The 72089-nt window shown below is 37.6% G+C and overlaps 1 protein-coding gene across 1 annotated transcript; it reads right to left on the bottom strand.

Moving 5' to 3' along the window:
* Positions 1 to 22861: 22861 nt before the first annotated feature.
* DNAJC10 (DnaJ heat shock protein family (Hsp40) member C10) lies at positions 22862 to 70980 on the bottom strand. Its single transcript, XM_055397674.2, has 24 exons — positions 70557 to 70980; positions 69944 to 69999; positions 68689 to 69038; positions 66865 to 67027; positions 65353 to 65403; positions 59227 to 59309; positions 58869 to 59000; positions 58222 to 58315; positions 57075 to 57152; positions 52053 to 52096; positions 51273 to 51410; positions 47063 to 47152; positions 46173 to 46286; positions 44615 to 44729; positions 37575 to 37702; positions 37163 to 37279; positions 32998 to 33099; positions 31627 to 31782; positions 30520 to 30653; positions 29488 to 29541; positions 29052 to 29199; positions 25915 to 26034; positions 24078 to 24182; positions 22862 to 22985 (listed from the first exon to the last, which is right to left on the bottom strand). Exons 3-24 carry the CDS (start codon positions 68890 to 68892, stop codon positions 22974 to 22976), a joined length of 2382 nt encoding a protein of 793 aa, XP_055253649.2. The 5' UTR covers positions 68893 to 69038; positions 69944 to 69999; positions 70557 to 70980; the 3' UTR covers positions 22862 to 22973.
* Between the last annotated feature and the right edge of the window lie 1109 nt (positions 70981 to 72089).

Here is a 72089-nt window from a genome sequence, read left to right as displayed (position 1 = left end):
ATCTAGTCCCTTGAATCTATTTATCACCTTTACTGTATAATCATAAGGGATTTGATTATGAAGTCATAAAAATTCTTTGAGTAGCACCTTTCAAATGAAAAGTTGCTTTCTTGATAAGTAAAGCTATCTTACGTGTAAAATAATAAAGACTACCTTCTAAGATTTCCATAATATCTATTATTATACCCTCTAAGTATTATAAGATGGAGAAGCTCTATACAGTTAGCGAAAACAAGACCAGGAGCTGACTGTGGCTCAGATCATGAACTCCTTATTGCCAAATTCAGACTGAAATTGAAGAAAGTAGGGAAAACCACGTGATCAGATCAGTCCATGTGATCAGATCAACTAGTTTCCTGTGATTATGATTTCAGTGTGTCTGCCCTCTGATGCCCCCTTGCAATACCTACCGTCTTATTTGGGTTTCTCTTACCTTGGGCGTGGGATATCTCTTCACAGCTGCTCCAAGAAAGCGCAGCCGCTGCACCTTACCTTTGATGAGGGGTATCTCCTCAAGCCGTCCCTCCTGACCTTGAACGTGGAGTAGCTCCTCTCGGCCCTCCTGTGCCTTCGCAGCCACCACCTATTGGACATGGGGTAGCTCCTCTCGGCCACTGGAGAAGGGAATGGCAAACCACTTCAGTATACTTGCCTTGAGAACCCCATGAACAGTATCAAAGGGCAAAATGATAGGATACTGAATGAGGAATTCCCCAGGTCGGTAGGTGCCCAGTATGCTACTGGAGATCAGTGGAGAAATACCTCTAGAAGGAATGAAGGGATGGAGCAAAAGCAAAACCAATACCCAGTTGTGGATGTGACCGGTGATAGAAGCAAGGTCCGGTGCTGTAAAGAGCAATATTGCATAGGAACCTGGAATGTTGGGTCCATGAATCAAGACAATTGGAAGTGGTCAAACAGGAAATGGCAAGAGTGAACGTAGACATTCTAGGAATCAGTGAATTAAAATGGACTGGAATGGGAGAATTTAACTCAGATGACCATTATATCTACTACTGTGGGCAGGAATCCCTTAGAAGAAATGGAGTAGCCATCATGGTCAACAAAAGAGTCCTAAATGCAGTACTTGGATGCAATCTTAAAAACGACAGAATGGTTTCCATTCATTTCCAAGGCAAACCATTCAATATTACAGTAATCCAGGCCTATGCCCCAACCAGTAATGCTGAAGAAGCTGAAGTTGAACGGTTCTATGAAGACCTACAAGACCTTTTAGAAGTAACACCCAAAAAAGATGTCCTTTTCATTATAGGGGACTGGAATGCAAAAGTAGGAAGTCAAGAAACACCTGGAGTAACAGACAAATTTGGCCTTGGAGCACGGAATGAAGCAGGGTAAAGGCTAATAGAGTTTTGTCAAGAGAACGCACTGGTCATAGCAAACACCCTCTTCCAATAACACAAGAGAAGACTCTACACATGGACATCACCAGATGGTCAACACAGAAATCAGACTGATTATATTCTTTGAAGCCAAGATGGAGAAGCTGTATAGAGTTAGCAAAAACAAGACCAGGAGCTGACTATGGCCCAGATCATGAACTCCTTATTGCCAAATTCAGACTGAAATTGAAGAAAGTAGGGAAAACCACTAGACCATTCAGATATGACCTAAATCAAATCCCTTATGATTATACAGTGGAAGTGAGAAATAGATTTAAGGGACTAGATCTGATAGAGTGCCTGATGAACTCTGGATGGAGGTTCGTGACATTGTACAGGAGACAGGGACCAAGACCATCCCCATGGAAAAGAAATGCAAAAAAGCAAAATGGCTGTCTGAGGAAGCCTTACAAATAGCTGTGAAAAGAAGAGAAGCGAAAAGCAACGGAGAAAAGGAAAGATATAAGCATCTGAATGCAGAGTTCCAAAGAATAGCAAGGAGAGATAAGAAAGACTTCCTCAGCGATCAATGCAAAGAAATAGAGGAAAACAACAGAATAGGAAAAACAAGAGATCTCTTCAAGAAAATTAGAGATTCCAAGGGAACATTTCATGCAAAGATCAGCTCAATAAAGGACAGAAATGGTATGGACCTAACAGAAGCAGAAGATATTAAGAAGAGGTGGCAGAATACACAGAAGAACTGTACAAAAAAGATCTTCATGACCAAGATAGTCACGATAATGTGATCACTGACCTAGAGCCATACATCTTGGAATGTGAAGTCAAGTGGGCGTTAGGAAGCATCACTACGAACAAACCTAGTGGAGGTGATGGAATTCCAGTTGAGCTATTTCAAATCTTGAAAGGTGATGCTGTGAAACTGCTGCACTCAATATGTCAGCAAATTTGGAAAACTCAGCAGTGGCCACAGGAATGGAAAAGGTCAGTCTTCATTCCAATCCCAAAGAAAGGCAATGCCAAAGAATGCTCAAACTACCGCACAATTGCACTCATCTCACACGCTAGTAAAGTCATGCTCAAAATTCTCCAAGCCAGGCTTCAGCAATATGTGAACCGTGAACTCCCAGATGTTCAAGCAGGTTTTAGAAAAGGCAGAGGCACCAGAGATCAAATTGCCAACATCCGCTGGATCATGGAGAAAGCAAGAGAGTTCCAGAAAAACATCTATTTCTGCTTCATTGACTATACCAAAACCTTTGACTGTGTGGATCACAATAAACTGTGGAACATTCTGAAAGAGATGGGAATCCCAGACCACCTGACCTGCCTCTTGAGAAACCTGTATGCAGGTCAGGAAGCAACAGTCAGAACTGGATATGGAACTACAGACTGGTTCCAAATAGGAAAGGAGTACGTCAAGGCTGTATATTGTCACCTTGCTTATTTAACTTCTATGCAGAGTATATCATGAGGAACGCTGGGCTGGAGGAAGCACAAGCTGGAATCAAGATTGCTGGGAGAAATATCAATCACCTCAGATATGCAGATGACACTACCCTTATGGCAGAAAGTGAAGAGGAACTAAAAAGCCTCTTGATGAAAGGGAAAGAGGAGAGTGAAAAGGTTGGCTTGAAGCTCAACATTCAGGAAACAAAGATCATGGCATCTGGTCCCATCACTTCATGGGAAATAGATGGAAAAATAGTGGAAACAGTGTCAGACTTTATTTTTTTGGGCTCCAAAATCACTGCGGATGTTGATTGCAGCCATGAAATTAAAAGGCGCTTACTCCTTGGAAGGAAAGTTATGACCAACCATGATAGTATATTAAAAAGCAGATACATTACTTTGCCAACAAAGGTCCATCTAGTCAAGGCTATGGTTTTTCCCGTGGTCATGTATGGATGTGAGAGTTGGACTGTGAAGAAAGCTGATCACCAAAGAATTGATTCTTTTGAACTTGGTGTTGGAGCAGACTCTTGAGAGTCCCTTGGACTGCAAGGAGATCCAACCAGTCCATTCTAAAGGAGATCAATCCTGGGTGTTCATTGGAAGGACTGATGCTAAAGCTGAAACTCCAATACTTTGGCCACCTCATGCGATGATTTGACTTACTGGAAATAGACTCTGATGCTGGGAAAGGCTGGGGGCGGGAGGAGAAGGGGATGACAGAGAATGAAATGGCTGGATGGCATCACCGACGGGATGGACATGAGTTTGAGTGAACTCCGGGAGTTGGTGATGGACAGGGAGGCCTGGCGTGCTGTGATTCATGGGGTCGCAGAGAGTCGGACACGACTGAGTGACTGAACTGAACTGAACTGAGGGAAAACCACTAGACCATTCAGGTATGACCTAAGTCAAATCCCTTATATTTAAACAGTGGAAGTGAGAAATAGATCTGATAGATAGAGTGCCTGATGAACTATGGACAGAGGTACATGACATTGTACAGGAGACAGGGACCAAGACCATCCCCATGGAAAAGAAATGCAAAAAAGCAAAATGGCTGTCTGAAGAGGCCTTACAAATAGCTGTGAAAAGAAGAGAAGCGAAAAGCAAAGGAAAAAAGGAAAGATATAAGCATCTGAATGCAGAGTTCCAAAGAATAGCAAGGAGAGATAAGAAAGCCTTCCTCAGCGATCAATGCAAAGAAATAGAGGAAAACAACAGAATAGGAAAGACAAGAGATCTCTTCAAGAAAATTAGAGACACCATTTTTCATGCAAAATGGGCTCGATAAAGGACAGAAATGGTATGGACCTAACAGAAGCAGAAGATATTGAGAAGAGGTGGCAAGAATACACAGAACTGTGCAAAAAAATCTTCACGACCAATTTAATCACGATGGTGTGATCACTGACCTAGAGCCAGACATCTTGGAATGTGAAGTCAAGTGGGCCTTAGAAAGCATCACTATGAACAAAGCTAGTGGAGGTGATGGAATTCCAGTTGAGCTATTTCAAATCCTGAAAAATGATGCTGTGAAAGTGCTGCACTCAATAAGCCAGCAAATTTGGACAACTCAGCAGTGGTCACAGGACTGGAAAAGGTCAGTCTTTATTCCAATCCCAAAGAAAGGCAATGCCAAAGAATGCTTAAACTACCGCACAATAGCACTCATCTCATATGCTAGTAAAGTCATGCTCAAAATTTTCCAAGGCAGGCTTCATCACTACGTGAACCGTGAACTTCCAGATGTTCAAGCTGGTTTTAGAAAAGGCAAAGGCACCAGAGATCAAATTGCCAACATCTGCTGGATATTGGAAAAGCAAGAGATTTCCAGAAAAACATCTATTTCTGCTTTACTGACTATGCCAAAGCCTTTGAGTGTGTGGATCACAATAAACTGTGGAAAATTCTGAAAGAGATGGGAATACCAGACCACCTGACCTGCCTCTTGAGAAACTTGTATGCAGGTCAGGAAGCAACAGATAGAACTGGACATGGAACAACGGATTGGTTCTAAATAGGAAAAGGAGTACGTCAAGGTTGTACATTGTCACCTTGCTTATTTAACTTATATGCAGAATACATCATGAGGAACGCTGGGCTGGAAGAAGCACAGGCTGAAATCAAGTATGCCAGGAGAAATATCAATAACCTCAGATATGCAGATGACACCACCCTTATGGCAGAAAGTGAAGAGGAACTAAAAAGCCTCTTGATGAAGGTGAAAGAGGAGAGTGAAAAGGTTGGCTTGAAGCTCAACATTCAGGAAACAAAGATCATGGCATCTGGTCCCATCACTTCATGGGAAATAGATGGGGAAACAGTGGAAACAGTGTCAGACTTTATTTTTTTGGGCTCCAAAACCACTGCAGATGCTGATTGCAGTCATGAAATTAAAATACACTTACTCCTTGGGAGGAAAGTTATGACCAACCTAGATAGCATATTAAAAAGCAGAGACATTACTTTGCCAACCAAGGTCCGTCTAGTCAAGGCTATTATTTTTCCTGTGGCCATGTATGAATGTGAGAATTGGACTGTGAAGAAAGCTGATCACTGAAGAATTGATGCTTTTGAACTGTGGTGTTGGAGAAGACTCTCGAGAGTCCCTTGGACTGCAAGGAGATCCAACCAGTCCATTCTGAAGGAGATCAGTCCTGGGTGTTCATTGGAAGGACTGATGCTAATGCTGAACCTCTATACTTTGGCCACCTCATGCGAAGAGTTGACTCACTGGCAAAGACTCTGATGCTGGGAGGGATTGGGGCAGGAGGAGAAGCGGACAACAGAGAATGAGATGGCTGGATGGCATCACCGACTCGATGGACATGAGTTTGAGTAAACTCCAGGAGTTGGTGATGGACAGGGAGGCCTGGCGTGCTGTGATTCATGGGGTCGCAAAGAGTCGAACATGACTGAGTGACTGAACTGAACTATTATAAAAGTTGCTAATTTATTTATCATCTGCTACTACTTTTGAGGTATAAAATGAATACAAGTTCTAGACAATTCTTATCACAGCTGAATTATTGGCAAATGAATTTTAGCAATTTAACAATATAGAATGATACTTCCATTTTATATCTAATATAAATAATGCATGTTGCAATGAATATGGGGGTGCAGATATCTTTTTGAGTTAAGTGTTTATATTTCCTTCAGATAAATACACAGAGGAAGAATTCTGAATCATACAGTAATTCTGTTTTCAATTTTTAGGAATCTCCATACCATTCTCCATTGTGCCTGTGGCAATGTTCATTCCTACCATCAGAGGATGAGACTTCCCTTTTCACTACACCCTCATCAGCACTTGTTATTCTTTTGTCTTTGATATCACCTCACACCTATTAGAATGGTTATTATCTCACTGTGGTTTTGATTTGCATGTTAGTGTTGCTGAGCACCTTTTTATGTACTTGTTAAGTCAGTTTTATATTTTCTCTGGAAATAATGTCTATTCAGATTCTTTGCTCATTTAAAAAAATCTTTTTTTTTCTCTTGAATTATATGAGTTCTGGATATATTTTGAATATTAACCCCTTATCAGATAATATGATTTGCAAACATTTTATAGCATTCCATAGGCTGCCTTTTCATTTTGTTGATAGTTTTCTTTGCTGCATGAAAGTTTTTTTAGTTCGATGTAGTCCCAGCTGTTTATTTTGGCTTTTGGTGTCTTTGTTTTTGGTGTTAAATGCAAGAAGTCATAACCAAGACAGATGTCAAGATGCTTATTGCCTATGATTTCTTCTAGTTTTTATGATTTCAGGTCTCACGTTCAAGTCTTTAATCTGTTTTGATTTTTATGTACAGTATAAGGTAGTGGTTCAGTTTCATTCTTTTGTATATGGCTGTCCAGTTTTCCGAGCTCTACTTACTGAACACACTGTTCTCTTTTTTTTTTAATTTATTTATTTCAATTGGATGCTAATTACTTTTCATTATTATATTGGTTTTGTCATACATTGACATGAATCTGCCCCAGGTGTACATATGTTCCCCATCTTGAACCCCCATCCCATCCCTCTGGTTCATCTCAGTACACCAGCCCTGAGCATCCTGTATCACGCATCAAACCTGGACTGGCAACTCGTTTCACATATGATAATATACATGTTTCAATGCCATTCTCCCAAATCATCCCACCCTTGCCCTCTCCCACAGAGTCCCAAAGACTGTTCTATACATCTGTGCCTCTTTTGCTGTCTCGTATACAGGGTTATCATTATCATCTTTCTAAATTCCATATATATATGTTAGTATACTGTATTGGTGTTTTTCTGGATTACTTCACTCTGTATAATAGGCTCCAGTTTCATCCACCTCATTAGAACTGATTCAAATGTATTCTTTTTAATGGCTGAGTAATACTCCATTGTGTATATGTACCACAGCTTTCTTATCCATTCGTCTTCAGATGGACATCTAGGTTGCTTCCATATCCAGGCTATTATAAACAGTGCTGCGATGAACATTGGAGTACATGTGTCTCTTTCAATTCTGGTTTCCTTGGTGTGTATGCCCAGGAGTGCGATTGCTGTCTCGTATGGCAGTTCTATTTCCAGTTTTTTAAGGAATCTCCACACTGCTCTTCATAGTGGTTGTACTAGTTTGCATTCCCACCAACAGTGAAAGAAGGTTCCCTTTTCTCCACATCCTCTCCAACATTTATTGCTTGTAGACTTTAGGATAGCAGCCATTGTGGCTGGCGTGAAATGGTACCTCATTGTGGTTTTGACTTGCATTTCTCTGATAATGAGTGATGTTGAGCATCTTTTCATGTGTTTGTTAGCTCTCTTTATGTCTTCTTTGGAGAAATGTCTGTTTAGTTCTTTGGCCATTTTTTGATTGGGTCGTTTATTTTTCTGAAATTGAACTGCAGGAGTTGCTTATATATTTTTGAGATTAATTCTTTGTCAGTTGCTTCCTTTGCTATTATTTTCTCCCATTCTGAAGGCTGTCTTTTCACCTTGCTTATAGTTTCCTTTGCTGTGCAGAAGCTTTTAATTTTAATTAGGTCCCATTTGTTTATTTTTTCTTTAATTTCCAATATTCTGGGAGGTGGGTCATGGAGGATCCTGCTGTGATTTATGTTGGAGAGTGTTTTGCCTATGTTCTCCTCTAGGAATTTTATAGTTTCTAGTCTTACATTTAGATCTTTAATCCATTTTGAGTTTATTTTTGTGTATTGTGTTAGGGAGTGTTCTAGTTTCATTCTTTTACAAGTGGTTGACAAGTTTTCCCAGCACCATTTGTTAAAGAGATTGTCTTTTCTCCATTGAATATTCTTGCCTCCTTTGTCAAAGATAAGGTGTCCATAGGTGCATGGATTTATCTCTGGACTTTCTATTTTGTTTCATTGATCTGTATTTCTGTCTTTACGCCAGTACCATATTGTCTTGAAGATTGTGGCTTTGTAGTAGAGCCTGAAGTCCGGCAGGTTGATTCCCCCAGTTCCATTCTTTCTCAAGATTGCTTTGGCTATTCGAGGTTTTTTGTATTTCCATACCAATTGTGAAATTATTTGTTCCAGCTTTGTGAAAAATACCGTTGTTAGCTTGATAAGGATTGCATTGAACTTAAAAATTACTTTGGGTAATATATTCATTTTCACAATATTCTTCCAAGCCATGAACACGGTATATTTCTCCATCTATTAGTGTCCTCTCTGATTTCTTTCACCAGTGTTTTATAGTTTTCTATATATAGGTATTTTGTTTTTTTTAGGTAGATATATTCCTAAGTATTTTATTCTTTTCGTTGCAACGGTGAATGGAATTGTTTCCTTAATTTCTCTATTTTCTCATTATTAATGTATAGGAATGCAAGGGATTTCTGTGTGTTGATTTTACATCCTGCAACTTTACTATATTCATTGATTAGCTCTAGTAATTTTCTGGTAGAGTCTTTAGGGTTTTCTGTGTAGAGGATCATGTCATCTGCAAACAGTGAGTTTTACTTCTTATTTTCCAATTTGGATTCCTTTTATGTCTTTTTCTGCTCTGATTGCTGTGGCCAAAACTTCCAAAACTATTTTGAATAGTAGTGCTGAGAGCGGGCACCCTTGTCTTGTTCCTGACTTTAGGGGAAACACTTTCAATTTTTCACCATTGAGGATAATGTTTGCTGTGGGTTTGTCATATATAGCTTTTATTATGTTGAGGAATGTTCCTTCTCTTCCTGCCTTCTGGAGGGTTTTGATCATAAATGGATGTTGAATTTTGTCAAAGGCTTTCTCTGCATCTATTGAGATAATCATATGGTTTTTATTTTTCAGTTTGTTAATGTGGTGTATTACATTGATTGATTTGCAGATATTGAAGAATGCTTGCATCCCTGGGATAAAGCCCACTTGGTCATGATGTATGATCTTTTTAATGTGTTGTTGGATTCTGATTGCTAGAATTTTGTTAAGGATTTTTGCATCTATGTTCATCAGTGATATTGGCCTGTAGTTCTCTTTTTTTGTGGCATCTTTGTCAGGTTTTGGTAGGGTGATGGTGGCCTCATAGAATGAGTTTGGAAGTTTCCCTTCCTCAGCAATTTTCTGGAAGAGTTTGAGTAGGATAGGTGTTAGCTCTTCTCTAAATTTTTGGTAGAATTCAGCTGTGAAGCTGTCTGGACCTGACTTTTTGTTTGCTGGCAGATTTCTGATTACAGTTTCAATTTCCGTGCTTGTGATGGGTCTGTTAAGATTTTCTATTTCTTCCTGGTTCAGTTTTGGAAAGTTGTACTTTTCTAAGAATTTGTCCATTTCTTCCAAGTTGTCCATTTTATTGGCATATAATTGCTGATAGTAGTCTCTTAATGATCCTTTGTATTTCTGTGTTGTCTGTTGTGATCTCTCCCTTTTCATTTCTAATTTTATTGATTTGGTTTTTCTCCCTTTGTTTCTTGATGAGTCTGGCTAGTGGTTTGTCAATTTTATTTACCCTCTCAAAGAACCAGTTTTTGGCTTTGTTGATTTTTGCTATGGTCTCTTTTGTTTCTTTTGCATTTATTTCTGCCCTAATTTTTAAGATCTCTTTCCTTCTACTGACCCTAGGGTTCTTCATTTCTTCCTTTTCTAGTTGCTTTAGGTGTAGAGTTAGGTTATTTAGTTGGCTTTTTTCTTGTTTCTTGAGGTATGCCTGTATTGCTATGAACCTTCCCCTTAGTACAGCTTTTACAGTGTCCCACAGGTTTTGGGTTGTTGTGTTTTCATTTTCATTTGTTTCTATGCATATTTTGATTTCTTTTTTGATTTATTCTCTGATTTGTTGGTTATTCAGCAGCGTGTTGTTCGGCCTCCATATGTTGGAATTTTTAATAGTTTTTCTCCTCTAACTGAGATCTAGTCTTACTGCATTGTGGTCAGAAAAGATGCTTGGAATGATTTTAAGTTTTTTGAATTTACCAAGGCTAGATTTATGGCCCAGGATGTGATCTATCCTGGAGAAGGTTCCATGTGCGCTTGAGAAGAAGGTGAAATTCATTGTTTTGGGGTGAAATGTCCTATAGATATCTATTAGGTCTAACTGGCCTATTATATCATTTAACGTTTGTGTTTCTTTGTTAATTTTCTGTTTAGTTGATCTATCCATAGGTGTGAGTGGGGTATTAAAGTCTTCCACTATTATTGTGTTTATTGTTAATTTCCCCTTTCATACTTGTTAGCATGTCTTACATATTGTAGTGCTCCAATGTTGAGTACATATATGTTTATAATTGTTATATCTTCTTCTTGGATTGATCCTTTGATCATTATGTAGTGTCCTTCTTTGTCTCTTTCAACAGCCTTTGTTTTAAAGTCTATTTTATCTGATATGAGTATTGGTACTTCTGCTTTCTTTTGGTCTCTATTTGCGTGGAATGTCTTTTTCCAGCTCTTCACTTTCAGTCTGTATGTGTCCCTCGTTTTGAGGTGGGTCTCTTGTAGACAACATATATGGGGGTCTTGTTTTTGTATCCATTCAGCCAGCCTTTGTCTTTTGGTTGGGGCAGTCAACCCATTTACGTTTAAGGTGATTATTGATAATTATGATCCCATTGCCATTTTCTTTATTGTTTTGGGTTCGAGTTTATATACCCTTTCTGTATTTCCTGTCTAGAGAATGTCCTTTAACATTTGTTGGAGAGCTGGTTTGGTGATGCTGAATTCTCTCAGCTTTTGCTTGTCTATAAAGCTTTTGATTTCTCCTTCATATTTGAATGAGATCCTTGCTGGGTACAGTAATCTGGGCTGTAGGTTATTTTCTTTCAACACTTTAAGTATGCCCTGCTATTCCCTCCTGTTGCTTCTCTGCTGGGAGTTTCCATTGGGCATGTAATCTGTGGGTTTTAATTATTTATTTTTCCTTCAAGTTATGTTGCCCTCTGAGATTCCAATGCTCGCCACAGACTCGCCAGTGAGAGTGTTTCCTGGTGTTTGGAAACTTCTCTTTTTAAGCCTCCCTTCCTGGGATGGAGCTCCGTCCCTACCTCTTTTGTCTCTCTTTTTATCTTTTATGCTTTTTACTACCTCCTTTCGAAGACAATGTGCTGCATTTCTGGGTGCCTGATGTCCTCTGCCGGCATTCAGAAGTTGTTTTGTTGAATTTACTCAGCGTTCAAATGTTCTTTTGATGAATTTGTGGGGGAGAAAGCGGTCTCCCCGTCCTATTCCTCCACCATCTTGTTCCCTCTCCTGTCCTTTCTCCATTGTATATTTTTTGTTCCTTTGTAAGAAACTGACCATGTATGCATAGGTGTATTTCTGGGCTCTTGATTCCATTCCATTCATTTATGTGTTGTTTTTATGCCAGTAATACACTATTTTGGTTACTATAATTATGAAATATAGCCTTTCACAAGATTGCTTTGGCTATTTAGGGGTCTTTTGTGGTTCTGTACAAATTTTAATCCTGCACGGCACTGCAGTGGCAAGCAGTGGCTGCATGGCACTGGAGCAGTGATCGGCCGAGAGGAGCTACCCCACGTCTAAGGTCAGGAGCGGCAGCTGTGAGGAGACACCCCTTGTTCAAGGTCAGGAGCAGCAGCTGCACTTTTCTGGAGCAGCCGTGAAGAGATACCTCACGTCCAAGGTAAGAGAAACCCCAGTAAGACAGTAGGTGCTGACAGAGGGCATCAGAGGGCAGATAGACTGAAACCACAATCACAGAAAACTAGCCAATCTGATCACATGGACCATAGCTTTGTCTAACTCAGTGAAACTAAGCCATGCCATGTGAGGCCACTCAAGATGAACGGGTCATGGTGGAGAGGTCTGACAGCATGTGGTCCACTGGAGAAGGGAATGGCAAACCACTTCAGTATTCTTGCCTTGAGAACACCATGAACAGTATGAAAAGGCAAAAGGATACTGAAAGAGGAACTCCCCAGGTCAGTAGGTGCCTAAAATGCTACTGGAGATCAGTGGAGAAATAACTCCAGAAAGAATGGACGGATACTGAAAGAGGAACTCCCCAGGTCAGTAGGTGCCCCAAATGCTACTGGAGATCAATGGAGAAATAACTCCAGAAAGAATGGACGGAGCAAACAAAAACAATACCCAGTTGTGGATGTGACTGGTGATAGAAGCAAGGTCCGATGCTGTAAAGAACAATATTGCACAGGATCCTGGAATGTTAGGTCCATGAATCAAGGCAAATTGGAAGTGGTCAAATAGGACATGGCAAGACTGAACATTGACATTCTAAGAATCAGTGAACTAAAATGGACTGGAATGGGTGAATTTAACTCAGATGGCCATTATATCTACTACTGTTGGCAGGAATCTCTTAGAAGAAATAGAGTAGCCAACATAGTCAACAAGAGCCCACAGTGCAGTACTTGGATGCAATCTCAAAAATGACAGAATGATATCTGTTCGTTTCCAAGGCAAACCATTCAATATCATGGTAATCCAAGTCTATGCCCCAAAGAGTAACGCTGAAGAAGCCAAAGTTGAACGGTTCTATGGAGACCTACAAGACCTTTTAGAACTAACACCCAAAAAAGACATCCTTTTCATTCTAGGGGACTGGAATGCAAAAGTAGGAAGTCAAGAAATACCTGGGGTAACAGGTAAATTTGGCCTTGGAGGACAGAATGAAGCAGGGCAAAGGCTAAGAGAACGCACTGGTCATAGCAAACATCCTCTTGCAACAACACAAGAGAAGATTCTACACACGGACATCACTAGATGGCCAACACTGAAATCAAGACTGATTATATTCTTTGCAGCCAAAGATGGAGAAACCCTAAACAGTCAGCAAAAACAAGACCAGGAGCTGACTGTGGCTAAGATCATGAACTCTTTATTGCCGAATTCGGAGTTACATTGAAGAAAGTGGGGAACACCACTAGACCATTCAGGTATGACCTAAATCAAATTCCTTATGATTATACAGTGGAAGTGAGAAATAAATTTAAGGGACTAGATCTGATAGAGTGCCTGATGAACTATGCATGGAGGTTTGTGACATTGTACAGGAGACAGGGAGTGAAACCATCCCCAAGAAAAAGAAATGTAACAAAGCAACATGGCTGTCTGAAGAGGCCTTACAAATAGCTGTGAAAAGAACAGAAGTGAAAAACAAAGGAGAAAAAGATCTACCCATCTGAATGCAGAGTTCCAAAGAATAGCAAGGATCAGTGCAAAGAAATAGAGAAAAACAACAGAATGGGAAAGACTAGAGATCTCTTCAAGATTATTAGAGATACCAGGGGAACATTTCATGAAACGATGGGCTCACTAAAGGACAGAAATGGTATGGACCTAACAGAAGCAGAAGATATTAAGAAGAGGTGGCAAGAATACACAGAAGAACTATACAAAACAGATCTTCACAACCCAGATAATCACAATGGCATGATCACTCACCTAGAGCCAGACATCTTGGAATGTAAAGTCAAGTGGGCCTTAGGAAGCATCACTACAAACAAAGCTAGTGGAGGTGATGGAATTCCAGTTGAGTTATTTCAAATCCTAATAGATGATGCTGTGAAAGTGCTGCACTTAATATGCCAGCAAATTTGGAAAACTCAGCAGTGGCCACAGGACTGGAAAAGGTCAGTTTTCATTCCAATCCCTAAGAAATGCAATGCCAAAGAATGCTCAAACTACCACACAACTGCACTCATCTCACATGCTAGCAAAGTAATGCTCAAAATTCTCCAAGCCAGGCTTTAGCAATATGTGAACTGTGAACGTCCAGATGTTCAAGCTGGTTTTAGAAAAGGCAGAGGCACCAGAGATCAAAGTTCCAACATCCATTGGATCCTTGGAAAAGCAAGGGAGTTCCAGAAAAACATCTATTTCTGTTTTATTGATTATGCCAAAGCCTTTGCCTGTGTGGATCACAATTAACTGTGGAAAATCTGAAAGAGATGGGAATACCAGACCACCTGACCTGCCTCTTGAGAAACCTGTATGCAGGTCAGGAAGCAACAGTTAGAACTGGACATGGAACAACAGACTGGTTCCAAATAGGAAAAGGAGTACATCAAGGCTGTATATTGTCACCCTGCTTATTTAACTTATATGCAGAGTACATCATGAGGAACGCTGGGCTGGATGAAGCACAAGCTGGAATCAAGATTGCTGGGAGAAATATCAATCACCTCAGATATGCAGATGACACCACCCTTATGGCAGAAAGTGAAGAAGAACTAAAGAGCCTCTTGATGAAAGTGAAAAAGGAGAGTGAAAAAGTTGGCTTAAAGCTCAACATTCAGAAAATGAAGATCATGGCATCTGGTCCCATCACTTCATGGCGACTATATGGAAAAACAGTGGCTGACTTTATTTTTTGGGGCTCCAAAATCACTGCAGATGGTGACTGCTGCCATGAAATTAAAAAAGACACTTGCTCCTTGGAAGGAAAATTATGACCAACCTAGACAGCATATTTAAAAGCAGAGACATTACTTTGCCAACGGTCTGTCTAGTTAAGCTATGTTTTTTCCAGTAGTCATGTATGGATGTGAGAGTTGGACTGTAAAGAAAGCTGAGCACTGAAGAATTGATGCTTTTGATCTGTGGTGTTGGAGAAGACTCTTGAGAGTCCCTTGAACTGTAAGGAAATCCAACCAGTCCATTCTAAAGGAGATCAGTCCTGGGTGTTCATTGGAAGGACTGATGCTAAAGCTGAAACTCCCATACTTTGGCCACCTGACGCAAAGAGGTGACTCACTTGAAAAGACCCTGATGCTGGGAAAGATTGAGGGCAGGAGGAGAATGGGATGACAGAGGATGAGATGGTTGGATGGCATCACTGACTCAATGGACATGAATTTGGTAAACCCCAAGGGTTGGTGATGGGAGACAGGGAGGCCTGGCGTGCTGCAGTCCATGGGGGTCACAGAGTCGGACACAACTGAATGTCTGAACTGAAGTGAACAAATTTTAAGACTGGTTGTATTGCTCTGGAAAATGTCATTGGAATTTTGATATTGCAGTCTACAGATTGCTATGGATAGTATGGACATCTTAACAATATTCTTCCAACCCATGAGCATGAAATGTCTTCCCTTTTATCTGAGTCGTTTCAATTTTTTTCTATATAGTTGTTAATGTACAGGTCTTTCACCTTCTTGGTTAAATTTATTTCTGATGTTGCTGCTGCTGCTAAGTCGCTTCAGTTGTGTCCGACTCTGTGCGACACCATAGACAGCAGCCCACCAGGCTTCCCCGTCCCTGGGATTCTCCAGGCAAGAACACTGGAGTGGGTTGCCATTTCCTTCTCCAAAATTTATTCCTATACCCTTTTTTGATGCAATTGTAAGTGGGACTGTTTTCTTAACTTCTCTAGCAGTTTATTAATGTGTAGAAATGGAACTGACTTTTGTGTATTCATTTTATATTCTTCATTTTACTTATTAGTTCTAACATTTTTTTTTGTAGTCATCAGGGCCTGGGAAATCCCATGGACGGAGGAGCCTGGTGGGCTGCAGTCCATGGGGTCGCTAAGAGTTGGACACGACTGAGTGACTTCACTTTCATTTTTCACTTGCATGCATTGGAGAAGGAAATGGCAACCCACTCCAGTGTTCTTGCCTGGAGAATCCCAGGGACGAGGGAGCCTGGTGGGCTGCCTTCTATGGGGTTGCACAGAGTCGGACACGACTGAAGTGACTTAGCATCATCATTATCAGCAGCAGAGTTTTCTATATATAACATTCTTGCCTAATGGCTTTGGCTAGAGCTTCCAGTGCTGTGCTAAATAAAAATGGCAAGGGTGAGCATCCTTATCATGATCTTGATCTTAGAGAAAAAGCTTTCAACTTCTCACCATTGAGTATGCTGTTAGCTTGTCATACATAGCCTTTGTTATGCTGAGGTACAATTCCTTTGATAGTTACTTTCTTGAGAATTTTTTAATTAAGAATAGATGTTGAATTTGATCAAATGTCTTTTCTGCATCTATTCAGATGATCATATGATTTTTATATTTCATGTTTTAAAATGTGATTTGTAGATGATCTGCAGATGTTGAGCCATCCTTGCATCTCTGGAATATATCCTGCTTGATCATGGTGTTTGCTCATTTTACTATATTTGAATTAGGTTTGATAATCTTTTGTTGAGGATTTTTGCATTTCTGTTCATTAGGGATATTGGCCTGTAATTTTCATTTCTTATATTGGCTTGTAACTTTCCTTTCCTTGACTGGTTTTTGTATTGGGGTAACGCTAAACTCCTAAACCGAGTTTGGAAGTTTCCCTTTTCTATTTTTTGGAAGAGTTTGAGAAAGGTTGTGGTTTGGTCTTGGACTTTTGTTTGCTGAAAAGTTTCAGATTAGATTCAACCTCCTTACGTGTAATGGGTCTGTTCAGATTTCCTGTATCTTGCTAAATTGTATGTTCTAGGAATTATCCTTTTCTCATTTATTCAGTTTAAAGTTTTATCATTTTTATCTTACCAACAAACCATCTGTTTCTGTTGTCTTTTTAGTCTCCATTTCTGCTCTGATATTTGTTATTTTCTTTCTACTACTCTTGGACTTTGTTCTTGTTTTTCTAGTTCCTTTAGGTGTAAATTAGGCTGTTTCAGAATTTTGTTTCCTGTTTTCTTTTCCTGTAGGCTTTTTATCACTGTTTGTTTCTTAGAACTGCTTTTGTAGCATCCCATGATTTTGTTTTTAATTTTCCTTTTGATTTCTATGACTCATTTGCTGTTCAGGAGAATGTTGTTTAATCTCCACACATTTGAGAATTTTCGAGTCTTCCTTTTATACTTGGGACTCTAGTTTCCTACCATTTTGGTCAGAGAAAATGTTTGATATGATTTCAAACTTCTTAAATTTATGAAGCCTTTTTTTCATGGCCAAAGATATGATCTACCCTGGATAATGTTCTATGTGCATTTGAAAAGAATGTGTATTTTTCTGCTTTTGGATGAAATGTTAAGTCCATCTGCCCTAATGTGTTGTTTAAAAGCCTGATTACATGAAATGTTTTCCTATCCCTTGAGACTACCTGTGTCCTTAAGGTTGAAGTGAGTCTCATCAGTAGCACATAGTTGGGTCTTGTTACAATTTACATCTTTTTATCTTGTATATCTATTAGGAAATTATTGTAGTTCATTATGGTTACTTTTGTCTTTTAACCTTCACAACTAGATTTGTAAATGATAAACTCACTAGCATTAGAGTATTCCAAATTAACTATATATTTACCTTTACCAGTGAGATTTAAATTTTCATGTTTTCCTCTAATTAATGACATTTTGTGCATGCTCAGTCATGTCTGACTCTTTGTGACCCCATGGATTATAGCCCACCAGGCTCCTCTGTCCAAAGCATTTTCCAGGTGAGAATAGTATAGTGGGTTGCTATTTCCTTTTCCAGGGGATCTTCCTGACCCAGGTATCGATCTTGCGTCTCTTGCATTAGCAGGCAGATTCTTTTCCACTTTGCCACCTAGGAAGCCCTACTGCCATTTTAGTTCAGCTTAAAGAGCTCCCTTTAACATTCGTTATGCAGCCTGTCTAGTTGCGATGATGTCCTTAAGCTTTTGCTTTTCAAGAAAACTCTTCAATTCTGAAGGACAACTTTTGACAGTTTTTTTCCTTTCAGCATGTTGAATATACCGTGTCACTCCCACCCGGCCTGCAAAGTTTCTGCTGAAAAATCCATTGATAGTTTTAGTGGGGTTTCCTTGTATGGAAAAATTTTTTTGTTTTTTCTCTTGCCAAGATTCTGTCTTTTGCAATTTAATGGTAACTTGTCTTAGTATGGGTCTCTTTAGATTGTATTTACAACTTCGAACTTCCTGGATCTGGGTCTTTCTTTTCCCAGGTTAGTAAAACTTACAACCATTATTTCTTCAAAATTTTCTGTCCCTTTCTCCTTTCCGGAACCCCTGTGGTGCAACCTCTGGGTTGCTTGATGATGTCCTATAAGCTATCTTCACTCTTAATTCTTTTACTTTTTGCCGCTCTGATTGAATTCCACGATTTGGTCTTTGACTTCACTAACGATTTTTCTTAGTCTACTGTTGATCCCTCTATTGAAATTTTCAGTTATTGTAGTCCTCAATTATGTACTTATTATTTGCTACATTTTCTAGTTCTATGCTGACATTCTCACTTTGTTCATGTGTCAGTGACTACCTTTATGGTAAAAGTTAGCATTTATTTCATTAAGATCTCTTTCCAAAGTTTTCTTGTGTCCTTTTGTTTGGATCATAGTCCTTTGTTTCTTCATTTTCCTTGACTCTGTGTTGGTTTCTCTGCATTAGGTAAAACCACCTCTCCTAGTTTTAAAGGAGTACTTTTGGGTAGATTACCCTTATCATTTAACCATGCCCTAGCGCTTGGCTCTAATACCTTTGTGATCTTTCAAGCAGACATTTTTTCTCAGTGGCTCTCAGTAGTGGAGGTGTACCAAGACCTGTCAGTGTCCCAAAGGGGAGGATCTCATTCAGCACTTGGATGCAGGCTGACTGGAAACTGTATTCTCAGGCAGCGGATTGTAGAGTATGCACATAGACCACTTTCAGGGGAAGACTGGGAGATGGTCTTTGCTCTCAGGCTTGAAGGGATAGCGCATTATGGACTGTTTGCTACAGTCCTACAGGATCCACAAGCAGTGCTGCCATCAGAGCCAGGTGATCAGTCCCGTGGGTGGCAACTACAGTAGCTGGGGTGCCAGATGTTTGCACAAGCTCCTTCCCAGGAAGTTCTGGTGATCTGGTGTGAGGTAGAGGGACAGCACATGCCTGCACGCCTCCACGGTCTCTGGAGAGTAATGAAGTGAGCCCCAAGAAGCCTGTTCTTCAGGATAAAGCATTTAAGATAAGCAAATAGGCCTGTTTTACATTAAGGCTGGGCAGCTTGAGGATATTCCCTTTGGGCTAAGCCTTGGGGGATTAGCCGCGGTGAGTCCTACAAGCCTGTGAAGAACTGCTTCTCAGATTGCACTAGCTTGCAGGTCTGAGATGCTAGCCCTTGCTGGCTTTCAAAGCTACATGTTTTAGGGGCCCATCTCTCCAAGTCTTAAAAGCTGTAGCACCAACTGTGGGGTCCAAACCTTTTGATTCTTAGGAGAAACTTGTAGTCCTGAGATCCCCCCCTGGTTGGGTCACTGTGTCAGGTGGGGTTTATGATGAGACCATGTCTTCAGGCTCTCCTACCTATTCCAATGTGGGCTTTTTCTCATCCACCTGATATGTAAAAAGTTACTTAGCTAGATTCTGGATTTCTTTCAGAGAGAACTGTTCTGTATGTAGCTGTTAATCTGTCCATGGGAGGAGGTGAATTTGGGAGTCATCTTGTACTGGAACCTATTGATTTAAAAAAAAAAAATCCTTTACCTCCTCAAAATGTTTGGAATAGCAGTTATTTAATGAATTGTTCATCAGTAGTTAATTAACATATAACAATAGTTTTCGTGAACGTTAGCACAGACTCACTGGCCCAGAGGGTGGACTGATGAAGAACACATTTCTGGGTTTTCCTCTCTCCTATTGTGTCTGGTCATGACGACTAGTCCTTCAGTTCAGTTCAGTCGCTCAGTCGCGTCCGACTTTCTGTTACCCCATGAATCACAGCACGCCAGGCCTCCCTGCCCATCACCAACTCCTGGAGTTCACTCAAACTCACGTCCACAGAGTCGGCGATGCCATCCAGCCATCTCATTCTCTGTCGTCCCCTTCTCCTCCCGCCCCCAATCCCTCCCAGCATCAGAGTCTTTTCCAGTGAGTCAACTCTTCGCATGAGGTGGCCAAAGTATTTTATGTGCAGTTGTCTCAGGAGCCCTTAACGGAACAAGTTTCTCTTCACACCAGGACCCTTCTGTTGGACTTATTTTTTCTACTGAGCTATTTTACTTATCCACTTTTGAATCTTAGGCAAACAAACTAATTTAGAGCAGAACAGACCTTTTCAAATATGATTACTAATTTTCAGAGCAGGCTGCTAAGTCATCCACTCCAGTGACAAGATAATGCAACCAAATGATCAAGACACCACATCTCGGGATTTATTATTGATATGGCCCTGTTTGACATCAGCCTCCATCCATTAGTCTGGTGAGTAACTGCTCACAAAATATACCCATCAAGGAGACTGGATGACAGTACAGCTGTCCCTTGAATAATGTGGGGGTGAGGGGTGCCAACCTCCAGCAGAGTAAAAAACCCATGTATAACTTCATAGAGTTGGCACTATGTATCTGAAATTCTGTATTTGTGGATTAAGCCAACCATGGATTATGTACTGTAGAACCTATTTATTAAAAAAGATCTGCATGTGACTGAACCTGTGTTACTGAAAGGTCAATTGTTATTGTTGAGTCACCCAGTCGTGTCTGACTCTTCATGACCTAAATGCAAATCAAGCGTTAAATATATATGATCAATAATTTATACTTAGCATGGTGGCTGACTTATACTATTTCGTGCTAAGTCACTTCAGTGGTGCTCGACTGTGTGACCCCATGGACTGTAGCCTGCCAGGTTCCTCTTCCATGGGATTCTCCAAGCAAGAATACTGGAGTGGGTTGTCATCTCCTTCTCCAGGGGATTTCCCCAACCCAGGGATCGAACCTGTGTCTCTTATATCTCCTGCACTGGCAGGTGGGTTCTTTACCACTAGTGCCACCTGGGAAGCCCCCAAATATGGAACACTTCATGAATTAGAATGTCATTGTTGTGCAGTTGCCATTTAATTCTGTTGGCTGTCTTTAAATGCCCAATGATACTGACATGATTGCAGAAAATTCTGATGTATGTTACTTTTATGATACATATTACTTATTATGTCTCCCAGGTAGCCCTGGCTTTTGAGCTAATTCCACAGGCACATACTCAGCCCTAATTATGGGATAGATAATATTTACTATTTCATTTACTACCTAAAAGACGTTTCTCAACAAGTAAGTCTGGAATTCTTTATACAGATAATAGTATAGGTACCTATAAGCTTGTTCATGGATTCTTTGTCAGAACTGTGAATGGACAGACACTAAGGAGGCAGGGCTGAGTCTTTTGTTTCATTTACTTTTGCACACTCCTCAGTGTCCAGCGTGGTACTTGTACAAGTTCAGTAAATATTACCAAAACTTCTCTAGGCATTCCATTTTGGAATTCTTGTAGAAACAAGTCAATTTTGAAAATCTTCTAGTGCTTGTAAATTTAGTAATGGCAAGTGCATTTCATTTATTAATCATAAAAAAAAAGCAGCTGTAAGATTAAGGTTAGAAGTGGTGACGGTTCTGTATGTGTTCACAAGTATAAAGTGGAACTTAAGATAAAAGAAACACTAGAAACAATATGCGGGAGAATATGAAGAATAAGGTTAGACTTGACAATGAAAAAAAAGCTGGTCACTTTTTGGATAAGTTGCAGTTGTAAATTAAATCTTTATGAGGACATTTGTGGGGGGTAAAGTGATATTAAAAAAACACCAAAAACCCTCCCAATATAATAAAGTGTAATTCAAATAGGTTTTGGGGAAATTTAAGTTTTTTAAATAATCTGTTGACCTTTTGATTAACTGGGATTTTTACCATTCCATATACCCTGCAATATAACTAAATAACTACATGTTATTACAATGTTTTGTTAACATGTAAGGAAAAAGTAATTGGACTCTTTGAGTCTGAACAACTAAGAAATGAAAAGATCCCATTCTCAGATTTTTATACTTGATTTTCTTACAGAAATAACTTGTTATTATGCAATATTTACCTGAAAATGGCAGCCTCCCACAGTAAATAATTGAAATAAGCACAGTATCATTATGAGCTACAGTGAAACAAACAAAATTTTTCCTTCTTGACTAATAAAGTTTGGAAGAGTGAAAAACCACAACTATGAAGAAAAAAAGGCAAATGTAAATAAAGGACACACACCAAAGCCCAGGAGCTAACAATGAATTATTAGAAAGATGCTTCAAAAAATCAATTACCATCACAGGGAAAAACTATTATGAAAGCAGCTCAAAAAATAAATGAACACTTATCTTTAAAACATAGAAATACTTGAGATAGTTTACAATGCCCAGTTAATTACTATATATATATTTATATCCCCCCGCCCCAGTATTTATGAATACTGTATAAGTCAATAGGATTTGTTTACTTACTGTTAGAAAAGTTTTTTTCTCATATGTGAAAAATTACAACCAATTCTTCAATCTTAAGAAAGATAGTTTTCCTACATTTTGAATGTTCTTTCAAATGAAATAATACATGGTCAGACATCAAATCTCAGAGATTTTTTAGAACAGGTGACTGAAAAACAAGTTCTCTTTACAGGCCAACTACAAAATGTTAAGGGATAAAATGCACTTTTATCACTTAGGCCAGCCAGCCTAAATACCTTTCTGGGAGTCGGCAATCTATGGCCCATAGGCTGAATATAGGTTGTGGCCTATTTGTACACAGCCCTGAGTCGAGAATGGTTTTTACATTTTTTAAAGGGTTATAAATAAAACCAAACCAGAGAATATGTAACAAAAAACAATATATGGTCTACAGAGCCTAAAATATTTATGATCTGGCCCTTTATAGAAAAGTCTGCAGACCTTTCATTTATATCAATGTTGTACAGAATTCAGGCAGTGCAATTACAAGTCCAAGATAAGGTTAATTTATTCCCATCATGAATATAAGTAACTTTCTGAAAAGGAATCTTCTGATGTCATCTGTCGATTTCTTTTCAATTTTTTCTTCATTTCCAACATCGTTAAAGTTCGTCCTACAATAATAATGTAAAAGTGATTGAATTCCTTTCTCTTCAACATCTAATGTTAAAAGGTAAAAATAATTAACTGACCTAAGTTTTACTTTTTCAAAAATAATTACTTAATATTCTTATTTTATAGATCACGTGGAAGTTTACCTTGTCTAACAGTGGAAAAAGGATATCTCACAATTCTCACTTGCCCATGGCATGTAATACAATTATTATAACTTACCACACTTTCAAAGTCATCCTCTGGCATGCTCTTTAACTTAATTTCAGTTATTCTACTTTTCATTAATGTTTGATTTCAAATGTCTAACTTAGAGCTAAAAGTCAGAATTCTAAAGATAAAACATTGAGAGAAAACTAACAAAGCCAAAATGTCAGAAAAAATTTTTGTTCACGAAAATGGAAAAAAATATTTTCATTTCTATCTTTTATATTTGGATAAAATAGAATTCTTGAAGTAGGCTGTAAAGCTTCGTACGTGAGGGTCCATAGCTCTAATCTGGCTCTATAAAGCCAGACTCTCCAGCCCTCTAGCAGCTGTGTTAGTCGTTTGTCCTTTCAATTTACAGGGTAAAGAATCCAAGAAACGTATGTGAATGCATTAAATTCCATCCAGAAAGCATTCCAGCCTTTGCAAACTTGCTGGTCTGTCTTACAATGATACTGATTTTAAAAAAGGAAAACATGAAGAGCCCTCTTTAGAAGAGCAAGAAAGAGGCTGTACCGCTTCCTGATAGGTTAGTAATTCAAGGGCGTGGGGCAGGTCAAGATGAACATGGATTCTAATATATCCTGACTATACCAAGAACAAAAGAAAACTTGCTCTCCAAAAGGTGTTTTAAGGCTCAAATCAATGCTTTTACATTTGAACAAAACTTATGACCATAGTTACTATTTTTCTGTTAAATGGTTTTACTTGTCCAAATTTCTAAGCATTTCAGAAGCTACATTCTGATTGTCATAGTTTCCAAAGATAAAGTTTCTAACCACCTTACTGCTTTTTGAAGTTTCGTTTTACTGTTTGATACATATACTGTATGGTAAGAAGACATTTAAATAATGTTTGTCAAAGTTAGTTCTAGATTTAGTCCTTACCTTTTCTCTTTTTTCATGATTTTGGAGCTTTTCCAATTTTTCATATATTAAGGTAGCAATCTCTTTTGCATCTCTGGAATCTATTTGCTCTCCCCAAGTATTTCTCTAAAATTGAAAATACTCTTCTTATAACCTTTTAAGTAGCTAATCAAAACATGACATTTCCACCTAAGAAACTTGATTAAATGTTTAAAACTTAAACTTCTTCAAGGAAATGCTGCTGGCAAAAGCAATCAACCAATAACTTACCAGAAATAAATACTAACAATACTGTTAATGGAAACATGTAAATTAATTAATTGGTTAAAATGCATTGCTAACTCTAAATGCCTCAAAACATCTAAACTGTATAAGAAAAGATGTCTCCAGAGGACTCAAAATATTCTAATCTAAAGTCACTGGTTGGCACAGACAAAACTGACCAATTACAACAATGAAAAACCATGTATTTCCTGGTTCTCTTCTGCCTATGGCAGGAAGGTGGCTGAAAAGCAGGGGGAAGGGTCAGGTCAATACATCCAGGTCTGTTTATTTTGGATCTGGAGCCACCAGTTTCCTTCTTCCTGGTGGAACTTTAAGCTGTATGCTAGGATTCTGTTTCTGTGAATAGCTGCTCACCTGGTTGGTACTTCTCACTTCCATCTTTATTCTGCTGTGGCCTTGTCTGCTGGACTTCTGGATTCTATCCCTGCCTTTCCATTTGGACACATGGTGACATCATGTTTTCAAACAGTTCCCTGTGTGGCCTGGTTAATTCTGTGACCGCTCATTATACTGATATTTCCCTAACATCATTCTACCTGAATAAGACACCTATTTATGTATCTAATTGTCAAGGTGTTCTGAGAACTCGGAAGCCAGAGGAATGAAGATTCAGGCTCTGTTATAAAGTTCCTTTACTCTGAATTCTGCTTACCCCAGACTGTTGTTAAGACAGAGATACCGTCCTCATAAATCAGAATCCTTCACTGAAAAATATGGGTGTGTCTGACAAGTCTAGAATTCTGAAATTCATCATCTGGTTTCTTTAGCTCTATTTCAAAATGTATTATAATCACAAATCACACAAGATCTTAATCTGATATATTTTCTCAAAAGGTATGTATTAAAACATTTGAAATTATTTATCTCAATGTTTTACCAGAAACTGTATGCATAACAAATACTTGTCTATCACAGCTTTATTGTCAAAAATGTCTTAGTCTTTTACTTGGAAGATAGCAAAGGTCATGAATCCTTTCGGTTAGCAGTTATACTGGCTGAATATATCAATGACCATGAAGACCAAGGTCTAATGGGTTAAACTGTCTTTAAAAACAAAGTTAAAAAAACCACAGTATCAGTGGCCCAAAGAAAGAAATTATGAATGAATCACAAAACCCTAACTTAACAGTCTAAACCGTTAACGCATATTCCTCAAGATAAATTTTCAGGTACTAAGGCTATTTCAGAAGTATTATGACAGTATTCTCTTTTTTCCTTTTTCTTTCCTGGAAGAACTTATCATAAAGGTAATATATGTTAATTCTATAAAAATAGGTAACACAAAACTTCACAGAAAACAATTACGTTGAATTCTGCCACCCACACAAACCCACTATTAGTGTTTTGGTGTGTCTATTTACTAGTTCCCTATTCATGAGCACAGACATTTTAAGGCACTGGAGACCATCATATCAACTGTGAGGCAGAAAAAAATTTTAATATCACTCTGTATATATGTGAAAAGCAGCTGTTTCAGTGGCATGCAACACAGTGGGAAACGACAAAAGGAGAGAAACTAGAAAAACAGTGTCACCTGTGAAGAAAAGGGATGCAGAGGAAGGCGTGTACATACCTTTGCCCTTTCGTAAGGATACAGTCTCACAGTCGGATAGGCTCTGATACCAGCTTTCTGGCAGGTTTGAGCATAAGCCTGACAGTCTACTTTTCCAGCTTTCACTTTTCCTTTAATCATCTGAGAAAAGAATAATGACACTAAAAGTTCTAAATATTTATAAATGCAAGGATTTGTTACTTTAAAAAACGCGAAACCAAAACAACACAGTTTTAATCATTTCAATTTAAGCAGGATTGCTTCCAAATTCTTACTAGCTCTGAACTCTTATTTACCTAGCACGGCCCCTCCAAGAGCAAATAAACTCTCCTTTGCCTTATCAAGAAAATTGAGCTTTACCCTGAAGGACCTCACCTCCTTCCTGCCACCCAGAAACGTCTGAGATTTTGTCTTTCTGTTCCTCCTATCTCTAGTCTCATCTGTTGAGGCGGGCAACTTCCTCCCATGGAAGGCTGACTATCTCAACATACTCTGGTCCCTCCCTGTCAGAGCTCTTATGCACTCGTGAGCATATACTGTTGTTGTTTAGCATATATACATATGATCAAAAAAGAACCCCTTCCTTAATGGCACTGATTCCTCTAACTGCCACCCTGCTTCTTTTTTTTTGATTTATTCCTTGACCACTTCCCCATCATCTACTTATTATCAACACATTTTAGCTAGCTTCTGTTCTCACTGCTCCCTCTGTTGAAACTGCTGTAAGTTCACCAATGACTTCTACTTGACCAAACTCAATGAATACTTTTCAGTCTTCTTAATGAGTGTCTGACACGACTGACCGCTCCTTTCTTTCCTCTTTTCTTTCTTGGCACTTATCACTATTCTCTCGGCTACCCTATTCCTCCGGTTACTGGTCTTCATTTCTAGCAAGGGGAACTCCTCCTACACCTGCCCCTCAAAATGTCCAACCACAGTTCCGTATTTCATCAGCAATTTTTTTCATTGTGAACAATCTCCCAGGGAGATTTTATACACCTATATGCTGCTGAACCCCAATGTTCCCTTGATTTCAGTCAACTGTGTACTGGCCTGTCTCACCTAAAGCACCTTAAAGATACCCTTTCTGAAATGACTTCTTTCCCCCTTAACCTACTATCCCTTCTGTCCTACTATTCACTTAATTCAGGCCAGAAAGTAGGGCCACGCTAGACTCCTTTTTCTCCTGCACGTATCACAAATAAACACCAAATCCTAGTCATTCTTATCTCTCATATTTGTCCCATTCCTTGTATGACCACTGCCATAATCCTGGTTCAGGTTATCACCTCTCACTTCAGGACAATTAAAATATCCTGGCTACCTCTAACTTTGTCCCCAAGGTTGGGGTACTAAAGGCAGACTAACTTGTGCTCGGGCACCAGCAAGGCTGCATGCAAAAGCACACACACGCACACATACTCTGTCATAGTGAAGGTCAGAGAAATCTAGCTGGCTTGTACTCTCAGTTACAGAAGGACACTATACTGTTTTTTGGTGCTCTGATCTTTCTCTCGTCTTGACGGCCCAGGTTCAGTCCGTTCACTGTGATCCTTCTACAATGCAGAATGGATCCTGACATATCCAGCAGTTCTCCTTCCATGCTTCTATAGAATACATTCTGAACAGCATGAGAGCAGAGAGGAAAAGTGTACAGTGTGAAGAGTGCGGGCAAGCCGACCAAACCATCTCCTTCTCGCCTGTCTAAGAGCCTCAGTTTTGGCTGCGCCCCTTTTGTCTTTCTCCTCTGGTGACACTGGACTAACAGAGGAAAAGCCCGAACCTGCTCCGCTGTCTGTGCGTCCTGCATCTCTGCAAATTCTGTCTTCTCTGTTTACAGTACTCTTGAGTCAACCCTTCCAAGTGCCACAGTCCTAGCCATATTGCAGTTCTCATCTCAAATACTACCTTTTCCATGGAGCCTTCTGTCTCCTGGTATGACTCTGACCTGCTCCCCACACTCTTGTTTTGCTCTAATTTCACTATAGTAAAGATCCTACTGATTTTTATATATTTGCATTTCACCTTCCCACTAGATTAAAATCTCATTTAAAAAACATGCAACATTCATCTTTCCATTTTTCAGCCCTAATGTTTGGCACAGTGTTTTTCACTTGGTTCTCAGGATTTGCTGAATGACCTTTTAAATAATTTTTTGCTATATTCAAGATACAGCTGCATTACAAAACAGCTAAATTTTTTAGTACTTAAGAGATAAGGGAACAAAACATTTTTGTTAGGATTATTGGAGAAAAGCATAAGAGGAAAAGATACAATAAGTAGGAAAAACACTGCGTTTACTTTCATTTTGTAAGTGTTTATCGAGTTAAGATACCGGGGATATACAGATAGGTAAGACATACTGCTTTCAAGAAGCTCAGTTTATGGAGGAGACAGATATAGTTAACATACAACGTATAAGCACACTGAAGGAGTACTGGGAAGCAGAGAGAATACAGAAACCCCACTGGAGCTGGGTTTTGTAGATTAGGGACAAAAAGCAATCCAGATGACCAAAGTAAGGAAAACATGTTTTAGAGAGGGAGCATGTACATAAAAGCACTTGTTCAGAGAAGCTGGAGTACTCTGTTGTGTCTGGAGGATAAGATCAGGGAGAGGGAAAAAGCTAAAGAGGTCAGAAGGGTCAGATCAGAGAGTTGTAATCAAGAACACATGTCAAGAAATGTGGTTAACAGAAAGCAAGAGAAGGCAATATTTCACAAAGATCATTAGCATGGAACTGAAGAAGGAAGATTGGCAGTATGAGACTAGTTAAGAGGCGCATATAACCAAGTCTAGATGAGGAAGGCCTGCCCAAAAGGCTAGCAGAGGGAGGACAGATTTCAAAGAAGTTTAGGAGACTAAGCTAACAGGATCTAGTGACTGCCTGGAGAGCAGCAGGAAGAAAATAAAGAACAAGGGAAGAAGCGAGGTTTCTGGCTATTCTGGTTAAGTAGATGTTTTCAATCAAGATAGGTAGGTAGTTACAAGCTTTAGTGAAGCAAGAAAATCTACTGCAAAGATTAAAATCACAGAAATGGAACAGAATTTTTAAATTCAGAGGAAACTTTTAAGGAACAAATTATTTACAAAATCTTATCTAATTATTAAAACATGAGTGTGACTACAACTTATTTAAGTAGATAGATAAGACTTACCCTAGCCAAGAGTTCAAACTCTGGAGCAAAGTTCTGGCAAGGTCCACACCAAGGAGCATAGAAATCAACCACCCAGTGGTTTTTCCCTTGCAAAACCTTTTCATTGAAAGTCTGAGGTGTTAGATCTATAGATGCTTGAGGTAAAAATCTGTGACAAGGGATCAAAATCATTTATTATACAAAGTCAAAGCAAACATCTGGAATAGACTACTGCAAATCTTTATACGTTAAAAAAAGACTTCAGAGAATGACAATATAATAAAGCATAACCTTATCTTGGTAGATTATAGTCTTTCCTAAGTGCTAGAACTTTCCTAAGTAAGTGTTACTTTCAAGAGCCAGAACCTTAACAAGAGTAAATTTAGCCATAGACATAAGAGGAAGGTAAAGAGCACTGAATATAATTAATACAATTATATATAATTTAATTACTCACCCTAGACCCCAGATTCTTAGGGAATAAGCATCTCGATACCAACCATTGTAACTACTGAAAGAAGAAAAATATGTAAGTTGTAAACAGTTATTTCTATTATTGGGTATGTTCAGAAAACAATCCCTTGGTAGCAATTTAAAAGTTTAGTTGAATGCCTTCATCTGGCATCTCTTTTCTCAGATATACCTTAGCTGCAAACACTAAGCTTACATAGCTTACGAGGCTTTCCAAACATATTTTTCTCTAGTCTCAACGTTTTTGTGTGTGTGCGTGCTCAAAACAGACCTAAATGTTTAGATGTCTGCTGGACATCTCCCACAGACCTACGGTAATGGCAAAACTCAAAATCTCCAAGGCTTTGGCTCTGAAACCTTTACCCCGGTTACTACATTCTGTCAAATTCCTGTTCACTTTTTAAGACACATGTCAAAAGGCACAGCATAAATGCAGCCTCATGATTTCCTTTCGTGGTTGTGATCCTTTTCTCTGAAATCCATGGTTTATCTTTACTTTTTAATAATAGTTATTATATTCTGTCTTACATTTGAGTTTCCTACTTGAAATGTCATATGGTGTTGTCAAATCAGCATGGGTGACACCAATCTGAGCTCAAACCCCAACCTCAAACCTTAGCTGCTGTGTGACTTGGGAAAGTTATCTAAGGCCTGTGAAACAGTTTACTTATCTATAATAGTAGGAAGGGTAATAATTCTTACTTCTCAAGAGTATGTGTGAAGACGAGTGGAAATAATGTGAGCAAAAACTGTAGTATACTCGAAACCAAAGAGGGGCTTAATAAATGTTCCTCCTCTCATTTTCTTCTTTACTAGATTGTCAGCTTCACAATCAGTGGGCCCATTCAGTTCACTTTTTGCTTTGTAAATTCCTCATTCCCACAATATTTTAAATAAGGTGTGGGCTCTCCCAAAATACTGGGTGGTTTAACTTTTATTTAGTTAGGATAACTTAAAATTTTAACTGTATAAAAATAAATGATTATATAAATGCCTTCAAATTTTAGAGAATACTTACTGATATTCATAAGCTTTATTTGATTTTTGGGGAAAAAATCGTATCTCAGGGTATCTCCGAACATTTTCTTGGGCACAAAAAGAATGATATTGTTGGCAGTCTATGCTGCCCACATTGATCAGTCCAATTAATGTCTATAAAAGAAAAAAAAAAGATGAATAGATCAAAGTAATTAGAATTAAATTACCTCCATAACAATTTTTTATGTTTACAATAGAGAAGAAGTTACCGTGAGATGGTTATTATTTATCAGTGATTTTTACCAAATACAAATGGCTAAGGGCTTAAAAATAATAGAACATTTACAGTAATGAACTGGAAATCTAATTTTGTAGTCAAAAACTTAATAAAATTATTGTAGATTACATAATTGATTTCATTCATCTATTACATGGGGAAAATTATGTATATCTAAAATTTGATGTGTCAGAAACCAAGAACTAATGAATTTCTTTGTAATAGTACTTCAAAATTACTTTTTAAAATGGAAATGTGGATTGCAGATAGCACACTGAGTCATGCCTGAATTTAAAAATTTTATTGAAAAGAGTGGAAAATTATATTATTATGAATTTAAATACAAGAAAGAATTTTAACTCTTACGTTTATTCATTTTTTACCTTATAAATAAATAAAATAGTAATTGCATTTTCCATTCTGGCATTTAAATAATTTGTTTCCTATCTTTCATGATTTATAATGCTCTGTAGGAAATCTAAAAATCTTAACTATTTCATTGATCAAGGACATTTTTTCCTTTATCATCTTATAATACTGTGAAGAAACTATTTCTGAGCCCTAAAAATGAAGAAGTAGAAAAATATTAATAGGAAACAAAGAGGATCTTTGCGTTGATGTTGGCAGAAATTTGGTCAAACCAAGTGACACAGAAAAAAGGGCCGTTACTGTATACTATTCAATACCAGACAGAAGTAGAGTTGAAATCTAACTGTTGTATAAGAAATGATCAAAACTCTCATTAAGCGACAATCCTAGAGGTAGGTTCATTCATCTCAGTTTCAAAGTAATTGTTAAATAAACATTCTTAGTAAATGTTAAGACTTACATTATTTTACAATACTAGGAGAATAAGTTATTTTACTATACCCGGGCCATTCTTTTCCATTCTGGCATTAAGACTTGACATGGATGACACCATGGAGAATAGAAATCAACCATCCAGACTTCATCATGCTTTCTTTGTTTGACCAGTTCGTTGAAAGTGGCAGGTGTCAAAGAGATCACTGAAGGATTCATAAGATCCTAAAGAGAATATATCATTCATTTTAACAGATATAAAAAAGAGCAGTTCACATATTCTTGGGCAAATCGTTGGTATATGTTACTTAGAAAAGTTTCTGCTTTTGAATAATCAAAGGATACATTAGGATATTTAAAGAGAATCTATAGTGGATTCTTTTAAAAAAGAAGAAATGATCCTTAATCTACTTTTTAAGTTTGGATTCTGCTCATCAGTCTTATTAAATCAAGGAATATTTTCTTATTTCTATGTATCACTAAAACCATCTCAGGCAGAGAAAAGTGGCAACTTGAGGTCGTGGGTAGAAGAGGCAAGAGTTTCAAGAGCTGCCCAGATGTCTACATAGGCCATGTAGTTCTTTTGGGAACCAGTAAGTTTGAAAAGGACCCTTTAATTATTAACTGAAAGCCTACTATCCTATTTTTCTGACACCCCCACTTGAGATACTGCACAACCTCAGATCACTTGCTCCAAATGCTGTTGTCTTAATAACGAGCTTCAGTCTATCATGACTGGGTAATACTAATCATGTTAGCTTCCTTGGGGAGACAACACAAAACAAAAAGCTATTATTTTTCAGGAGGAGGAAGAGAAGAGTAGGGCAGAGGCTGGGAGGGCAACTGCGTAGATAATAAGCTAGAATTGCTCATTTTTTTGTTAGGAGTCCCCTGTTAACTGTTTTAGTCAATTAAGATTAATAGTGATTAAAAAAAAAAAAAGGGAATGCTCTAGTAGAGCACTTCTGGGCCAATATCACAGCAGGCTTGGCTTAAGCTGTTGAGGCGTGACGAAGCCTTCCATTGGTGGCTGAGGTAAGACTGTCCTTAGCCACATATTTCTTGGAACTATCCAAGAATGGGATTCACGGCTATCTAATCTATATGGGACCAAAAAGAAATAATCTGTGGTAGATTAGAGAAAACAGGGGTGGGGAGAGGGGTGACAAGGCTTTATGTAAAAGTTTTAATTTCATGTATTCAATAAGTAATTGTGTCCACCAAGTACAAGGCACCATACTAGGTAACAAACAAAACATACACTAGCTGTGAACTCCGAGAGTAAGTCTATTAATAAAAGAGTAGAAAATACAAAAAATAATTCAGATGTTTTTGGCCTAAAAATAACAAATTCAATTATTAAACATATAATAAGTACTCATATTAAGCATATACATACGTGGAAGGATTTATAGCTATATAGGCTATAACTTAAAATACCTCTACAAACTCCAAGATCTGTTCAGCAGAATGATGTCCTTCATATTCATGAATGTTGGACTGGTTAAATACCACTGTTGTTGGATAAGCCTGAATGTTATACTGTGAGGAATGAAAAAAATTAAACGTAAGATTAAACATACAAATTAAACATATGATTCTAAATATTTTACCTATTTGCTTCAAATTTATAACCAGCTTGCCTTAAGTAACAACAAGATTTTAAAAGACTCAATGCTTAACTGATGACTGAAAAATTTCAGCCTAGCCAAATTTAACAAAGGAAATAGATTTACTGCTGTATCCTGAGCAGCTGATTCTTATGTATAGTTACTCCATTCGCCATAAAATCCATAGGCACTGAAACGCTGAGAAGCGAGCACGGGCATTTATGAGTGCAGTCCTCTCCTACTCTCCTGAACCAGGGTGGATGGGGATAAGAGCCGACTGAGCTCTAGTTTGAGCGTTTTTTTTTTTTTTTAAACCACAATAAACACTCCAATTTGTTCAGAAGTAGAAGAAAATCAAGGACATAAAAATATCAAGAATAAGGAAATAAATGAATAATCCACGTGTACACAGCAATTTTAGAGAATTATGAATCATGTGCTAAAAATGAGGCCACTTTTTATTCTTTGCTCAAAACAGCTTTTATGGTATATATAAAACCACTATAATTTCCTTCCTCAGAATTAACATGAGCACTAATTCAGGAAGCACTTCTCAAGCCTTTTTTTTATTTTTAAAAGGTTATAAACAGATCCCTATCTCTAAATCTGCTGTAGCTGAACTATGTGCATCCTCAAAGCTGGCAAGGACTCACTAGCAAATTGAACTTCAAAAATAAGTTTAGAAAAAGCAATGGAAATATTTTTCAAACTTTTGTAAATGAGCACAAATAAGCCATTAGATAAAAAAAACCATTTATCTAACATTTGACAAGTCCTTCCTATCTTCTGAGCACCTTTTTAGCACTGAAACAGTTTCTCATCTGCTCCTCACAACAAGTCTATCTGGAAGCTAAAATTACTGAATCAACTTTGTAGCTGAGGAAACAGAGGTACTGAGAGGCTCAGTGACTTGGTAAAGGTTAACCAGTTAGTGAGTAAGGAGCCCTGGCCTCTATTCCAGGTGAAATTGATACAACAGGTTTAAGTATCTACACTGTGCTTAATTATCTATAGAAAATTAAAAACTGAGATGAAAAGTAGAAAAACTATAGGAATTCAAATTACTGTTGAACACAATTCTTCATTTTTGCTTAGCAACTTTTCAAAGTCCCATACACAACATTTAACACCAAAGGCCTTATGTATTTCATTTTTTAAACTTACTTTAATGAAATTTCAAACATGATATAGAGAGACTCATTTAACAAATACATATCTCCACCACTGCATTTGAGGATGATTAACTTTTCTGCCGTTCTGGCAGATTTTTGGAGGTTTTCCTTTCTGATCCCATTTCCTTCCCTTCCTGATGCTAAGAGTAACCAATATCCTGAAATAAGCATGTATCCAATCCACTGATGTTTTACACCTTTTGCTACATGCATGTGTATTCCTAAACAGTATACTGTAATGTCTGACCACTTATAAACTTTCTATAATTTTATCACACTCTGTATACTGTTCTATAACCTGCTTTTTTCATTATAGTCTTGAGATTCACAAAACATGCTGGTAAAGACAGATCTAGTCTTAAATACTCTATGATTATTCTACTGTGTGACTAGGTAATTTATTCATGTACAGCTAAATTTTTTTAATTTGATGGAGGGAGGGTATATGACCACCGCAATATTTTGTACTTTCTTGAGGACCAGTAAAGTTGAACATTTTTCACATGTATTGGATTTCTGCCTTTATAAAATGTCTAAACCTCCTCATTCTTTTGCTATTTTAAAGAAGTGACCTGTAGTCTTATCCATTCTGGACAGTAAGGCTTTGTCAGTTGTATGTGCTGCAAGTATTTCTGCGGTCTGTTGTTTGTTTTGACTTTCTAATGTCTCTCTCTTTGGCAACAGTTTTAACATTCAGTGAAACTAGAATCATTCGCAACCTTTATCCTCAGTGTATGTGTGTACTGGCAGGCACGAGCATCTTGGTGGAACGAAATTATTCCTCACATAGACGCATAAAGACTTCACCCTACGCTTACTTCTATTATGCTTTTAAAACACGTTGATTTCTAAAAACACTGAAGTATAAGTTGATTTACAACATTGGGGAGGCTTCAGTTCTACAGCAAAATGATTTAGTTATATATATATATTTCAGATGATTTTCCACTATAGGTTATTACCACATATTGAATATAATTCCCTATGCTGTACACTGTCTTTGTTGCTTATTTTATGTGTAGTAGTGTGTATCTTGCAGAAGGCAATGGCATCCCACTCCAGTACTCTTGCCTGGAAGGTCCCATGGACGGAGGATCCTGGTGGGCTGCAGTCCATGGGGTCGCTAAGAGTCGGACACGACTGAGCGACTTCACTTTCACTTTTCACTTTCATGCAATGGAGAAGGAAATGGCAACCCACTCCAGTGTTCTTGCCTGGAGAATCCCAGGGACGGGGGAGCCTGGTGGGCTGCTGTCTATGGGGTCGCACAGTCGGACACAACTGCAGTGACTTAGCAGCAGCAGTGTGTATCTGTTGATCTCATAATTGTAACTTGTCATCTGAGGCTTTGGTAACAATGTCTGTTTTGTTTGTGAGCATGTCTCTGTTTTGTATATAGGCTGATTTGTATAATTGTTAAGATTCCACATATAAGTGATATCATGTAATATTTAGCTTTCTCTGTCTGACTAACTTTACTGAGTATAATATAATATTCTCTGGCCAAATAATACCCCACTGTGCACACCCCCCCCCCACATTTGAAGCCAACTGTCTGCTGGCAGCCACTTGGGCTGTTTCCATATCATGGCTGTTGTAAATAGTGCTTCTATGAACTCTGTATCTCTTCAAATTAGAGTTTTTTTGGATGTGTACCGAGTTAGGATTGCTGGATCATATGGTAGCTCTATTTTTAGTTTTTTAAGGAACCTTCATAATCTCCATAGGGGCTATACCAATTTATATTCCCATCAACAGTGTAGGAGTGCTCATTTTTCTCTATACCGTCTTCAGGGTTTACTGTTTGTAGACGTTTGGGTGACAGCCCTTTTAACTAATGTGAGGTGATACTCACTGTCCTAATTTATATTTCTCTAATAATCAGAGTTAAACAACTTTCCATAGGCCTGTTGGCTATCTATATACCTTCATAATAATAATTACTGAAAATCATCAGAAATTCAGTGTTCAAGTTTCTCCAATTATCTTTTTCTGAGTTGGTTTGTTTGAATACAAGGCCTGAACACTGTATTTGAAAGACAGTCCTATCAGTCTTTTTAATAGCTTTTCTCCTTCTTTTAGTGTGTATGTCCAATGAGCTGCTATCTGTCCTAAAAAGCTCTTCACATGCCAGGATTTGCAGATTGCATGCACACCCCCATATCACTAACTGTGTCCTCTGTCACTGATTTCCTATACACTGATCTCTGTAGGCGTGATCTGATTTAGGACTCCCCCCAAGAATATAATTTCTATTTCCTCCTAAACTGAAGAGTAAATATTTATTAACCTAAGAAAGTATGTTACGTAAATAAAGGTTTAAAAAAGCCTGCTTAATTTCTATTATATAAACTTAGAAGACAAAGAATAAAAACCATAGGTTGCCAAAAAGAAAGCGTAGTTAAAGTGTTAATTGCTCAGTCCTGTCCGACTCTTTGCAACCCCATGGAGTGTAGTCCGCCAGGCTCCTCTGTCCACAGACAAGAATATTGGAGTGGGTAGCCACTCCCTTCTCTAGGGCATCTTCCTGACCCAGGGTTCAGACCTGGGTCTCCTGCATTGCCGGTAGATTCTTTACCATCTGAGCGACCAGACACACCCATAGGTTGCAAAAAGGTAGTATTAAAAAAAAAAAAAAAAAAACCCTTTGATATTTATGTTTAATCCAATCATAATTTTATATCATTTTGATGAAATTCTTTAAGTAATATGTTACTACTCTAAATGTTAGATGTACTTTTGAAAGTTATTTTATTGATTTAATGTGAGGCTGCTGAAACATTTTACAAAAACATTAGAATAAATATTTATACTTTGCCTTACCATGTTACAGAGTCCTTCGTGAACTGTACAATCTAATGTACCAAACTTAAGCTGACCATAAAGATGCTTTGATGCTTTTCGCAGCTCTGGCAATAAAGCTCGACATGGGGGACACCACTATTGAAGAAAAAATATTCATAAGCACCAAGCCAAATAAAACCAAAAAACCACATATTTTTTGTTAACAAGCAATATGCTAAAATAAACAATATTTATTACAAATCTTAAGCATTTATATACTCAGTCCTTGGAAGGGCAAGTATGTCAGCCTTTCTCAAAAACACTATATGACAGTAGCCAAATTGAGTAACATGATTCTAATACTCATTGTTCAAGGTTACCTAGAAATTTTTTTTGTCATAACAAGAGAAAACCTGAAAATGTTGAAATATGACAGATAAATATAACTTACAGGGGCAAAAAAATCAACTAGCCATGGTTCTTTTTCATTGGCAGGAAAATTTTGAGGTCCAAGTGTGGTAACATGAGAATTGACACTTTCCTTGGCAAAGGCAAGTATATCATATAGAATCTTCTTTCCTTTGAAACAGAGAAAAAAGAGAAAAATTAAAACCTACATTTTGTCTTTTTATCCATAGAAACATTTCAAAGCTTTTATACTTGAAATATTGAAGAGAAGATAAACTTATGAACAAACTGATTTGGTGGAGGTTTTAGTGTTCTGTATACTACGTAAGTTTGCTCTGCCAGAGAAACCTTTGCTATACACTCTGCTTCCTGCAGGATCAGATAATCATCAAGACCTCTTTGAAGTTTCTTCATCCTCAGAGGGAGAATTATTTCCTCCCGACATTCTTGGAGTTCTTTTTGCTTGCCTGAACTATTGTTATGGCCTAACTCTTTAGTCTGTTTCTTCAACCTAGACTTCTCTTATGAATTCAAGACCTGAGTTACCCAGTGGAACTATTTACCTGGATGTCATATGAACATTTCAAACAAAATATACACAAATCAAAGTTGTTATTCTTCCCTAAACTTGCTCCTTTTCTCATCTTTCCTACCTTGACAATAGCGTAAGCATCCATTAGGTGCTAAATAAGATTTCCTAGAGTGATTCTTGCCTTCTCTCTTTGCCTGTGTATCACAGCTCCAACCATTCTCTCTCTTATCATCTCCAACCCCGATTTAGGCTACTGCATGAGTTTGAGTGAACGCCGGGAGTTGGTGATGGACAGGGAGGCCTGGCGTGCTGTGATTCATGGAGTCGCAAAGAGTCGGACATGACTGAGTGACTGAACTGAACTGACTGAAATAACCAAGCTGGTCTTTCTATTCTGCCTTCCTTAACTAACTCATTTTCTACATTGCTACCAGAGGCAAGTTACAAAAACATTAATCTGATTGTGTGGTCCCCTTGCTTAAAGGCCACTGATTAAAGAATATACTCCTTGGCTTCGCAAATACTAGCTTTCTTAGGACCAGGACAAAATCCATTTTCCCATGTGCCCTCTGATTTATTCACTCAATTGTTAATATTAAGTAAAGCACCTATTATGTGTCAGGTCCTGTTTTAAATGTCATAGCACATGCAAAATAAAAGATACATACTTTCTCCTTAAGGACTTCATAGGCCAACAGAAAAGAAACATTTCATAAATATTTAAACAATGATAAATGATACCACATTCTCCTGCTTTCCTCACTCTTTAGCTGCTGCTGCTTGAATTGCTTCATAAATCCTTCTATCTTAGACAATCTTTTAAAAATGATTCACAGGGCCCCAATCTTATCTCTGTATTCACTTTTGGACAAGGTCATCCTCACCTAAGGCTTCAATTACCAATGAAAGAGTTTCAGCCCAAACTCTTCTCAAGAGACCAGGCCTATATTCAACTGTGAACCAGGGTGTGTGCTTCATGTCACTCCTCCCCCAGTGTTCTCTTTCTCACGGAATGGTGTGATCAGTCACTCAGTTGCCAAGTCAGAATCTTGAGTTTCCTTTTCTTATTTCCCCACATTTAAACACAATCATCAGGTTATACTGATTTTGCATTCATTTAAAAACTGTCTACTTCTCTTCATCTACATTACCAATCTTGTCTTACATAAATGACTACATCAGACTTCTACTTGCTTTCCCTCCCTCCAATTCGAGGCGGCCAGTTAACTTTCCAAAGTGGAGTTAAGTCATATCTCTGCTTAAATCCATGAAAGCCTTTGCTCTGTCTCCAGGATAGAGTCCAAACTACTTTATTACCTGACAGATGAAACACACAATTGGGACCCCGGTGCCATTCCCAGCCTTATGGCTCATTCCTTTCCACACTCCACATTCCAGTTATCCTAAAATTCTTGCCTTCTAAGAATGAATGAGGCTCTCTCTTATTTCAGAGTCTAATACACTTACTGGTTCCTGTGTTTGGAACACACTTAACACCTCTTTATTTGTATAACCATTACTTCTACTTAGATCTCAATGAAGAGACTGCTTTCTCTAACCTCAGAATTACTCCATCTATGTATTCTTCCTAAGTGTAACCCATACTCATCTTAGGGTGGATAGCTCCAAGATCGCCTTTAGTGACCCGTCTCAAGAACTTACACCACTGTTGTACCAAGGTTGGTGTATGTAATCGATAGAATATGGTGAGTGTGCTGGTTTACACTGTCTGAGATCAGATTATAAAAGACACTGTTGCTTCTGTGTATGTGTCTCTCTGTTCATTATTCTGGGATAAGTAAGCAGCCCCTCAGAGAGGTCCACCTGGTGAGGAACCAAGGCCTCCTGGCTATGCCATGAGTCAGTCTGGAGCCAGATCTGCCAGCCACAGTCTAATTTTCAGATGACTATAGTCCTTACCCACTGGGACTAACCTCATTAGAAAACCCAAGCCAGAACCACTCACCTAAGCTGTTCTCAGCTTCCTGAACACTAGAAACTGTGTTGAGCTAATAAATGTTCACTGTTTTAAACGGCTAAGTTTATACAATGGAGAAAAGACAAGCTCTTTAACAAGTGGTGTTGGGAAAACTGGTCAACCACTTGTAAAAGAATGAAACTAGAACACTTGCTAACACCATACACAAAAATAAACTCAAAATGGATTAAAGATCTAAACCTAAGACCAGAAACTATAAAATTACTAGAGGAAAATATAGGCAAAACACTCTCTGACATAAGTCACAGCAGGATCCTCCATGACCCACCTCCCAGAGTAATGGAAATAAAAGCAAAAATAAACAAATGGGACCTAATTAAATTTAAAAGCTTTTGCACAACGAAGGAAACTATAAGCAAGGTGAACTTCAGAATGGGAGAAAATAACAGCAAACAAAGCAACTGACAAAGAATTAATCTCAAAAATATACAAGCAGCTCCTGCAGCTCAGTTCCAGAAAAATAAACGACCCAATCAAAAAATGGGCCAAAGAGCTAAACAGACATTTCTCCAAAGAAGACATACAGATGGCTAACAAACACATGAAAGGATGCTTAACATCACTCATTATCAGAGAAATGCAAATCAAAACCACAAAGAAGTACTATTTCATGATGGTCAGAGTGGCTGCTATTGAAAAGTCTACAAGCAATAAATGCTGGAGAGGGTGTGGAGAAAAGGGAATCCTCTTTCACTGTTGGTGGGAATGCAAACTAGTACAACCACTATGGAGAACAGTGTGGAGATTCCTTAAAAAACTGGAAATTAAACTGCCATACGACCCAGCGATCCCACTGCTGGGAATACACACCAAGGAAACCAGAACTGAAAGAGACACGTGTACCTCAATGTTCATTGCAGCACTGTTTATAATAGCCAGGACATGGAAGCAACCTAGATGTCCATCTGCAGACGAATGGATAAGAAAGCTGTGGTACAGATACACAATGAAGTATTACTCAGTCATTAAAAAGAATGCATTTGAATCAGTTCTCATGAGGTGGATGAAACTGGAGCCTATTATACAGAGTGAAGTAAGCCAGAAAGAAAAACACCATTATAGTATACTAATGATGGGAATACCAGACCACCTGACCTGCCTCTTGAGAAACCTGTATGCAGGTCAGGAAGCAACAGCTAGAACTGGACATGGAACAACACCCTGGTTCCAAATAGGAAAAGGAGTACATCAAGGCTGTATATTGTCACCCTGCTTATTTAACTTCTATGCAGAGTACATCATGAGGAACGCTGGGCTGGAAGAAGCACAAAGTGGAATCAAGATTGCTGGGAGAACTATCAATAACCTCAGATATGCAGATGACAGCACCCTTATGGCAGAAAGTGAAGAGGAACTCAAAAGCCTCTTGATGAAAGTGAAAGAGGAGAGTGAAAAGGTTGGCTTGAAGCTCAACATTCAGAAAACAAAGATCATGGCATCTGGTCCCATCACTTCATGGGAAATAGATGTGGAAACAGTGTCAGACTTTATTTTTGTGGGCTCCAAAATCACTGCGGATGCTGACTGCAGCCATGAAATTAAAAGACGCTTACTCCTTGGAAGGAAAGTTATGACCAACTTAGATAGCATATTAAAAAGCAGAGACATTACTTTGCCAACCAAGGTCTGTCTAGTCAAGGCTATGGTTTTTCCCGTGGTCATATATGGATGTGAGAGTCGGACTGTGAAGAAGGCTGAGCGCTGAAGAATTGATGCTTTTGAACTGTGGTGCTGGAGAAGACTCTTGAGAGTCCCTTGGACTGCAAGGAGATCCAACCAGTCCATTCTGGTTGGAAATCAATCCTGGGTGTTCATTGGAAGGACTGATGCTAAAGCTGAAACTCCAATACTTTGGCCACCTCATGCAACGAGTTGACTCACTGGAAAAGACTCTGATGCTGGGAAGGATTGGGGGCAGGAGAAGGGGACGACAGAGGATGAGATGGCTGGATGGCATCACTGACTCAATGGACATGAGTTTGAGTGAACTCCGGGAGTTGTTGATGGACAGGGAGGCCTGGCGTGCTGTGATTCATGGGGTCGCAAAGAGTTGGACACGACTGAGCGACTGAACTGAACGCATATATATGGAATTTAGAAAGATAGTAACAATGACCCTATATTCGAGACAGCAAAAGAGACACAGATGTATAGAACAGTCTTTTGGACTCTGTGGGAGAGGGCGAGGGTGGGATGATTTGAGAGGGTAGCGTTGAAATGTGTACATTATCATATGTGAAGTGGATTGCTGGTCCAGGTTCGATGCATGAGGCAGGGTGCTCAGGGCTGGTGGACTGGGATGACCCTGGGGGATGGGATGGGGAGGGAGGTGAGAGAGGGGTTCTGGATGGGGAACACATGTGTGCCTGTGGCTGATTCATGTCAATATATGGCAAAACCAATACAATACTGTAAAGTAATTAGCCTCCAATTAAAATAAATAAATTAATTAAAAAAAGAAAAGAAACTGTTTTGCATTTTCTAGTACGAACAAAAAAAGAAATAAATCAACTGCTCAGTTTTGGGGGTAATTTACTACTCGGAAGTAGATTAATTCTTTTCCTACTCTCTAATATTGGACCTGGCATATAAATACCTATTTAGATCCAAAGAAATAATACAAGTTATGCTGCAAAGTTAGTGACAACACAGAGAAGGAAGTACTTGGGTATTCATGGTATATTCCTAGGGAGAAAACGCTTTAAGTGAAGTTTTGAAGGGTGACTTGGAGTTTGCTAAATATTTTGAGGGCCAAGAAGTAATGATTACAATGCAGGAGGAAGAAAAATCGGTGTAAGGCACAGGAGTGAAAGAACATGGTATTTTCAATGATTCACAAGTAGCTAGAGCTAAAATTATTTGCAGGGGCAAGAGGTGGGACATGAGGTTGGAAAACCAGGCAGAGGCAGGTTAACTTTTAACTTAACAACTGTTTACTGAATTCCTGTTACGCACCACCATTCCAGGTGCTGGGAATACAGTGGTGACCAAGACAAGCTCATTGCTCCCATTCTAGGGACTCTGAAGTTTATTCCTAACAAGATCAGAAGACTCAAGGCAGAAAAGTGACATATGAAGGTTCCAGGTATTCTATGGTACTAAATTTGCAAAGAAAACAAATAATTAACTGTAAAGAAAGAATGCTATGAGGCAGATAATTATACTGGAGGATATTAGACAAGATGGAGAAGATGAACCTGAAATAAGGCAGCAAGCATAGACTAGAGAAGGAATCTGAGAAGTATTTCAGAGGCGGAAAAGAACAGAACACTATGGTCATTTCCATTCCTTAGGTCATTTCCAGCACTTTTATGGGGTGGCACAGTTTAGTGCAGCTATAAGTCTAGGCTTTGGAGTCAGACATATTTGGATACAAAATCTACCTTCACCAGTTATTTTATCTAAGTTTTCTGCCTTGTTGTGAAGATATAAACAGATATGCACAATATGCACATACCTTTAGGAAAACATCTCATTTATAAAAAACACTGAATAAACAATAGTTACTGTTAAATTTATTTTCTCGTCTTTGCTCACATAGTTCCTTCAGTTTAGGGGACCTCACTTGTTTTCTTGTATTTGCCTGGGGAAAGTGAGTGTTCACATGTCACCTTAATTCAAATATCACCTTCTGATGCAAAAGTCTCTTTATTTGATCTTATAATTTATAATGACTACTACAGTGTCCTTCATATTTTCTTAAAAATCTCTTTTTTCAACCCCCGCCCCCACTAGATGATATTTTAAACTTCCTGAGAGCAGAGTCCATATCTTACAGTTTTGCATTCCTAACACCTATAAGAATGCTTGTCACGTTACAGGTATAGTACCAATATCTGTTATTCACTGTTAATGTTAGTAGTTTGTGTCTGTCTTTTGCTACAATTGACCTTTTTCAGGACAGAGACAATGATGTATACCAAACTTCAGGAACTGGAACTGCACCTACATGATGCAGGGCTAACGTCCTGAACAAGCTGAAATGCAGAAATACAGATTCAAAATTCAAGAAAGCTAACAGAGCAGTTAACGGAGATGTATGGTCATCAAGTGTTGGAAAACATCTAATAGACTATCTAGAAGTTGCCCTCAAAGGATGAGATGCTATATTAGGTACACGGAAATGGAAAGAATAGGTGTTGCTTATTTTTGTCAACTAAAGGAAATGGCAACCCACTCCAGTGTTCTTGCCTGGAGAATCCCAGGGACAGGGGAGCCTGGTGGGCTGCCGTCTCTGGGGTCGCACAGAGTCGGATACGACTAAAGCGACTTAGCAGCAGCAGCAAGACCCTTAAATTCTTTATTAGCCTGACAAGTCACTAGAGTTCTTACTGAAACACTGATCAAAATATTAGGTAGAAAAAAGGGAGTTATTTTAAAAAGAATAAAGAAGATAAAATAACCATATATAATTCAAAATCTTTCCCTTTAAGAAACATTTACCAATAAATGAAAGCAAAGTTATTTTAAAATAATCATGTCCATACAAAACAAGGTAAAAAGTAAAATTAAAAATGAAGAAAATTTTTTTATCACTTTTTCTTCTTCTTACCATGATGAATTTCGAATTCTTTGGTTCCCTGTCCTTTAAATACTGCTAGACATGGCTGAAAAACATAGAAGTTACTACAGACGTCTGGTGCAGAGGAACAGTCAAACTTGCCAACCTAAAGAAAAAACAAAGTTCAATGTTGAAAATAAAATCTTATCCGTTCAATTAAATATTCATAAGGATAATCCGAAAACAACATTGCTATAAAAACAACACAGCTTCTAAACAAGTTAATGGACCATGAAAATAAGAAACAGGAATCATTAATTTACATGTAACACTGAAACTATATTTAGTTTAAATAATGCCTCTTGGAGATCTCAAACACCTGAGAGGAAATTACCAAGAAAATATTAAGTTGTTTATGAATCCCATCCTTCTAAAAACTTAGAGGGTATTTATATTATCTTGACAAGGGGAGAGAAAGAACGTCTTAAGACCACAGAAGCAGAAATAATAAAACGGCTGACATTTTCATACAGTGTGGGAACAAACCTAGTCGGCAAATGATAAACCAAGAAAAAATATTTGCAGCATTTAAGATAGAGGATTTCTATTAAGAAATAAAAGATAAACATCCCATGAGGAGAAAGAAAATGGGGCAGAGACATACATAGAAAATAAAGTAGAAAGCAAATAAATAAAAATGAGTATTATTAACATATCACTTTTGGCCTATCCAAACAGTGCTGATTATAAAGAATGGTAATACCAGGGCTGGCACTGGTGTAGAAAAGTGGTCACTCCCATGCTGTCAGTAAGAAGGAAGGCTCTGATAATGAGGATAAAAAACTCTGAAGAAAATATAACCTTGGTTCAAAAAATCCCTCATAGTGCATTTTTCCGTTGTATCTTTTTGATATAAAAATGGAAACAACATCACCAGTAAGAGACAATAGGTTAAACAATTTTAGTGTAGCCATACAGTGAGATGCTACTTAGTCTTTGGATGATGACTGACACATATACGTGCGCAAAAATATACATATCAATATATATTACACTGGCATGTAGAAAAGTTTTCAATCACTAAACGGAAAATGTTACAGAAGAGAATAAAAGCATACAAATACATTTACATGTGTATGTCTATTACCATGGCCATTACAATATGCACATGTATACATATGTGCCCACACACCCACGTTTAAAAAGCCTCAACAGTTATAACAGTAAATTCTTAACAGTGGTGAAAATATGGATAATTTTTAGAAATCTCTAACTCATTTTTTTACTTATTTAGAATATCCTAATTTAAAATAATGAACATGAATTACTTATATAAAGAAACAAGTACTTAAAAAAGACTATAGTTTTCTGCATTCCAGAAAAACTGTATCATATAGATTTATCACATACCAGCTCAAGAGTAATGAATGTTAAACTTTTTCAGGTATCATTTTAATTTTCAGTAGGAAAAAAAAAATAGAAGAACAAAAGCGTTTAGGGGTTTCTAAATTTAGAATTCAACTAAACATCTTAATGTTATTTAAAACTATGTACTAAATTAAGAAGACAGCACAAAAGCAGAAGGGTAGGCAGAATACATTTTTCTTACTTGAATATGTTCATTTTTAAGTAGAGTTTTTAGTTTCTTCAACTCAGGATCATTTGAATTTTCATTTTGTCCAAAGTGAAAAAATAAGAGCCACCGATGATGAGCTAAACGATCCTTAAAAGTGATTAAAAAAGAAAGTGATAAAGGGAAAGAAACATCAGAGGTGAGAAATCCTAAGAGTTCTAATCTTTATTTCTTTGACTTAATTTTAACTATCCTACCCATTACTTCAAAATACTGTCTAAAATTCAGACCCAGTCATATGCTTATTTTGTAGTTTATTTGGAATGATGCTATATAAACCAATTATCCACTATTACAGAAAGAAAAGAGCCACTAAATCATAAAATCTTAAGGTAGATGACTGTGCTAAGAAAAAACACAGTTTTAACAACAGAGAGCTAAAAAGCTGAAAGGTGGGGAAGTCAGATTTTTTTCCGATTTAACAAAGTTTCATAGGGATATAGACTTAGAACACTCTGGGATCAATAAGTAGAAGAAATTAACTGATTCTACTACAAACTGAACGTTTCTAAAGCTGCTCTGTAATTCTCAGTGAACAACATAACTTGTTCTGTAGGGAGGAACCCCGAGCTCCAGATCAGATTCAAAGTGGCTTTGTGATCAGTATCTTGTCTTTTCTGGTGCTCTTCCTGAACTCGTCTTCAGGACTAGTTACACGAAGGTATAGATCCATCCTTAAGTTGCAATCCTAGCAAACCTGGCATTAGAGTTTAACCTGGAATCAACTGATAAAATATATATAAATAAAATCCTTTGAAATGGCTACTTTTCCCCTGAAATGAATAAACAAATGCTGACTTTTAAAATGTTAAGATCTGAAATGTTATCGATACTTGTTACTGTTTATTATTAAAAAAAAAAATTACCTGTAGTGTATTTGCTGAAAGCAGTTCAAAATCTGGAAGATTATGCATTATTTCCACATAAATTTCTTTAGCATCCAATGAATTAAGAAACTAAAATAAGAGAATCATATTATTATTTTTTAAATGAACATTTGAGTATTTCAGTGTCTTAGTTTTTCAGTTTTCAGATAAAGAACTTTTAAGAAAAAAACACAGAAGTAACAGTTTTCAAGCTATTTATCCTAAATGTTTTCCTTTTCAAAAAAAGACAGTATATCATATTTTGGCAATTATTAAAGAGTTATATAACTGGGTTGTTTCTTTAAAAATAGTGATGCAAAATAAATTTTGTTATTAGGTGTTTTATTACCAGGAATTTTCTTAACTGTGCTGGGTATTCTATGATAATTCTCAAAATAACCTTGAGTGACCTCTGGCTCACTGGTGGGAAAAGCTGTATCATATTCAATCTAATTTTAATGCTAATCATGTTTTACAGAATGCCAGTGCTTTACAAATTTTCTAAAAACTGTTAAAACAACAGAATATTTGACGATCTAATAAGATGCTTTATGGGCTTCCCGGTGGCTCAGTGGTAAAGAATCTGCCTGTAATGCAGGAGACCAGGGTTCAATCCCTGGGTTGGGAAGATCCCCTGGAGGAAGGCAAAGCAACCCACTCCAGTACTCCTGCCTAGAGAATTCCATGGACAGAGGAGCCTGGCAGGCTACAGTCTATAGGGTTGCACAGAGTTGGACATGACTGAAACAAGTAAGCAGCAGCGGTAGCAGCAAGATGCTTCATATCCCAATTAATAATGGCAGAAAGTGCAGAAGAACTAAAGAGCCTCTTGATGAAAGTGAAAGAGGAGAGTGAATAAGTTGGCTTAAAGCTCAACATTCAGAAAACTAAGATCATGGCATCCGGTCCCATAACTTCATGGCAAGTAGATGGGGAAACAGTGGCTGAAATTTTTGGGGGGGCTCTGAAATCACTGCAGATGGTGACTGTATCCATGAAATTTAAAAGACGCTTACTTGGAAGGAAAGTTATGACCAACCTACATAGCATATTAAAAAGCAGAGACATTACTTTGACAACAAAGGTCCATCGAGTCAAGGCTATGGTTTTTCCAGTAGTCATGTATGGATGTGAGAGCTGGACTACAAAGAAAGCGGAGCACAGAAGAACTGATGCTTTGGAACTGTGGTGTTGGAGAAGACTCTTGAGAGTCCCTTGGACTGCAAGGAGATCCAACTAATCCATCCTAAAGGAGATCAGTTCTGAGTGTTCATTGCAAGGACTGATGTTGAAACAGAAACTCCAATACTTTGGCCACCTGATGCAAAGAGCTGACTCATTAGAAAAGACCCTGAAGCTGGGAAAGATTGAGGGCAGGAGGAGAAGGGGACAACAGAGGATGAGATGGTTGGATGGCATCATCGACTCAATGGACATTAGCTTGGGTTAACTCCAGGAGTTGGTGATGGACAGGGAGGCCTGGTATGCTGTGGTCCATGGGGTCGCAAAGCGTTGGACATGACTGGTGACAATTGAACTGAACTGAAGGAATTAAGAAAAACTTACAGGAAAACTGGAATGGACCTTGTTTTTTATAGAGGTTTTTAGAAATAAAGTCCCTGAACCAAACCACTGAGGAGTTTTGCAGGGTAAAATGTATATACGTAAAAAATGTATTTTAAATTAAATACACTTTAGATCTAGGTCTCTTATTTAAAACACAAATAACCGAAATAGACATATCTCAATTTGAACAACTGTCTATTTCTGTCCATATTTTATCCTCAGCATATTTTTTTCATGGAACTCTTTGCCAGTCTAATTCTCATGGAAGCAGCTGCTATTACCAAAAGTGGAGCAATAGCTACAGAAAGAAAATGTACACAGGGGTTGATCAGTTTACCGTCTATCTTTAAACTATTTTCTTGACAATTCAAATATTACTTCAAAGATATAAAACTCTAAACTATTACTGTATTCAGTTTAACTATGTTCAACATGAGAACACAATCAAATGGATAGAAACAATGTCTGTAAGAATAGAAAACTCGGTTTTTCTGCTTAAAAAAAAAATCTGTAGCATACTCTCAAAAACCCATAAAATAATTTGTTACCAAAGGGCTGAAGAGGTCAAAACAGAAACATAACAAAACTTTCATGTTTCAGTACTATAAAGCTCATTCACTTTACTCACATTCATCAAAAATGTTATGTAATTTATAAATTCACTAGAACTTCAATATAAATCTGTTTTAGAGTAAAATTTGTTCGTTTTATTTACAAAACTACCAAATTGGTAGTGGTATTGTGCAGCCTCTAAATTTCACCTGCCACATGTATTTAGCTAGCATAGTGTTTTACATTTGTTAAAAACCTGAATGCTTTTAGGAGGGACAAGGACCTTAACTCATCACCCTATGTTATCACACTTCTAATATCACTTGTTTATGTTTCCTGAGATCATATCTGAGCTGGCTGTTTTAACCAAAAAGTCCCAGGATCTTACTGAAAAATGAGACTGTTGTACTGAAGGCAAAAGCCTATGTTTAGTGTTAACCAGAGTACAGGTAATCCTCATGAGCTAATGGCAAGTGTAAAATAAACCCAGGTTTTCTGGGAAATCTGGCAACATGAACTGAATTTGCAACTGCTACATCCATCTCATTCTAAATAGATAATGGACAGTACATTGTAACACTGCTTGTAATCATGAAAAAGTAGAAATTTAAGTATCTATCCAGAGAGGACTGGTTAAAGTCATTATGTTACATTTAGTCAATGAATTAATTTCTAGGAATTGTTGATGCACATATTCACAGGAATTATCGTATATACTACTATTCAGGGACACACATACAAACACAGTATAAAGCACTTAAGTAGGCATTAATGGGCTTCCCTTGTGGCTAAGCTGGTAAAGAATCCGCCTGCAACGTGGGAGACCTGGGTTCGATCCCTGGGTTGGGAAGATCGCCAGGAGAATGGAAAGGCTACCCACTCCAGGATTCTGGCACTACATACAGTACTTATGTGCCAGATACTCTTCTAGGCCCTTAGGATGTGTCAGTGAAAAATTCAAACTTAAAATTTACTGCAAGAGAAAAATAATGAAAGAATAAATATAGTATATGAGGTGATAAGTACAGTGAGTTGGATTATGAAAGATTTTAAAGAGATCCAACTATTTTCCTGATGAATAGGGTATAGGTTATAAGGTATGAGAAAAAGAGGGGTCAAGAATGACTCCAAGGTATTTGGCCTTAATCATAAAAGATGAAGCTTTCATTAACTGAGATGGGAAACAACAGGTAGAACAGATGTATGGGGAAATATCAGGAGTATAGTTACAGACATCTAAGTTTGAAACATTAAGTAATATCCCAGGGGAGATCCTGAAGAGGCTGGAGAATACCATGTCTGTATGGAGGGCAGAGGTCTGGGCCAAAGGCAAAATGGGTGAGCTGCCTGCATGAAGCTGTAATTTCATACACATATAAGGAGAGATCTGGAAGGGTATGGACCAAGATTTGATGGTGCTTGCCTATGGGTGATTTAGTTTTAATGAATTTCAAATCTTTCTTCACACATTTATGTATGAAATATGAATTTCTATAATGAATACACACAATCTGTATCAATATCAAAAATAGAAAAATAAAAACAGAAAACTACAGGTAGTTTCTTATATTAGAATCTTTTTTGTGGGTTCTCTAGAGAACTATCTGATATCCCAGTATTTGTTTCAGCTCCTTGACAGCTATCTTGAACCTCAGCTTCTTCATTCATAAAATTAGGAAGGTGAACCAGACCAGTAGATCACCAAACTAAGTTTATATCAGAGTCAAACAGGAGGCTTAAAAAAAAACACACCAGATAACAGACTGCAGCTAAACTTACCAATAATCTATATTTTCACATTAGAAAATATAGAAATAAATGGAAACCAATAAATATTCATTTAACCTAAGAATGTATTCCTTACCTTTGGGATTGTTAAAAGTGCAGTTTAAAAATAATCCTTACAGTTTAACTTTATAAACTGAAGTATTAAACATAATCCCAAATATTAAGTATTTGTTCTAAATAAATTAACTGTTCCATAATCAGATGATATAAACGGTTCATTCTTTTTTGTTCATTGTTTACAAAATGATATATTTGAATACATGTGTTATGTATTTATATGTAAAGAAATTAAAGGGATTCATACCAAAATACCACTTTTCTCTTTGTTATTTAAAGTGGCTCCAGGAGGAAAATAGGCAGTAGTACTTGTTGTAATATCCAAACTTTTACAAAGGTTGTCCTGGGTGGCACAGTCTACCCATCCAACATTAACAAGACCATCCTAAAATGAAAACAAAAAATAATATTGTAAGTTGAAAAAAACAGTTAAAAAGCATTTATATTTAGCAAAAATACAATTTCACTACCATAAAAATTAAACGTCTAAAAAGAACACAAAAAATGATGCAGATTTGAATAAAATGATTAATAAATTTGATCAAATAGATATAAAAATTACACCTCACTTAGGAAACATTTTAAAGCATACATAGAACCCTAATAATCTTTGTAAAACAAACAAAATCTTAGCAAACTCCCAACCTACAAGGACAGTTTTAATAGTGTTAAGGTATCAACACACAGACTGTACTCCCTGATCATAATACCGTAATATGATGAGAGCTAAGTAAGTAAAGTAACAAAATAACAAAAAATTAAGGTTTGGAAATGACAAAAAACACTAACTCTCTGGTTAAAGAGAAATTCATAATTAAATTATGGAATATTTAGGAGTGAATTAAAGCACTACATGTTAAAATATATTGAACACAGCCAATCAGTCAGAAAGACACTTATAATTATTGATCAGAAAACAAAGAAGATTACAAACAAGGGAGAAACCAGCAAAGAAAACACCTGGAATCATTTTTTAAATGTGTTTCTTAACATGGTGATACAGTTTTGCAAAATAATTGATGCTTACCAACATACCACTTAACCTGAGACGTGTCTGTGAGGTCAAACAATCTGGGGAGGGGAAAAGAAACTTATGAGGAAATTTCAGCTATTAAGTATTAAATCTATACTTTCATTTGCTGCAAACCATGATGTTAATTCTAAGGCAATTAAATGGGCTGTGCTGGTAGATACTGACTTTTATTTACTAGGTAGACACAGAGGTCAATGTCTCATTTTCCCTTCTTCTGACCTCTTCTCCCTCCCTTCCCTTTCCTCTTCTCTCCCCTTAGTTTCTCAGGATTTCTATCCAAAGAAAAAAGAAGGCATTTCCTCTCAAGCACCTCTTTAAGATCTTATTCTAAAATAGCTCCTCCTATCAACAGTCCCCTTGAACCAACGGATCTCATAATTTGGGGTGATAAAATGTAATGGACCTATCTGATTAACATATAATCAGAAGCACAAGCTGGAATTAAGATTGCAGGGAGAAATATCAATAACCTCAGATATCCAGATGACACCACCCTTATGGCAGAAAATGAAGAAGAACTAAAGAGCCTCTTGATGAAAGTCAAAGAGGCGAGTGAAAAAAGTTGGCTTAAAGCTCAACATTCAGAAAACTAAGATTATGGCATCTGGTCCCATCACTTCATGGCAATTAGATGGGGAAAGAGTGGAAACAGTGGCTGACTTTATTTTTCTGGGCTCCAAAATCACTGCAGATGGTGACTGCAGCCAGGAAATTAAAAGATGCTTACTCCTTGGAAGGAACGTTATGACCAACCTAGACAGCATATTAAAAAGCAGAGACATTACTTTGCCAACAAAGGTCTGTCTACTCAAGGCTACGGTTTTTCCAGCGGTCATGTATGGATGTGAGAGTTGGACTGTAAAGAAAGCTGAACGCAGAAGAATTGATGCTTTTGAACTGTGGTGTTGGAGAAGACTCGAGAGTCCCTTGGACTGCAAGGAGATCCAACCAGTCCATTCTAAAGGAGATCAGTCCTGAGTGTTCATTGCAAGGACTGATGTTGAAGTTGAAACTCCAACACTTTGGCTACCTGATGTGAAGAGCTGACTCTTTGGAAAAGACCCTGATGCTGGGAAGGATTGGGGGCCCGAGGAGAAGGGGACGACAGAGGATGAGATGGTTGGATGGCATCACTGACTCGATGGACATGAGTTTGAGTGAACTCCGGGAGTTGGTGATGGACAGGAAGGCCTGGCGTGCTGTGGTTCATGGGGTTGCAAAGAGTTGGACACAACTGAGTGACTAAACTGATCTTTGCTGAATATAGGTGCAAAAATCCTCAACAAAAGGTTAGCAAACTGAATCCAACACTGAAAAAGGATCACATACCATACCACGATCAAGTTGGATTCATTTCAGGGTCACAAGAAAGTTTCCACATATGCAAATCAATCAATGTGATATTTACAAAAAAGACAAAAACCACATGATCATCTCAATAGATGCAGAAAAATCACTTCACAAAATTCAACAGCCATTCATGATAAAAACTTTCATAAAAGTGGGTGTACAGGGAACATATTTCAACATAATAAAGGTCATTTACAACAAAGCCACAGGCAAAAACATAATACTCAACAGTGAAAAATTGAAAGCCTTCCTTCTAAATTCGGGAACAAAATGAGGATGCCCATTCCCATCATTTCTATTCAGGTATTGGAGGTCCTAGTCACAGCAATCAGACAAGGAATTGTTCAGAGCAATCCTAAAGAAAAATAAAGCAGGAGGCATCATCCTACCACACTTCAGATAATGCTACAAAGCTACAATAATCAAAAGAGTGTGGTACTGGCATAAAAACAGATATATGGATCAATGGGACAGAATAGAGAGCCCAGAAATAAACTCACACACCTATGGTCAATTAACTTTCAACAAAGAGGGCAAGAATATACAATGGGGAAAAGATGATCTCTTCAGCAAGTGGTGTTGGAAATGTTGGAGAGCCACAGGTAAATCAATGAAGCTGGAACACACCCTGTCACCATATATGGAAATAAACTCAAAATAGCTTCAAGACCTACATAGAAGATGTAACATCCTAAAACTCCTAGAAGAAATCACAGGCAAAACATTCTCTGACATAAATCATACCAATGTTTTCTTAGGTCAGTCTCCCAAGACAATAAGAATAAAAACAAAGTAAACAAATGGGACCTAATCAAACTTACAAGCTTTTGCATAGCAAAAGAAACCACAAAGAAAACAAAAAGACAACCTACAGAATGGGAGAAAATATCTGCAAACAGTGCAGCCAACCAGGGCTTAATTTCCAAAATGTACAAATAGTTCGTTCATAAAACCCCACAGCAAAAAGTCAACCCAATCAAGAAACGACCAGAAGACATAAAATAGACATTTCTTCAAAGAAGAAATACTGAAGGCCAATAGACACATGAAAAGATGCTCAATATTGTTAACTATTAGAGAAATGCAAATGATAACTGCAGTGAGGTACCACTTCCAGTCAGAAAGACCATCATTAAAAAGTCTACAAATAACAAATGCTGGAAAGGGTGTGGATTAAAGGGAATCCTCTGACATGACTGGTGGAATGTCAGTTGGTACTGCCATTATAGAGAACATTATGGAGCTTCCTCAAAGAACTAAAACTAATATTACCATATGATCCAGTAATCCCATCCCTAGGCATATATCCAGACAAAACTCCAATCCAAAAAGATACATGCAGCCCTATGTTCACAGCAGCACTATTCACAATAGCCAAGATATGGAATCAACCTAAATGTCTGTTAGCAGATGAATGGATAAAGATGAGGTACATATACACAATGGAATACCATTCAGTCATAAAACAGAACGACATAATGCCATGTGCAGTAACATGGATGCAATCAGAGAGTATCATACCAAGTGAAGTCAGTCAGAAGAAAGAGGAAGACATCATATGATATGGCTTATATGTGAAATCTGAGATATGACACAAACGAATCTACCTATGAAACAGGGTCACGGATATACAGAGCATGCTGGTGGCTGCCAAGGAGGAGAGGGTTTGGGAGAGGGATAGAGGAGGAGGTTGGGGTGACAATGAATAAACAAGGTGCTACTGTACAGCACAGAGAACTATACTCCATATCCTATGATAAACCATAACGGAAAGGAATAGAAAAGAAGAATGCGTGCGCATGTACAACTCAATCACTTAATTACAGCAGTAGTTAACACAACATTGTAAAACAACTATACTTCAATTAAGAAAGAGAGCTTTAAAGACCTAAATATAAGACATGACATCATAAAACTCCTAGAAGAAAACACAGGCAAGACATTCTCAGACATATTTTCTTAGATCAGTCTCCCAGGGCAAACACAATAAAAAAGCAGAAGTAAACAACTGGGACCTAACCAAGTTTACAAGCTTGGTTTTGCAAGTATGCACAGCAAAGAAGTCATCAATAAAATGAAGAGACAACTTAAGAAACAGGAGAAAATATTCGCAAATGATGTGACTGAAAGGGGTTAATAACTAAAATAGTAAACAGCTCACATGACAGAAATAAAGAAAAAACAAACGACCCAATCAGAATGGGCAGGGACTTCCCTGACTGTCTAGTGGTTAAGAATCCACACTTACAATGCAGGGGTCACGAGTTCAATCCCTGGTTGGGGAACTAAGATTCCACAAGCTGTGTCGTGCAGCCAAAAAAAAGAAAAAAGGCATGAGACCTAAACAGACATTTCTCCAAAGAAGACACATATACAGATAGCCAACAAGCACCAGAAAAGATGCTCAACATGGCTACTTATTACAGAAATGCAAATCAAAACCACAATGAGGTATCATCTGATACTGGTAAGGATGGCTATGATCAAAAAGTCTACAAATAAATGCTGGAAAATGTGGAGAAAAGGAACCCCACCAAACTGGTATAGCCACAATGGAAAATAGTATGGCAGTTCCTCAAAAAAACTAAAAATACATCTACTGTATGGTCCAGCAATTCCACTCTTGGGTATATATCCAGAAAAGACAAAAACTCTTAATTTGAAAAGATATATGCACCTCTATGTTCAAGCAGAACTATTTACAACAGCCAAGACACGGAAATAATCCAAGCGTCCATCAACAGACAACTAGCTTACAAAGATGGGGTATGGATACAAGGAGTAGTACTTGGCCATAAAATGAATGAAATGTTGCCATCTGCAGAAACATGAATGGACCTAGAGAATATTATACTTCGTGAAGTCAGACAAATACATGATATTTATATGTGAAATCTAAAAATACAAATCAATCTATATACAAAAGAGAACCAAACTTAGACACAGAAAACAAACTAATGATCACCAGAAGGGAGAGATGAGGGAAGGGACAAATTAGGAATGTGGGATGAACAGACACAAACTACTACACATATAACTGATACGAAGGATTTACTGTATAGTACAGGGAATTTTACCCAATATCTTGTAATAACCTACAATGGAAGGTATCCCACAAAAAACCAAACTGAATGCTGTACGCCTGAAACCAACACAATATTGTAAATATATACTTCAACTTAAAAAAAGCAATTAATAATTTTGTAGCCTTATGTGTAAAAAGATAAATATTCGTTAAATAAAAATTATAACATTAAATTAAAAAGTATAAATTGTACTTTGAAAACAGAAAATAATCAATTACAGTACCATACCTAAGACTTTTACCTAGTCTGTAACTTCTGAAGACCTAATATACAGCGCATAGTGATTATATCTAATAATATTGTATTAAATCCTTGAAACTCGTTCAAGGAGCAGATCCTAAATGTTCTCATGACAAGAAAGAAATGGTAATTATGTGACAGGATAGAGGTGTTAGCTAATATTATGGTGGTCATCATTTTCTAACATATAAGTGTTTCAGATCAACAAACTGTACACCTTAAAGTTACAGAATGTTCTATGTCAATTATATCTCAATAAAGCTATGGGAAAAAAAAGACTGTCACCTAAAAATCAAATGTCATGGTCTCTTCATCATAACAAAATAATAAATAATATTACCGCTTCCTTCAGAACAAAAAGTGATCAGCCAGCCAATACCAGCAGCAAATGCAGTTTGTATGGAGTTAACAAAATTTCCTTAAGAGAAAATAAAGAAAATCTCTGATCACTTACTACTCCACAATGGAAACCATTTTCTAAATGGGATTTCCCATCTAATCTCACCCATTTCCAACCTACTCTTGAGTAGTTTTCAGGACTCCTAAAAATCCTCTTGAGCATGTCAAATTCCTACCCTGACTTTTTTTCCCCAATCATATAAAATCTAAATTCATTATTAAGAAAGAAATTCAAACTGGCAAGTTAGGCCCCCTGTGATCTGAGCTTTGTCTACCCATTCAGTTGGTCATTCCTTCCCCAAACCACTCTACTCTTTACCCATTTTTTGTTAGATTCACGAAATATTGCCAGCTTCCCAAATACAGTGACCTTTTAAGGATTCCTCTTCACTTTCAAGACAGACTGGATCTGATTTCATTCAGGAAGACTTTCCTAACCCTTCCTCCTTTTCCCACCTGAATTCTTTCATATCCTTCATGCTTCCCTAAGCTTACCTTCTATCATAATAGTCATTACTCTGTATTTCAATGGTTTAATAATGGGGTCCCAGATGGCAAAGATTATATAGTTTATGACTGCAGCCCTAGTATTTAACAGCTTTGGAGACATAACTGGATTCATTGAATGATATGAGCATCCCTTTAGGAGTAAATACTATCATTTCATGGGTAATACAGAGTAATAACCTAATTCCCCGAAAGACACTTGATGAATTAAACGCCTGAGATTAGAAGAGTTATTAAACTTTAAAATTAAATTGAATAGGCATAAATTTACAACTGATATAGTATACTTATGAAAGCAATAAAGCACTTGTTTTACTAAATATTCAGTTGTACTTTCAAAGTTGCCTTTTCACCTAGCCCCATCTCATATCCATATCCTATATCAAAATTACTTTCATTTCTGTATAAATTAATTTATTAAAGGCCTACTATTTAGCAGAGCTCAGAACAAATGACATAATTCCTTTCTAAGAAGCATGGAAAAGATAATATGACCAGAACAGTAATATTACTACTGAAAAATCTGAAATACCAATTTAAAGTATCTTTGAAAATTAAGCAAATTATGAAGACAAAATTACCTGTCCATAATTCTGTCACTGTGCTTCTAACATGCTGCATGGCGAAGTTCATTAAACTTTCCTTTGATCTGTCACCATGGTATTTGACCGCAGCCTATATTTTTATTTATAAAATGAGAAACATCTTTTACTTTTCAAGACTCAAACAAATACCTTGATTCTCCATTATTCTGAATATGTAAGATATGTCTTTCAATGGTAGTGTTTTTCTAAATGACATGCTAAGAAACTTGATTGCACAGATTCCCTATCAGATATTTGAATAATATTATTTATAATTGTTTTAGTTTTAGTTTTATCACTTAACACTGGGGAGAGAAAGGGAAATTAGAACTTTATATTCGATGAGAGAAAATACCTGTAAAATACTTTTTAAATTATAAAGTACAACACGCATATTGGTTATCATTATATTCCTTAAGATGGAAACTGAAACTGGCAAACATTTTATTTTGTTAAAGGAATGGCATCTAAAAGTATTTACAGTATAATCAAAAATGTTTATTATGACTACAGCATAGTTAGATAGCACCTAAAATAAGAAAAACCAAAAAGATTCTACAAATTCACATATTGTGTTTTCTCTAGTATTCCTCGTTATAATGTTCCATCAAATAAAAAAAAAAAATGCTAATTTTATATCTTACCATTCCAGACCTAAAAATGAAGAGGCTGGGGTAACTGTTGACTCCTTTCATTCGGCAAAGCATTCTATCATCGCCACAGTTAACTGCTCCAATTCGAAGCAATCCATCTACTCCTTTGGCAAAGTCTCTCCACTATGAGGAAAAAATAGCAGTTCTCTGATAAAATAATTTACGTTTCCTTGAACATTCTTCAAACTATACTTCCTTAAAGGAGAATATATTCATGAAATAAAACCATAAACGTGAAAAAACATGATAGCTATTTCTGATAGTTAAATCCTAACATATTTTTAAAAACAAATAATAGATACACTGTAAATAGTAAAACTTTAATAATCAGGATGTAAAAAATACTTACTGTGGGAGCTAAATCATGGCAATGTGAACACCCTGGGGAGTAAAAGTTCACAAACCACAGTTCTCCAGAATTAACAGCAGCATCTAAAAATACATAAACCGGAACAACCTGTAATTATTTACTAAAGGTTTGTTCATGTTTTAGTTCAAAATTTTCCTTGAGATCAAAATGAAAAAAAAAAAAAGTTGCATATCTTTCATACCGCCTTTATCATTTTCTGTACATTTTTTTTCTGTAAGAAGAAAACACACTATTTCAACTGTCAAACAATACCTTTAGACAAAAAAACAACAAAAACCCTCTTCCAAGCTCTATTTCAATAAGACACAGTCTTGAACTGCATGATCTATGTCACCAAGAAGCTGTAAAAATAAAGGAAGCAACAGTCAAACTGCACATGAGAGGTTGTGTGGATGACAGAGATGGAGAAACGGCCAGAGAGACTGGGGTTTCAGGCTCTTCTACTATCTGCAGCACCGGTTAAGCATACAGTCAAATTCTGACAGCTACTCCAGGTTACAAAAGAATGCAGTACCTACAGGACAGTAAGGACTGTGGAGATTAAATCTAACCTTTGCTCTTAACAGGGGCTTCCCTAGTGACTCAGCTGATAAAGAGTAAGTCCGAAATGCCGGAGACCTGGGTTCCATCCCTGGGTTGGGAAGATCCCCTAGAGAAGGGAAAGGCTACCCACTCCAGTATTCTGGCCTGGAGAATTCCACGGACTGTATATAGTCCATGGGGTTGCAAAGAGTCAGACATGACTCAGCGACCTTCACTTTCACTTTTTGCTCTTAATAAGACATTTTCCTTGGAAAACTGCGTTATCTGAAGTATTAGATCAAGATTTTTAACAATTCAAAACATGAATACATATTTGTTAAAATAATAGACCCAAACACTACATAATATCTACTCAACAATTGCATTACACTTTATAATCTAACCTATAAAGGACCTGATACAAACAAAATCCATTCATTTAAAAATTTTATGATTGTAAGGATGTGCTCTAACATTTAAGACAAAAAGTTTAAGACAATTTGCTTTTGGCTAAAGAGTTTCCATATAATTCCACACTAAAATCAGCAATTTTAGAAGAAAATTTCCAAAGGTCATAATAAATTATAGTAAGACATCAAAACACGCACGCTATCTGAAACACATATAACTGATTCAGGTTAATTAGTAATGTGTGCAGTAAAGTTCACCTACATTTCAATGCAAGACACATGGATCTATGGGAAAAATTACAGGCAAAGTGTGTACATTAGGATTTTCCTGGCTCTTCTTTGGCAAAGTTTAGAAAGTCTAATGAATAGACCACTCTTATCTAGGTTGTCAAAATGACTACCACGCTGCCCTGGACCACCAACTGGTAGGAAGTGAGGTAAAATCTTGCATGGGCTCGGTCCCACTCCGCTGGGAGACGGCTGATGACAGCCCAGAGGTTTCTGACACTCTCCTCACGTGTGTTCTGTGTTCATTTTCTGTTCAGTCTCAGGGATCCCCACTGCCTCCTTCTGTACCACATGATCTACTTGGTGACTTCTTCCCGTGTATTTTTACTTAAGTTATTGCATTCCTCACCTCTGTTCAGTTCTCTTTATGTCTTCCAACTCTTGATTCAAAAACCTCTAACTCCTCACTCTGTTCATTCAATATTCTCCTAAGTTCTTTGAACATCTTTAAAGTGATGAAAGGGAAAACCTACAGCTAAGAATACCCACCAAGGCTGTCATTAAGATTTGAAGGACAGACTGAAGGTTTTACAGAGAAGCAAAAGCTAAGAGTTCACCACCATGAAACCATATTTATAAGAAAAGTTATAGGGACTTTTAAAAAAAATTTTATTATTTTTTTAACTTTTCTTTTATTGGAGGATAACTGCTTTACAATACGGTGTTGGCCTCTGCCATATACTAACATGAGTCAGCAACAGGGGACTTATCAAGTGAAAAAAGAAAAGGCCACAACTACAAACATGAAAATTATGGAAGGAAAAAATCTCACTGTTAAAGCCAAATATACAATAAAGGCTGTAAATCTGTCATGTATAAAGCTAGTAGGAAGGTTAAAAGACAAATTAGAAAAATCATCTATATCTACAATAATTAAGAAACATACAAAAATATATAGAATATGATGTTAAAATCTGTGAATGTGGTGGTGAGGGAAGCAAAATGCAGGGCTGTTATAATGAGTTTGAACCTATGAGATCAGAAACTTAAAATAATCATACACACATACACAGACTGCTATGCAGTGTGAGGAGTATCCTCAGCAACTACAGTTTCTGTGTGCTGTAATTAGACTCACTGGAGTGATCATTTTGAAATGCATAGAAATGACAAATCTCCATGCTGGGTAACAGGAGCTAATATAGTGTTGTAGGTCATTACACTTCAAAAAACCACCTCACAGAAAAGAGATCAGATTTGTGGTTAGCAGAGGCAGGGGTGGGGGAAAGGGCTAATTGGATGAAGGTGGTCAAAAGAAACAAACTTTTACAAGACAAATAACTACTAGGGATATAATGACAACATTACTATCAACAATGCTGTATATTACATATAAAAGTTGTTAAAAGAAAATCCTGAACGTTCTCATTACAAGAAAAATTTTTTCTATTTAATTTTGCCTCTGTGAGAATGAAAATTGTTTTCCACCTGGTACTCCGTTTTCATACAGTACTTCTAACTAATTTGCCCACTTTCCACTATTATTGACAATATTTGTAAAACTCTTATCAAAGTTCAATGAGGTGTTTCTGTACAACTCAGTGATCCAGAAAAGAACAAGTATATTTCAAAATGTGATTTTCAATTTCTAAACTATACAGCTAATGTTTGTCAATATTTATACAATTATAGCTAGTAGCGTGTTAGCCCCAGAGAAAATGTTAAAAAAAAAAAAAGCTGAAGTGCTTTGAGTTCCTCTTTCCATTTCTTGCGTTTGTCTTCAAAAGAATGCATGTATTGTGTGGGTACTACTCCAAATGACTAGTGTTAAGTGCAGGATGTTCTCTGTTTTTGCAGATACTATCTAGAACTTGTTTTTAGTAACAATGTAATACTTTTCTGTGACTTATAAAAAGATAATACAAATCATGTTTAATGGGAAGGATAAGAACTTCAAAGTGAAGTGTACTAATCACATTTTCTCTTCTGTATCACAGTTGAATTCTACTCCTGATAAAAGTGAACTATGCAATCCAAAGAATTGATGCTTTTGAACTGTGGTGTTGGAGAAGATTCTTGAGACTACAAGGAGATCCAACTAGTCCATCCTAAAGGAAATCAGTCCTGAATATTCATTTAAAGAACTGAAGCTGAAACTCCAATACTTTGGTCACCTGATGTGAAGAACTGACTCATTTGAAAAGATCCTGATGCTGGGAAAGATGGAAGGCAGGAAGATAAGGGGACAACAGAGGATGAGATGGTTGGATGGCATCACCAATTCAGTGGACATGAGTTTGAGTAAACTCCGGGAGTTGGTGATGGACAGGGAGGCCTGGTGTGCTGCAGTCCATGGGGTTGCAAAGAGTCGGACACGACTGAGCAACTGAACCAAACTGATGTAATTTGGATTAACTCTCCCACCACAATTGCAGAACTGGACAAAATACCAAAGACTTCTGTTGAAAGCATCAGTTACCAATGCGGTTGAAGAATTACGGAACCCCAAGGAATGGGAGGAGGTAGAAATCAGGGGGCCAATGTTTGCCACCTCTTGATAGGCAAGAAACTAAGCAGAGCTTTCAATAGATTCATGAGACAAGAGGAACAAAAACGAAGTTTAGGGCACACGTAGAGAGGGTTCTATATATAAAGGTGAACTGAAAGGAGATGGGTCTCATACAAGTCCAAAGCTCAGCTTTTGAATCATTTCAATCACTGGAAAAAACTGATCTAAGGTTGTTAGTGACTCTAGTTAAAAGAAAACAGAATTTCTCTCTAGAGCAAGAGAATATAAAATACCTTAAAAATAACTTCATACTTACTTATTAGTTACACAAAAGACAAATTAAGTAACCCCCAAAATAGAAACTACTGGTAATAAGAAGAGACCCACACCAAGTAGGCTAACGTGATATTTACATAAGCACAAACTGATAAGGACTATCCATCCTTATCCTCCTCCCTTGGCTTCTTAACTGAAACTCTGGGATCACCCTGCCTTAGTCCAGTCACACACAGTGTAGTATTAGAGTTCAAATGGAATACTGACCACTTTGCACTGAACCTGTCGGTGTCATTTAATTATTTCTGGATAACTGTCCCTAAGATTTTGTGACTGTAATCTATTTTTAACTACTATTTGGAGTTCTACACGAACTATTAGCAGTTCTTAATTTAACCTTTTCTCTGTAATGACTAATCTGAAAAAGTCTGAACCCATGTGCAATACAGCCATCAAGACAGTCATTCTGGGTAGATTCATGGATTAACCAGCTTGCAGGTTTTGTTCAGTTCCTCTATCTCTAATTCCAAAGTTTTCTGTCCCATAGGACCACAAAATACTTACTGATAGACTAGCAGATGAGACAATAATGACATAAAAAGCAATAGGTTTATATAACTACCTGCCAGTAAGTTATGATTCTGCTAGCCTGTGACGTATCAATTCTGCCTACCAACAATACAAACAAATAACATTTTCTTTCATTTCTTTTATAGAGAAGATATTAATTAATGTTCCTTAGAATTTATTCAGGCATTCACTACAAGACTTTAAAATAATGCACTGTATAGCTACCTTGTAGACCTGAACTATGTTGTAGAAAATATGAATATGATGCAACTTTTGCTTAGAAAGAACTGTACAAAACTCACTGGTTGTAACACATTGTTTATTAAAATGAGAAATTATATACATTTTGCACCTAGTAAGTTATTTTAGTTAAATGAAACTGTAACAAAGCAAAATAAAATTGAAATATGATTTAAGGTAAAATATAGTTTTAAAGTAGAATCTTTTATTAAAAATGTACTAGTTTGAAAGTATAAGAATATTAAATGTTTTCTATAGTACACTGCAAAGTACAGAAGTATATTTTTATATCCATTTTCACACAAATCACAGATCAAAGTAAATCTACTTGCAAAATGACCACATACTTATTTAAAACTCTGAAACACAAAACCAGAAGGATTTCTGCAAGTTTGCAGGAAGCTCACATGGCACACAAACTTATCCTGAACTGATATGGGGGCTATGTATAATTTTTACTTCTTTCATTTAGTATACATACTGAGGCATTTCACTGCATAAATATTTTTTAAAACTAGCATACTGCCCACATTCTGTTAAGAACTTTGTTTTTAGTCAGTGCTGATATTTTTATTTTGTTCTCACCCAGTTTTTATGCATATATATGTACACCTTGTGTATGATTTGCATTATACTGCATATACATTTTGTACTAGGCTTTTTTTCATATAACATACTCTTAAATATACACATTTTTTAATAATGTGAAAAAATACAGAAAAATAGGATATTGGAAGGCAATGGCAAGCCACTCCAGTACTCTTGCCTAGAAAATCCCATGGACGGAGGAGCCTGATGGGCTGCAGTCCATGGAGTCGCTACAAGTCAGACATGACTGAGCGACTTCACTTTCACTTTCACACATTGGAGAAGGAAATGGCAACCCACTCCAGTGTTCTTGCCTGGAGAATCCCAGGGACGGGGGGCCTGGTGGACTGCCGTCTGTGGGGTCACACAGAGTCGGACACGACTGAAGTGACTTAGCAGCAGCAGCAGTCAATTATACACAGACACAAATATAGAATGTTGAGGATGTTGCTAGCACTTCTGTGGTTTCCTCAATTGCCAAATAAGAGCAATAATAGTAGCTAATACACAGGAATGTTAGAAAAGTTCATTAACACAATAGAAGGAAAGTTGATGATATGCTAAAATCTACAATAAAAGAAACTATGATAAAATCTCGATGATGATTATAAAACATTATTTAAAATACAATATATACCATTTGCCTTGCGAAAATTAGAAAAATTTCTAAATTCTAAATACATTTATTTGTCTTTGAGGGAATTTTAGTTAAAGAGACTGGTCTTAAACTAGTTTTTGAAAATCATAAATGCACAAACTTACCAAATTCTCTTCTCTCCAATGTTATGATTTCAGGATCATCATCATAAATACCTAATTTTAGAAATAAATAAAATTATAAAATTAAAACTTTGTCATAAAAATAAGCACACTAAAAATGTCATTTTCTTTCAATCAAAAATCAGATTATTCTAAATCTCAAGTTGAAAAATCTATTCTATTTTTCTACAAGTAAAGCAAAGAATAAATAGTAACAGTGGTGGTACATTTATTAAAGAGTGATCAAAAGACATTTCCTGATATGTACTGTCACAGGTGCATGTGTTGGGGGTGTGGCTCCTAACAGTTACACAATTTCATCTCCACAGAAAATTTTTATTGTTTTTTTGAAAAAGCTGTTATTTGAAAATAATTATAGACTTTTATTAAGTTGTAAAAATAGCTCAGACTCCCATTTACCCAGCTTCCCCTAGTGGGGACACACTATGTAATTTTTGTACACTATCCAAACCAGGAAATTGGCAATTGTACATTAATTTCAGACTGCATGTTTTTCTTTTTAATGTGCTATCATTTAAAAATGTTTTGTATCACTAAATGTCTTATACAGAGTATTTGCAGAGGTACAGGCAAACTTAAATATAAAATTTATTTAATAACACCAATGTAGGAAAGTTTCTCATTACTACATAAAATAGCAATGGATAAATATTAAGTGATGGATATATACAGAGGTTAGTATTTGATTTTCTGAGACATATGATTTCTGTCACAACTATGCACCTCTGCCCTGAAGTGTGAAAAATAATATGTACATAGATGAGCAAAACTGCATTCCAATAAAACTTTACAAAACCAGGTGGCAGGCCAGACTTAGCCTGTGAAATACTGACTACCGACACTTGTTATAGACTATCAAACGATAGTGAATATACCTGAAAATACTGAAAAGTCAGTCTCAAGAAATAAATACTCCAGATGTAAACTGAGAATATTTTATTGAGTCTAAGATAAAAGCATACTTCAGTTCTCAGCCTGCATTTGAGGCTAATAAATGGCCACTGGGTATCAGAATGCTCCCTCTTCGCTTGACACCTGTGTTTACTTTCCCCTCCCTCGATCTCTTTTACTTGTTTACTCTCTGCTCTTGCCTTCTCATTCCTGTCACACTTAAGCCATTATTCATTACTAATTAAGAAGTATGGTGTTTCTACCAAAGTGACCACTATTAAAGGAATCTTCAATCTTTCCTGGAAAATATGATGCTATAAAAATACTATACGGCTTCAATATTTAACTTCTAATACAAATATTTTAAAAAATTAAATACAGTCGTTATAAGTATTTAACAAGATTAGGACCAAAACACCTCCATACTTACTCAGGCATCTACATACTAGACTTTCCTTTTGAATTCCACTCCCATGTTGCATTAAAAAGAGGGTCTAGGGGATGCACATTAATTACATAAATAAGCTAACTGGTGCAACAAAATTAATTTTCTAAATTTACTTGAATAAACAATAGCTTCATAAGGAATATCTATCATCTTACCAAAATCATAACGGTAGTAATTCCAGCTTTCATACTGGCCTCCTTGATTGTCTGCAAGTCCCTTTTCTCCGTATTTGTCATATTTTTTCCGCAGATCTTCATCTTTGAGTACTTCATATGCTCTATTTATTTTCAAAAAATCACTATGTGCATTTGGGTTATTCTATTAAAAATATTAGATATAATATTTGTTTCAGATACACAATCAACTAATTCTGAGAATTCTTTGCAAATGGATACCAAGATAAGGAGAAGTAGTACAATATGAAATGGGCATCACACATTGAAATAAAAAAGCAAAAAACTATTTTTAAAAAACTACAATCTTAAAAAATAAGAAAAGTAACAGAAATGAGAATTAATGCCTCAAGAGGTTGACAGAGGTGGTCATAAAATATGACTTCTAATAGATGCAACAGAAAAAAGGGACTAATTAATCCTTGGAAACAATATTGTAATTATGTGTGACCTCTAAAACAATCACAAAGAAAACTTTAGGTTACCTATTTGAGGCAAAATCTACAATAAAGTATGTAACCCAATCTATCATATAATGACATAAGAACTAATACCAGAGTAATAACTCAAAACTGGATTGATACGTTTCATTTGTCAGTGTTTCATACAATTGCTTTTTGAAGAATGCTTTCATTTAAATAGGCAAGCCCGAACCATTTTGGCACCAGTGACCCTCTCAAGGAAGACAATTTTTCCACGGATGGGGTGGGGCATGGGGTGTGGTTTTGGGATGACATATGCACATTACATTTATTGTGTTTTTATGTCTATTATTATTACATCAGCTCCACTTAAATTTTCAGGCTTTAGCGTCTAGAGGTTGGGGACTGCTGAATTAAATACTTAGGTGGGTCTACCATCTTTCATACAGAAACTTAAAAGAAATGACATTTGAAAATTTAAAGAAAAATTTGAAAAAATGAAAATCCTAAACACAATAGAATGTTGATCTCAGGAAAAGATTACCAATTAACAAGAGTTTTAGAGAAATACCAATTGTATTGCTCGGCTTTATGTGACGGAAATAAAAAGAATCCTACTTAAAATTCTATCTAGGGTCTTCCCTGGTGGCCTAGCGGTTAGGATTCCTTTCATTGAGGTGAAATCCTCAATCCCTGGTCAGGGAAGATCCTGCAAGCAGAGTGGTGTGGCCAAAAATAAATAAAAATAATTTAAAAAATAGTTATTGAAGTTAACAATAAAAACTCTATCTAGAAAATTATAATTAAATCCTTCTTCTTGATGAATATCAAATCTCATTAAGAAAAAAATGAAATGAGATAAATTATAAAAATATCTTCAGAATTAAAAGTTTTGAAAGATTACATTATGGAATACATAACCAAATACTTATGATTGGTATTAACTGGATTTGGCTGCCAAGTTTTAATTTGTAATACTTTCTGACTCTGGTTTTAGATTTGTACATAGGAGAAAAAAGTGGAAGCATGTTATTAATAGCTTTTGCTGCTGTTTTTAGCAAGACATACCCTCTATGTTCTAAGCAAATAATTTTTCTTACTGTTCTAAAATACTTGATTTTAACCTGCTTTACAAAGAAAACTACTTCTGCTTTGTGATTAACATCTATAAAAGAACTGCTGGCAATTAGTTTTCAAGTTTCGAAAACTGCATTTTGATATTGACATACCTTTAACTCCTCTAAACTTAGAATATTTAGCTTCCTCTGTTTTTAGTACAGATGTTGAATTATGATTTTTGACTAGTAGTGGTTGTTCTTAAGAATTCTGAGCACTAATTTAAAACACATTAATCAGACATGGTTAAAAAGAAATTTTTACCTACCGGGTTTTTATCAGGATGTAGCTTCAATGCCAATTTCTTGAAAGCTTGTCTTATTTCTCTACTGCTTGCAGTTTTGGATACTCCAAGTAAACTGTAAAAATCCTGATCTGTACCCACTAAAATGGCCATATACATTATTAGAAAAAAGAGTATGACCCTTTTCAAGTCTCTGACATAGTCATCTTTATTTAACCAGACTCCCATTGTTTTTCTTGTATAAGTTCTGATTTAAATAAACATTAAGATAATGCCACTGGTTCCAGTTGATGTAATATGCAAATTTGAGAACTTCTGTCCACATTACTCCAAAAGTGAAATAGGCATCATAAACTGTCTCCCCAAATGTTAATCTAAAAGAAAAAAAATCAGGTAAAATACATTAAAAACAAACAAAAAACCCCAACCCATCAACAGCACTATTCACTAAATAACATGACCAGTAATATAATCTCCAGTAAATGGCAAATCAGGGTGAGGGCCTCAGGCTCTGTTCTTTGGGGGCCCGCTTCATTCCTTCCATTATCTAGGTAGCCAGATTCAGGCGATCAATCGTGTCAAGACAGCAGATAAAGGTAAAAAAAAAAAAGGCAGCTAGTGTGGCTGCAGCTACCTAGAACGTCTTACAAACAAATGCAGCAATTCGCTCTCTTAGCATCACAACAGGGGAGGGGGTGGTGAACAGGAGGCGAGGAGCTACTTCCTTCCTTCTTCTACCCAGCTTAAGACTGGCCCTTTTGATCTGCTTCCTTTTTGGTTATTTCTCCAACCATTTACGCCTATCCAGTTTTCATTTCAATCACATTTCACTTGTAGGAAATATCCTTTGGGAGTACAAGAAAGAAGCACCAGATCCTTCCAAAGAGTCTGTATTTTTCATAAAACCGATGCAAGAATTTCTATCACTGTAACAGACAACGTACAAAGTCGCCCGTTTTTTCCTCTGAATTTTCTCAGAAGGTACTTTTTTTCTATCTAAGCAGTTACTATTTTATATAACCAGCAAAATAACTGCAAGTTAACTGTAATTTCATTACAAAGCTTACATTTGACATAAAAATAGAAAAAAAGAAAAGCAACCAGTTATTCAGACACACTAACCTGGGCAGGATAAAAATAAAATTAAATCACATGCAAATTTGTATATATTTTAGTTCCAAAGATTTCATAATGTTTCGAAAAACCTAACTTTCCTAAGCATTCTCAGTTCTTCCTTTCGTCATTTAATCCTAAATGCCTATTTTAACTTTTTTCTCACCTGTGAACGGTTTTCGATTCATTTCTAATCCTTCCTTCTCACGTCACCAAAAAAACCTTTGTAAAATAGAGCGATGAAGATTAATAAACATCCAGACCAGAAAACAACATTTAGAATAAAACAGATCTCATATTAGCAAACACCACTTGACAAGTGCTATTTGTTCCCTGCCCAGCGCTGGTTCTCAAAGTCGGCGTGGGCGTGCCTGACTTGCGGCGCGCCGAGGTGCGGGGACAGGTGGAAGCTGCAGGTAAATGCAACACGAACTCCTCACTGCCAGCACTCCAGAATGGGTTGCGGCGAGTGGGAAAAGATGCAGACATCGGGAGCCAAGGGTTGCTGGTGTGTGAGACCGCAGACCGGGTTAGTGAGACGGGAATCTGGGTAACTGAGGCTAAAGGGAGAAACTGGAGCAAAAAGCAAGGAACCGCTGAAGAAACGATGGTGTAGCTAGCAGGGGGAAAGACGACTGGGAGCGAGAACACAAAAATCCAGCCACAAGAGCGAAGAGCGCGGGCAGGATTCCAGCGCACAGGCCGTTTCGCCCCTCCCTTCCCGGAGAGCCCAGGCCGCCACCAGCTCCAGCAAAGCCCCGCTCCGGGTCCAAGCCCACCTCGGAGTTGCGGGGTCGTCTCCTGCAGTTACTTCCCCATCCTCAATCCCCGGGGGCGGACCCCACGCCGCCAGACACGACCTATGCGCTCCGGAGGGACGCACGCGCTCTCTGGCCGCGGGGAGCCCGCGACGGGGTTGGACCAGCCACCCCGGCAGCCACCCGCGCGGCGGCTCCGCTCGGCTCCTCACGCCGCGGTCTCCCAGGCGAGGCGGGGCGGGGCCTGGCGCGGGGCATTGTGGGACAGCGTGGAGGCCGCCGCCGGGGAGGATTCGCCTCAGGACCTGCGCGCCCAACAGGGTGGGCAGGGCGGCGTAGGTTTAGGTTGACGTGGCCCTCGGCGCGGAATCCGGCTCCGGCTCCGGCTCCGGCTTCAACCCGGAGCTGAAGAACACGCTGGAACCGCGACGCCCGCGCACCCGCACCACTGCGGCTGGGCGCGCCGCGGGCCGCACGCAGGACGACGTCACCCGCCCCTTCCTGCTCCCGTTGCTGTGGTTACGGCAACTATTCGGAGCGCTGGTTTAGGCGTGCAGTTTCTCGCTGACCCTGTTCTTAAACGGAAAGGCAGACCCATTACAATACTTTTCTGTTTGGTGGGTGAGCGGGGCAGAAAGGAGAAATTTTGAAGGAAAAGGGAAACTTAACTGAAGTGACATTGATAGCAGTGTCAGTCCAGAGTGAAGAGGCAGTAGGAAATTTGGAAGAAATAAAAATATTTATGAGTGTATGTAGGCGACAAACGTGAGTGTTCTACTGTTTTGCCCGATTCTTGGTCATTCAAGCTGGAAACTGGGGAGTTGTGCATACTCCTCTCTCCCACATTTACATCTAAATGATGTGGTTATAGAAACTGCATTTTTATCTGGAGCATTATAACTAGGCTTCCCGGAGTGGTAAATCAGCCTGCCAGTAAAGGAGAGGTAACAGACACGGGTTCAATCCCTGGGTGGAGAAGATCCCATGGAGTAAAAAATGGCAACCCATTCCATTATTCTTGAGTGGTAAATACCATGGATAGGGGAGCCTGGCGGGCTACAGTCCATAGGGTCACAAGAATTGGATATGACTGAGAACACTGGAGGACTGGCGTGCTGCTATTCATGGGGTCACAAAGAGTCGGACACGACTGAGCCACTGAACTGAGAACACTGAGCGCCTAAACTGAACTGAGAACACTGAGGGCACACACAGTATAACTAGAACAGTTGAAGTAGATGCGTTTGCAACCATCAAAAGAAAAAACATCCTAATGAAAAGAATGCCTGCTTATGACATCAACCTTAATATAAAGGGTTCAGTTCAGTCCCTCAGTCATGTCCGACTCTTTGCAACCCCGTCAACCGCAGCACGCAAGGCCTCCCTGTCCATCACCAACTCCCGGAGTCCACCTAAACCCATGTCCATCGAGTCGGTGATGCCATCCAACCATCTCATCCTCTGTCATCCCCTTCTCCTCCTGCCCTCAATCTTTCCCAGCATCAGGGTCTTTTCAAATGAATCAGCTCTTCACATCAGGTGGCCAAATTATTG

The sequence above is a fragment of the Moschus berezovskii genome, chromosome 2, assembly GCF_049115385.1.
Source record: "Moschus berezovskii isolate FMDL1 chromosome 2, NW_MosBer_1.0, whole genome shotgun sequence".
In the NCBI taxonomy this organism is placed as follows: domain Eukaryota; kingdom Metazoa; phylum Chordata; class Mammalia; order Artiodactyla; family Moschidae; genus Moschus; species Moschus berezovskii.
The sequence above is the reverse complement of the archived record's forward strand: the minus strand, read 5'-3'. Positions and strand labels throughout refer to the sequence as shown.

Excerpts from the sequence above, each read along its gene's own strand:
- DNAJC10 (XM_055397674.2), bottom strand. The coding sequence starts at position 68,892 with ATGGGAGTCTGGTTAAATAAAGATGACTATGTCAGAGACTTGAAAAGG. Across the intron at positions 59,310-65,352 it reads ATTGGAGAGAAGAGAATTTG|ATGCTGCTGTTAATTCTGGA; the intron begins GTAAGTTTGTGC and ends ATGTATTTTTAG. Across the intron at positions 52,097-57,074 it reads TTTTTGTTCTGAAGGAAGCG|ATTGTTTGACCTCACAGACA; the intron begins GTAATATTATTT and ends TCCCCTCCCCAG.